Genomic DNA, 72089 nt, shown 5'->3' with positions numbered 1-72089 from the left:
CTAATCCTCTCTACAACCACCTTCTTATCATTCTTGGATTCACAAGTCTTTCACATCAAGTTTGATTGCTAATCCAACTAGAATCGAATCAAGGTAATGGTTTAATCATCGTTGATGTTAATTGTTTATTGATTATTTTGAATTGTTGTTGTTCTTGATTCTTGATTTGTGTTCTTGGAAGCCCTAGTTCTTCATACAAGGTTCTGCGGTTTTGATTTAATTATGAAATAATGTGATGATGATGATGATTAATTGCATTGCTTGATACATTGATCTTATGATGATTTTTGGTTGTTAAGTATCGGTCGATTGAATTGATCTTGCATTGTGAGAATCATGAACTAGGGTTTGGAATAATCATCGAAACGTAACTGTTGTCGTAAGGCTGTAACTGCGAACTTGAATATTTGTATGATGCTGATTGTCTGAGTTTGTGGATGATAAAAGTCTGAGATTATGCTAGATCCGAGTTTGAATGATAATGTGTGTCTGAGTTTTTAATATGTGATGAAGTCTGAGGATTTGGTAAGGGTCATGGTCCGACTTTGTTGACAATCACATAAGGTCCGAGTTTAGGTTAATGGATAAGCTTGCCCGAGTTTATTGAAGTTGTTGGACCGAGTTTATTGGATTCTCCTTGGACCGAGTTTATTAATGGTTGATGTGTCCGACTTTAAACAATTGTGAAGTGTCCGAGTTTCTTGTCCCTTGGATTCTACCCGAGTTTCAAGCATGAAACCCCCCCCCCCTACTTAGTCCGAGCTTTAAGTATTAAAATCTTATGTCCGAGTTTAATCAAATAAAGTTCAGTCCGAGTTATGTACAAGTGATTTGGTCCGAGTTTAATAAGATGTTTATGTCCGACTTTGTTTGGGCCTTAGGTGGTCCGAGTTACTTGATGAACCTTATGTCCGAGTTTTATTAAGATGTTGTTGCTTGTCCGAGTTTGTTTAACACACTTTTGGGCCCGAGTTTAATGAATCACATGGACCGAGTTTAAGTAATCAAGTCAGGTCTGAGTTTATATTATGCTCAAGGGTCCGAGTTTGTGAGGATCCCCCCCTAGTCCGAGTTTAACTCCTCTCCTTTTGGTCCGACTTTTTAAGCTCTCATGGTCCGAAAATGTTAAGGTTATGTTGTCTGAGTTTTAAACCATGACTTGTTCTGTCCGACTTTTAACAGGGGAAGCCCCCCCCCCCCACACTTGTCTGAGTTTAGAATGGCAAGGCCCTGCCTGATATTGCTTGATGTTCACTTTGAATCAATGAATTGCATGTTACATAATGTTAACCTGTTTAGCTGTGCATGACAATTTGTAAATCCCTGACTACGTTAAACTTGTAAGGTTTAATAACGATGTTAATATGATAGGTATGTTAACGATGACCATTAGATTATTATACATGTAAGATTAAACCGTGAAATCAGGGACGCTACGCGTGAATTACGGGAATAGGATGGAATGCTTACATGATGTATGATTCTGCGTGAATGATTGTATGATATTGAATGCAACTATATGATTCTACGTGCGTGAACATTCTATGTGATATCATCATGTACACAATAAACACACACAACACAATCGCTTGGATATCAAAGATGTGTAAACCCTTATTTGATGCAAACACTTACATCGTATCATGTGCAACACATCCTAGGTCGTGTGTTACGTACTTAGAGATTTATAAACCCTAGAAGCAATAACATACCGAGCAAACCAAGGTGAGTTCACACAGCCAAGGCATGGGGTTCCCAGGGTGGGAATGGGATTTGATTATTTACTGGTACTTGTCTATAATGGAACGTAGTGATGTTATGGGATGAACTATGGTACATACTCCACGGTTAGAACTACTGCTAGACTAGTAACACTTATTGAACTGATCTTCGCACACCTGCCAAGGGTTGGCCGCGATATTATGACTGACTTCGCACACCTGCCTTTGGAAGGCCGCGAACTGTAATTTACTAATCTTCGCACACCTGCCTGGTAGGCCGCGATACAGGTAAACCTAGTCTAGAATACTCGGGATGAACATTCCCCTAATATCTTCGCATACCTGCCTGGGAGGCCGCGATGGAAACCAATACGATACATGACATAACGAACGAACATACTGCTACTCACCCTATACTATTACTGAACTGTTAACTGTGAACTCGCTCAACTAGTTGTTGATCCTCCGTTACATGCCTTGCAGGACATTAGGTACATATGGAGCTTGCACAGGGATGAGCAGGTCGTTGTGGAGCTTGGATCGTGGATGTTATGTTACACTTACAACACTTGAACTATTTATATACATTGGATATCATTATTACGCTTCCGCTACTTAAATTATGTTTTGTTGGAAACATCAATCGTATTGAATGATTGGTTTACATTTATTATAACTGACATTAATTACATTGTTCGATATGATTGGTGGCTTGATCCTGGTCAGTCACGCTCCCAAGCGGTGATACTCCGCAGGTGGATTTTGGGGGTGTGACACTTTCCGGTTTTCACATCATATACTTGTTATGTTCGATAGTACATATATAGTACATGATTTCATTGTGTTCATGCTATGTATGCCCATTGTGTGCGTACTTAGTGCATGGTTTTACATTACATTACATGCTATGTATGCCCATTGTGTGCGTACTTAGTACATTGCCTTACATTACATGTTATGTATGCCCATTGTGTGCTTACTTAGTACATTGCTTTACATTACATGCTATGTATGCCCATTGTGTGCGTACTTAGTACATTGTTTTACATTGCATTTCTGTTGCATATGCTCATCCAGCATATGAACACATTATGCTACATTTTGAACCGTTGTGACCATTTGACTATGTGAACCGTCTAAACCCGTTTGATTATATGAACCGTTTGTAACCATTGAACCGTGTGAACCAGTTGTATCCGTTGACATGATTTACATTTGACAATAGACATTTGACTATACATAAACATTTCCACAATTGTTAAACATTTCATCTTGATGGTTTGGTTTGAGTAAGTGATTAAGTAACGAGGCGTGTGTAATATGATACAAGCATGGTGGATACGCCGCTGGTACTTCCTATATATAAGTGTTTGTATGGTATTACATATCGCGGCGTTATTTGAATCATTTCAATTTGAGACATATGACATTTTATACAAATAACACACTTTTCACGAGACATTGTTTTACAAACGACTTATCTTATACAAACACATTTTACATGGTTATCCGTTTAACCATACAGTGTTCTCTTATTTATACATATCATCTGATCTTATCGTTTTTCAAATGATTTACAAGACAAAGTAAAATACGAGGTTCATGACTAAACATTTTCTCAAACATAAGTCATGAATTCCGTTTTCACAAAACCAATGTATCTCACAGGCATTTTTATGCTGACGTACCTATTTTCACATGTGTTTTCAGGAGATGATGCATAGGACTTATCAAGACATACTTAGGCGGACCTGTGCCTTAGTGACTTAAAACGAGACAAGAACTAGTTAATTTATGTTATGTACTCTTTGGTTCTTGTTTAAACAATGTATACTTTCATATTTGATCAATAAAACGAAACTTCAATTGCCATGGATTTGAAACAACTGATTCTGTTACAACACTCCCCGACGTTTCCGCCACGTTTTGTATGTTCTACGTGGTCGGGGTGTGACAGTTCAGCCTATAAGTAGGAGTGTTTGGAGCTCTTGCAACTCATCCCTTGGCACACCACCTCTCTCACACTTCACCCACCACCCACCACCATCACAACACCATCATCCACCACCATCATCCATTGTCCATCATGGAGTGTGTGAGTCGTCTCGGGATCCAAGATTGATCGTAAGAGTTCTTGACAATCAAAGGTCATGTTTGCCTAAGTCTCTTACATCACTTGGTGAAGACAAGTGTTTAGTGTAATACTTTTTATTTTTAATCTTTTGCACTTTTTAATTGGTTTTGTATTAATGACTTTAATTACTAGTTTCTTATGTTGAAGGTGATTCTTCCTTATCGTTTGTTCGTGGTGTCTTGGCATTATTTTACTGTCTATATAAAATAAAAGATTTTCACCATTCAAATCTCCACGGTCTATATGGAGGTATGTTGGCTACCTAGTCGGGGGTTAAGGGAACGGTTTGGTAAGAGTCTTGCCATTGTTCAGTGTATAGATCCTGCAAAGGACCTGGGTTAAATTTAGTAGGACCTCCTTCAATACCCAAAGGTATTGGATGGCAGGGGTCCAAACTCTTTGACCCCCTCATAAGTTAAACTACTATTATAACTTTAACCCGGCTACTTAGGACTGTATCCCTGCTGACTCAGACTACTTAGCCGAGGGTAACGTTGCCTTCAAAAGAGGGGCCTACCACATTATGCATTAATAACTTAATTCATTATCTTTCAATAATCCAACCCTTTAGGATTGTATCCTTGCTGACTCAAACTACTGGGTTGAGGGTAACATCACCTTCAAAAGAGGGGCCTACTACAATAACTAATATAATCTCTAAAACAAGTGCAAAAGTGCGAAAATAATCAAAGGTTACACTACACACGAGTCGGATCCAAGTGATTCATCTTGTCTATCTGTTTTTATTTTTATTTTATTTTTCAGCATTTTAGTTAGTTTTATTTTCTTAGTTTAAAAACCTTTTTCTAACATTTTGATTTGATTAGACGTTGAGGATAAACCGGTACTAAAAGCTCTTGTGTCCTTGGACGACCTCGGTATCTTACCAACACTATACTACGTCCACGATGGGTGCACTTGCCCATATGTGTGTTTAGTGTTAGTAAATATCGTGTTTTATAAATTTAAAACTTGGGTAAAAAGTGTAAAAAGGGCTTAAAATATATACCTAAAACATATATTACACCTAATGCACATCATAGGGGATATGAAACAGTTTTCAGTAAATGACGTTCCCAATCATCCAGCCAGCGAATCCCAATGGATTTGAATGTAATTGATGATTTGACGATGTATTTCTGGATTCAACCGGAAAAAAGAACGATTTTAGTCTTCTGCAAAACTAGGGTTTGTTGCTTCTTCATTCTTATTCCTTTGTTTGATGTTACTATTTTTAACTATTGTAGATAATTTGGGGAAGAACTGCTGGATTTTATTCCTATTTGGGGAATCGGTGGTCTAGAGTTTCATCTTTCTTCTTCAATCTCTGTGTTCCAATGGATTCTTCATCCTATCCTCACAAACTATGTTCTTTAATTATATATATATATGGATCCCATTAAGTGTAACTGTTTTTCAAATCATTCTCCACCATTAGATCTTGCTGAAATGTAATTTCAGCCACTTAAACTCATAAAAATAACTTCCATGATGGCAGTTCATGACATTTCTTTACAGTTTCTTCATCAAATGGTTACCACCGTCTTTTTCTGCCCATTATCTCCACAATTCAAGCCTCCTACAAACATGGGTAGTACCCTCAATTTAGTTGAATAGTATTGTTATATAATGCAGTTACATCCAATAAAATCACTCCATCTCTCACATCTGTATTAGGGCTTTTTTCTGAACCTTGATTGCATTAGATGGTGCGATTCATCCACTATCTATCGACATCAGATGCATGACGTAATTATGAATCATAGCCCTGCAATCATCACTACACTTGGGAACATAGGCGTGCACCGTAAGCATCCTGGAGGTCGCGGTACCGCCGGAGGCATGCACCACCACCAGATCCTCTTCCAACAGATACCATCCCGGTTTCAATTGCTGATTGAAGAATCACCCTTGTATCATCGCTTTAATAGTTGATTGAAGAACCATCATTGTTTCCTTATCAATTATTTCAAGAGGTATTTTAACCCTTCTATTTTATTCTCGTATGCTTTTGATTGTTTATTATATTGATTGCTAACCATCGTAATCTGTTTAAAGTGATGTTTGTTTTTTTTTAGTTTTTTTTGAAATAATTGTGAAATTCAACTCAAATTTCTGTTTGTTCTTTGATTTTGTCAAGTTCTTCGTTTAATGGGTTCTTGATTTAGATTAATCACTTTGAATCAATCGCTGACAAACCTTGACGGAACCTTCTATACTTTAGAACTACGTTGTGAGTTATATTGTTCTTATGCATTGTTCATTATTTCAATATTATTCACAATGAGCATGACATTCAGTTTGGACTATGACTTTGGCATAAAACTTACCATTTGACCATTTTTTTGTTTGGTTCCATTTTCTGCTTGCAGTTCACAGCGGTTGAAAATCTTGGGTGATGAATCAAGGCATCTTCCTCTTTGGAGGCAGGCAAGTGTTGTCTTCAATTGAAATTCTTTATATTGAGTTAATTGTATCTAGACTTGATTCCGTTTCATAGATCTCCACATATACTAAATATATACGGTTGCTTTTGGCATATATTTTCCATTTCTATTTATTTATAAACTCTGTTGTTTTTTTTTCCATAGGCTGAGCCTTGGTTCCTTTGGAACAACTATATGCTGTAAGTTCTAATTGATATAAAGGTTGGTTTTCTATAAATCAAATTTGAAACATGGTTGATAAATTGCTTCTTTGTGCACAGATAAATCTAATAAGCTGAACTTTCTGGCAGCTCGACCATTACATGTTTTCTGTTATCCGAGGAATTTCAAACCATATCAGTAGTTGTTCGTTTGTAACTTTTATGACCCTTCAAGATCCTATTGAGCAAACTGTTGAAAACAAGTTAGATGTGGACAATCAACAAGAGGATGTGTGTGTTGGAAAGCCTACACCTTACATGGAGTTAACAAAGGGGCGTCCCCCTAATGATCAGGTATTGGGACCAGATTCAAACAAAAGAAAATCATGGCGATGAAGGCTGGCATGAAACTGGTGATATAGGACGGATAAGCGATCATGGTAATTTATGGCTCATTGGGTACATAAAAGGGTGTATCAGGGTGGGCAAAATATATATCATGAAGAGGTAAGAATCAAGTGAACCAACAAACTAAGAATGTGGATTCGAGTGGTAAAATAAAAGACTGAAATTCAATGGTATTTAGTACGACAAAATCAGAGTGAAGTTTGTTATAGATAAATAGGAAGTTCCATATTAGCAGGTGTTAATATTTTGAACTTGGGTTTAATGTAGGTAGAAACTGTGATATAAAACATCCTGGGATTTCTGTGATTGCAGTCATCCAACTTCCAGACAACCGCCTGACAGAAATGGTTAGTGCAATGTACATCAACTGTTCTTTTGTTTTTATTTTTTAAATTTAAATCGTCTTACTTTTCTTGAAAGCATGTGGTAAATGGTATGACCTTTAAAGTCTACAGTAGAAATATTGGGTGGTCTTTAGACCAGTATCAACACAAGATATTATTATGGCTAGAAAAAGAGTATATCAAGTTATTTTATTTTATTTTTAAAAATGATAAAACATTTCAGTTATCATTTACTTTGAATCTTGTATTTTATGTGGAAGAACACAATAAACTGCATGTGCAGCCTCACAAGGTGCTCTTGCCTTTGTTCATGAAAGTAAAATACATCAAAAGATGACATGATGATGAAGAACATAAGTACATATGAAATTTCTTTTGAAGATATTGAAAAGGAAAATGGGGATGGTTGGGCGATGGTATGAAAAATGATTTGATAAGCTATTACATCGGATGATTGATGAAAGTGATCCCAATTAACAACTGGTTGCATCTAACTTGATGAGGTTTGTACTGTTACGTCCAAAGTTGGTGCAGTTTCAACATGTGCATGCTCAGTCAAAACATGGAATTTTCTTAATAGTACAAATCAAAATTGGTTGGGTCAGGTAAAAGCTATTTTATTCATTTACTTTTTATCACTGTGTTAAGTGTTAGTATGAAAGATAGTAATAATCTTAATTTTGTTTTATTAATCTACATAGAATATTTTTCGTATGACTTTGAACCTGTTTTATAACAGTTGTACATGGCTGGGAATTATACCCGTACAGGGCTGGAATATTTTCGTTGTATATGGGTTGTTATATAGTCATATAAGGCTGTGAAAAATGCTCTTATGGGGATAGAAATATGCTTGTACCAGGTTGAATGAAGATAACAAGTATTCTACAGAACTGTAAGTTGCTTTAACCCTAAATCTTATAGTATGTAGATCATAAATAATGTAGATTCACAAATTTTATCATTGGTTCCATGTTTTAAGGGTTTTAATGTTGTTTTGATAGGAGAAACTATCTTCTAGCAAAAACCGAATAGAGGCTTGCCATGGAAAGGTGTATACTTTAATGCTTATTATACACTTTTGTCTATGAATCATGTCTAAAATGAGACGATGGAGACTACTTAATCAAGTAATTTTTTGTTCAGGGCATAAAGTCAGTTATATAGCTGCAAGCCAGGTGATTTTCACATGGCAAATAACTAAATAAGAGAGGCTTTCTTAGCAGAAAATGGGTATTTTAACTCAAGCTATGTTAAGTTGTGATAAATGGTGCGCATACTATATTCTGCAAAAAGAAGTTGAGGCTTACAAATTATGAGGATGTTAAATGCTTATATGCTCTTGGTTAGCTGAGGTTTTTTTTTTTTTTTTTTTTTTTTGTGTGTGTGTATGCGCTTAACTAGTGTTTTCAGGCCTCATTATGTAGCTATCCACCTTTATTTTCTTAATTAACGAGTCATTGTCTAGGAGTTTGATTGACGTATGATAAAAAGGTACTAATAAATCGAAACTTAATTACAAGTTACAATTTATAATTCATACTCCCCATCTCCCATAAAGTTGCTTACCAAATTAAGTTATTCATAATTTTGATACCCCCTATCATTTAGTTCAATTATTCTCCAAATAGAATGTTGCCAAAATGTCCATATTATTACACTTAACTGTCCATATAATTTTGAGTTTTTGGTCTTTTTTTTCTTGTCTTCAATATTCTATGCTCTTGGTCCAGTTACAAATTATTGAAGGATCAACATTGAGCACTGAATACAGAGCCAATATGTGTCAAGTAGCATTGAAAACCCTAGGTCGATGCTATTATTTTTTTTCTATTTTTCTCATTCCACGCCACATTTCTCATTTGTATCTCTCTGCTTTAATGATAGAGCACATCACCAAGTGATCCTACAAGGATTGCCTTTATTCTTAGTAGATATCTAAACACGTCCTTTAAGATTGGGAAGAGGTACGTTTCTTTTATCCTTTAACATCACAATATTAAAAAGGTGTAACGCACGGGTATTAAAGCATTGACGTTCGTTTTCTTTTATAAATTGAAGAATGTGTTTTTGTTTGTAATGTTGTTTAAATTTGTGTATACTTATTATTGATCATCTTTTTTTACGTTGTTGAACGTAACCCGTCCACCGGTCGGGTATTAAACTAGATGGTTGTGACTTTTTTCAAAAGAGTAGAAAAGGAGAAGTAATCCCAAACACCCTCAATATAGAAAAGTAAAAATTAGATGGTTGTGACTTTTTTCAAAAAGAAGAAAAGGAGAAGCAATCCCAAACACCCTCAATATAGATTATCTTTGTTTGTTACGTTGTTAGCATAACCCGTCCAACGGACGGGTATTAAACTAGTTTTTGTAGGAACTAGAAACACAAGCTCAAGTTCGAAAGTGGACACGGCCTCACAATGATGATTTGCACACAGTAATATCAAGTATGAATTTCTTTTAAAATATCAAGTATGAATTTCTAGCTTTTGTTCATCTTAGGCTATGTACCCTTTAATTTATCAATTGTTTTTTGTTGTTCGTGTCCTGAAAGTGCATCAAAATGTGAATATATGCCAAAAAGAAGAATAAGACGGCACTGAGCATATAGTTTTTTTCATAACTTAATTGAGATTTAAATGTGCTTAAATTATGTGTAATTATTATTTGTATATAAAAAAATCCAGTAACTAAATTTATATGTGTTAAAGACATCAATCGTAACTCGGACACACATCAAATCATCTAATTCTAACACGGCACGTGTAACCCGTTTTTCTTCGAAACGGGTTGACGGAGTGTAATAAAAGAAGGTCGATATAATAATAGAAGTATAGCAATTCGTACAAGTTTTTTAGACAAAAGTAGTACCCTAATCTTACTCGGATGGGGAATGGTGAAGGTAATGGCAAATTGCGTAGGTAGAATAATGGGTCAAAATGGGTAACCTTTTTGGTTTATGACTAAACGGGTCGATTTGTGATGAAAAAAAAACACTTTTTATCAAAGAGTTTTATAAACCATTAGTATGTCATGTATGATTACAGATAGATTACACATTAGTAATAGTAATGATATAGTTTTATAGTGTTTTGAATAATGATTTAGAAGTTATCATCTCTCCATAATCTTAAAAAGAACCATTTCTCACCCGCTATAACAGGGCAGCTCCCATGCAACCTCGTTGGGTCGATTGTAGCATTAGGATGAAGACTAAAAAACAATAGAGCATCACCCTTCTTGGGTTTGACTGCAAAGTCAAAACAATGCATTGTCAAGTACTCGAATTATATTTTGTCGGTCTTCAGTTGATTTATGTAAGTTTTATATAGAATTATAATACTTTAGATTGTGGATTTTTTGTGTCATACATATGCTCATAAACCCGGTTTCCCCTGATGCGCTGTCCACAGCGCCTCGCTTGCGCCTTTCTTAAACCAAGCTTGTAATATTTTCCTGTCCCTAAATATGTTAACTTTTTTTTTATGTTTGGCACTTAATGTAGGCGTATGGGACTAATGCATTAGATGTGGTGTCTCCAAATAAAAATGTAAATTTGGGATCAAAATTAAATTCATTGGCAGATTCTCAACCTCTTGATGACGATTCTAAAGTTAAAATTAATGAGTAACAGATGCAGCCAAACAAAGCAAGTGAAAATCAGATGGATCTACCTCAATCTTTGCAACACATGCCAAAAATATTAGAAATTATATCAAATGTTATAACTAACATATTGCATGAGTTTGAACAAGAGCAACAGTGCCTCTTAATTCTTCACTGGAAGTAGTAGATCAGTCAGAACCTTTCAAGTCTTTTTCCTCCTAGCAAGAAGAGCGAAAATCCATAAGTTTGACACATATTCTTGTGCACTATAGATCTATGGGATCTTGTGACACAGTCATTTTAGTCACATAGGTTTTAGAATATATGGACACAATTGTTTAGTCACATAGGATTTAGTTTATACGGACTGAATTATTTAACTGTCACAAAAGTGTCCCAGAATGCTGCATAATTGTATTGTAGTGTATCATAGAAACTTTATAATCTTTTTCTTACACACAAGTCACACAGGGTAGTACTAGAAATAATATACAAATGAAAAGCACATTTTTTGTTAGTAGTTCACTTATAGTCTAGATTGCAGACTGACCCAACTATGCATACAAAACTAGCTAGACACTAAATTAACAAGGCAGTAGACAACTTTTCTGTGAAGCCCTTTTGATCGAATGATATTTCAGAAAGAGTTAACATTTGATTTTTGAGCAGGTCCGGGACTACCGTGTTTTTATAGACTTCCCTATCAAATTTATGAGAAATTGTTATTTTACATTTCATAGATTTGACTTTATCATCAAAAGTCAAATTGTATACTCAGGTTATTCATACATGTGTTTTCTTCAGGGCAGTGATAGTTCTTTGGATGACTGTATATCCCATCTCATGTGCCCTTGTTGCACCTTGGCTCAGGTTTGTCTTCCTCTTGTTTTGTTTCCTGGGCCATGTTTTATTTACATAATCTATTGAGACCCATTTAGGGGAAATTATTGACATGACAACGAAAATATTTAGGTTTCTGGTTGTCACTGGTTTAACTAAAAGAGCCATGTTCATGTTGTTTAACTCTATCAATTAAACAAGTCGACCCATCAAGCCGTTTACCTAAACAGGCCAACCCATTCGACTCGTTTACATAAATGAGTCAAAAGGGTCTGTGTTCAGGGCACAGGATTTGAATTGTCCCTGGACTAAGGTTGATGTTTTTGACACAAATAAATATATGGGTCGTGTTTGGGTTCAGCCTGACACGATTAACACCCCTAGGCCCATTATCACCTCTTTGGTTTTTCACGGGACCAAGAAATAGAAAATGCTAAATCGAATATTTTTTTTCCTCATTTTTATGTTATAATCTGAGTTAGAAGGTACACATTTGGATGTTTTTATCTTATATGCTTAAGTGCTAAACTATTATTGTTTCTTAACTGGTAGGTGTTGTAAACTCCCGGTCCAACTTTAACAAAGAGAAAAGAACACTTATAGTTAGGGCTGTAAACGAACCGAACGAACACGAACAAGGCTATGTTCGTGTTCGTTCGTTAAGGAAATTTGGATGTTCGTGAACTGTTCGCGAACACATGACGAACAGAAGTTTGTGTTCGTGTTTGTTCGTTAAGGAATTTTGGTTGTTCGCGAACAGTTCGTGAACACTAACCACGAACGTAAACGAACACAAACAAACACAAATGAACTTTAATTTTGAAAATAAAAAAAAGGCACCCTTAATCTTAAACATTGTACACAACGAAAGTAGTTAAATATAACCATTTAAAGATTGAAGGGATAGATAATATTGGGTTCAATCGATTGGAGATAAGCAAGTAGCGTGATATCAAAAGAGGGAGAGGGCCAGAGAGAGGAAAATAATACATATGGGGAAAGTAAAAAATTAATAAAACATTAAAAACTTTTAGAAAAATAAACATAAAAAACCGAACACGAACAGACATAAACGAACATATTACCGAACGTTCACGAACACAGTCGAACGAACGAGACCTTTGTTCGTGTTCGTTCGTTAAGCTAATTGAACGAACATAAGCGAACTTCCCGCCGAACGGTTCACAAACTGTTCACTGAACGTTCAGTTCGTTTACAGCCCTACTTATAGTGGTGCTTATAACTTCATCAGTTGTGCCGCTTCTCTTTGCAATGGCATATGCCTTTAGAAAGGCAAAGAAACAGCCTCACATTAAAGCTCCTCTAATTCGTACAGGAAACAAGCGGCTGTGACACTGATGATTGCTGGATGTTGGTGTTTTGGTCCATTTTGATGATTGTCCAATCAACTCGGTTCATAATAGACATCATTGAATTTTATATCATTCGGAACACCCGCTACAACGCGCGGGCATCCCCACTAGTATTAGATTATAGTCCCATGTATTATATGAGTTGAATAAATAAAATATTTTCATAAGTTAAAAATGATAAAATATCATATAAATATTCCTTAAAACCACTCATAATTAAGACAATGTCAAAGTTTTTTCTTTGAAATTTCGAGAAAAATATAATAATTTTGAAATAAATTTACATATATTAAAAGGCCAATATATAACAGATAATTATTGCTAATTATTATAAAATACATAGGTGAAAACTTACAATTTAGACTTTGGTTTGCATCTAAACTCCTCCTGGTGGTGATCCAAAGTTTCGATATAAATCGATTCATACACAAGTTTCTGCAACACTAATTTTTTTTTTTTTAAATACACGTACAAGACCTAATAGTTCACACAGTTAACCAACCCATTAATTAGTTTGTCTATTACCAGACCAAAAGATAGAATAAATCGAAACTAATAGGCATAACAACTGATTTAGCCACACACCAACTCAAAGATCAATAATAACATGCAATTAGATACATCACAAGTTTGTGATAAAGAACTTTAGTAAATCACACATTCATAACTAAAATATAATTAAACAAGCCAATCAACAAAGATTCATCGTGTCTAACAGGCTATTAGGCAGTTAGCCGGCCATGTTTAAGTTCAAATCACACAAGCAAAGTACATGATTCAGAATAGTAGAAAACTGGAAAACTAAAGTATCATCTACCTGTATTATCATTCATACATAAATACATATACCGCATAATGTACCTGTACATAATGCTTCTTCTAATGTGAAACATAAGACATTTACACAACCATCTTATTTCCTCTCTCCCACTACTTATCTTCTATGCACTATGTACAACAAGTCTATTATGCATTATTCGCACATATTATTGATTCTGAAAGGAACGTGTCCCTGTCTAGCTTTGTTAGGTTACATGAAATAACTAGTATAACGAATATACACATAAACTCTACTTCATTGCTAAAAAACAAATAAGCTCATAGCTAAAGAAATCAAGATCTATTTACATCTCCCTCTGAAATAGAAAAGAAAATACAAACTCAAACCCAGAAAGACCGAAAACCATTGCTTCTTTATGGGCCAATCCTTCAATAAAACCAGCAGAATTCGTTGATAAACATAAAAAGATGTTGTCAACTCTGTTTTGTGCTTTTAGTAGGCAATGACCTAAGTTCCTTGGGTTCTGGCTGTGTATAAAATAAAGAAAAAACCCAAGTTATAGAAAACTAACTTTCCATGAATATAAGCTGAAAGTTTGATAAGAATAGCTTTTGGATTGTCATCATCATCATACTCGGTAAATCTCACCTATAGCAAAGCTAAGGTAGGGTCTGAGGAGGGTAACATGTAGACAGCCTTACCTCTACCCCGTAGGAATAGAGAGGCTGCTTCCAGTGAGACCCCCGGCTCGATGATAGTTTTGCATCAAACCTTGGACAATACCACTCGGCAATTCAGACAAAGGCCAATTAGTGCATGTATTCCCTTGTCTTTCGGCTATCAACGCCACCACATGATGCATGATTAACCATCCCCCTCTTTTAACATGATTTTCAGGAAATAACGTTAAAATTAGTGCACTTTCACTTTTGCCCCCGAGCGCCCACACATATATACATTATATGTGCATACCGCAAGCAGTAAATTTTGAAGCATACTACCTCCCAAATTGCTTTTTCAGCTACTCAGAGTGCTAGTTTTTTTTAAGGAAACAAAATCTCTTTATTCAGAGATTTGTATTGTTTTTGCAATTATAGTTATTTACAAGTAAACTAAAATATGGATAGCATGTGCGGCTCATACCAACCCGGCCCATTACAATCTACACTATAACCCATTAGCGACCTGATAATAAGATTGGAATAAGCAACTTACTGGGGGCGTCTGGGCTGGCTGATGAAGTCTTTGAATGAACTCCCGTACATGATTGTATATACTGCATATACAAAAACACACTTTTTCTTTAAAAGGTGTTTATTTATAGGAACCACCTCCACAATTATTATTATTAAGTTATATTAATTATAAATTAATATTTTTTTTAATATAAAATAATACTGGGAACCACCCAAGAGCAATGAATCTAACCTTAATCGGTGTCTATTGCAAGCTGCAAAGAATGCAACAACACCATATAAAATGCTCTTGATAGCTCGGAAAAGCTTAGAGAAAAGGTCATTCCAAAGAGCGCGCCACATAGAAACCTCATAAGTGTGCGTGGCTGCCACCTCAGCTTTTGAAGCTACCTTTAATATGGGGCTCACAAACAGCCATATACCTCCAAGTGACTCATATATGTACTTGTATATATATCCCAAAAACTTGGATAGTCCAAGAACCACTTGTATTGGAGCACAAACTGCTCTCCAAAGGCACAACAATATTGGGCTCATCACACCTGTCGCTGCAGTTAGGTGACAAGATAACAAGTCACAATGGGTTGAGTTCAAACTTGTAAGACCATGCGTAGTCGTTAGAATTTGGGCTCCACGCCGGACCTTCCGCCCCCGTGGGCCTTTTTTTGGCCAAAATTGGGTTGGCAGGTTGTTAATTCCACGCCGGAGAAGAATTGGGTTGGCCAATGACAGTTATCTCCTTTTTGTTTGGCCAATAAGATTTTTTTATGGTTTTTTTTTTATTTAATTTTATTACACCTCTTCTAACATAATGCCCACATCCACACTACACCCATTTTAGAAAACGCCCCATAATGCCCCATTGCTGACTGGGCTGCCACATGGCGCAAAACGCCCAAAGGTAGGGGCATTACCACTACACATGGTCTAACTTTATTATATGCTCATTTTGCTTTTTATTTTATAACAATTTATTAATGCGTTAATTGTAATTTAAAAAAAAACAATAATAATAAGGGGGTGGCCGGGCTGGCATAACGGGTCAACCCGATATGTTAAGACACGAACACGATAAGACACGAACCCGAAACACGTAAACACGAACACGACACGAAATTTTATCGTGTCAGATTTTCGAAACATGAACACGAACCGGTTAATAAACAGGTTACACGAAACGACCTGTTAATACACGAAAAAATTACCAACGTATCATACGACCTGTTTAAGACACGAACACAACCTGTTAAGACACGAACATGACCTGTTTAAGACACGAACACGACATGCTAAGACACGAACACGACTTGTTTAAGACACGAACACGACCTGTAAAAGACACGAACACAACCGAATTGGGGAAGCTGTGAACCGTATTGGGAATGGTGGTGATTGTGAGAGTGATTTAAAAATTAGGGTTTGGATTGTGAAAAAGAACCGCATGTGTTTGTGTATAATTCATCCCAGGTCCCATGACTGATGACCCCATGTCCACACCCACATATAATATTTTTTAATTTTTAATTATTAACATGTACTTAACGGGTCTTAACAGGTTAACGGGTTTTAACCTGTTTAGACACGAAACCTGTTAAGGTCTTATCGTGTCGACCTGTTTTAGACACGAAACCTGTTACACGAAACATGATAACTTCGTGTAGGGTCGTGTCGTGTTAGCGTGTTCGTGTCAGAATTGCCAGCCCTAGGGGTGGGGGTGCTCCACTTTTCATCACTCACCACACTCAACCAGCTTCCGCCACATCATCGAACTTCATTCCATCACTAGTGATGGATTTTAGTGGGGGTGCCCATGCCATCACTAGTGATGGATTTTTTTTTAAATAATAAATTAATAATAACAATTTCATTTAAATAAACATTACTTTAAAAAAAACCTAAACATTGCAAAGTAAAAAAAATTAAAAATTCTACGGCATCTCCCAACCCCACTTTTCACATATTTCGCGTTTGCGTTGAAGTAGGATCGACCTAAAGGGTTCGTTAAGAGTGTCGTGCGGTTGTAACATGGCGTTTAAATCACTATTCTTTTGGTTTTCGGTTAAGTGTTTAATATAATATACGCCTCGTCACGTTTAAAGGTTAAGGTAGAGATGGTATTTTTGTGGGTTGAAAGGTTAAGATATTTTTTTTGTGGGTTTAAAGGTTAAGGTGGATAGCATATATATAGTGTTTAAATTCTTTATTTTTTATTTATTTTTAAACACCCCCAACGGTCCCCTCCTCAAAGGTAACTTTCAAAATTTCACGCGTGGTCACCAACATGCACCGGCGGCGGCCACGAACCACGCTTCATCACGGGGCACCCCATGACTCAATTATACATCTGACCCATGACTCAATTGAGATCAAACACTGACTGCCCCATTTATTTATAATTAGAAGATGGTGAGAGAAATAGATTAGCAAAGCCCCATTTATTTATTTATTTATTTATATTTAATAATTAAATGGTGGTGAATAATGAGAGAAATAAATTAATTACCGAAGTTGCAAATAACTGATGAGATGTACCACACAGGGAGCAGAAGTGTGTCGACGCAATTGTCCACTAGATTCCAAGATGTCCCCACAAGCATGCAAATGAATGAGTGCAAACGTTCTCCCATCTGCATAAACACATTCCAAAACGGAAAAAGCCCATCCACAACTACCATAAACGGTGCAACTAATGGCTGTGTGAGAAACGAAACAAGTGACTTAAAAGCGCGTGTCACCATCAAAAACCACATGACCGCCTTCTCCGCATTATGCAGAAACAACATAGTACCCAAGTATTTAATCCTCGATACCATCTCCCATGTTTCTATCCAATCAAACAAAGGTCCGAACAAACGGGAAGCCGTTGCTTTAAGAACAGGGATGTTTTTGTACAGATCATAGAAACCGATCAAGACTGTAACAAAGGATATTGCAACGTATAGAGTTCTTGCTAAAGGGCACATCCATGGACGATAAACATGACAGAAAACTGGATAAGACTGAAAGAAAATAACCCATGATGGAAGTCCAGCCTCTAGTAAAGTAAGTAACCGTAGATCGAGCATTATTATTTTTTGTAATTTAAATGGGAGGTCAGCATCGTTGAACCGGAATAAGAGCAATACGTCTCTGTATTGGGTTGCTTCTACACATTCACTTGGACATGGAGAGGGTATACTTCCACTGGAAGATGTATCATTCTCAACATCTGAGGAATTTATTAACTTTGTATTTTGTATATTTGTTTCTTCTAAAGCTTCTTCTGACTGGCTGCTGCTGCTGCTGCTGCTGCTGCATGGAGATTCATGTTCTGATAACACACCGTTGTTCAACACTTTATCATCATCGCTTGATGAACCGCAGGTGCTTGGAGTATCCATACCAGCTTCATGAAATGCTTCTCCTGTCAAACAAAGCTTATATCATTTAATATACTTTATCATCATCATCATCATCATCATCTCTAGCATATTATTATACCTATCATAGAGTTGAGGTGATGTTCCAAAAGAAGACGCTCATATGGAGTCCCTAGAAACCATGAAGTTATGCCATTAGCAGCTTGAGCTATGCTATCAAATTCCCATCTTCTCATGTATTTCGCCTCTATAGCAAGAGATGTATCAGTCTGCTCATACACTAAAATATCAGGTCCCTAATAATTAATATTAATATATAGCACAAACGTGTAGTCTGATTTTGTTTGAACTGAAAGACCTGAAGCTGGTTCAAATAATTGATACCACGGACGTCTTTCCATGCAACTTGAAAAACGATAAATCCATAGAGGGTTCTGTGCAATTTGCTATTTGCAAGCAAGGAAGTCCTTAGCTTCTTTACAGGTAGCAAGACCCTCTTTCTTGTTTGTGTTGCCATTGACAACCATCTTCTCAACTGTCTTGAAGGTTTGGAGCGCTGGGGATCCTGTTTAATCTCCTCTTCCTCCTCCTCCTTTTGGCCTCTTGTGATTGCAAAGGGGGACAGCCTGGACTGAAAACAAAACCAAGAAGATATTTTCCGATTTGGATTTGGATTGGATGAAGCTTTGAAAAGAAAAGCTAGGAGGACGTTTTGGCCGACCTTGGTAACCATTAACTGCCACAGGTGTGCGGGCCCTGAGACCAAGTCCTCCAGCCATGGTCTGTTATCCACCAATATGTAAAATGTCTTGCTCTCAGGTGCCAGGAAAAGGCTAAGATCAGAAAGATAAGACTGCAAATCCCTGCATCATCCATCATAAAGTAATTAAAGGAGCATGTAATTCAGATTCCAATTCCATTGAATTCAATTACACACAACACAACTAGTGTCAATTCATCTTTTAAATAGCAGCATTTCTTCAACTGCATCAGCCTCACACAACATATAACCCAACAAAACACTCAATTTCAACTACAAATATTTATTTAGTAAGCCTAAACCCCTCCTCCTTTTTGCAAAATAAATAACCAACATTTGATTTAATAATAATAATATGTTAATAATTGAAGCTTACTGCCAACTAAACATGATTACGTTAGGAATGATGAAATGAAAACCCTAATAATAAGATGAGAAATTGTGCCGCGTGCATACCCAATCTGAAAAGCTTTTAGAGGAAAAAAGTGGCCAACATTGTCGCATCTCCCCATGTAAACCACGCTCTAGCCCCCTGGATGGATGGATACAAGCAATTCTTAAATACAGATAGATAGATACACGAGCTTGAATGCAATAATAACAATATTACGTATAGTAAGTAATAAAGGAGCCTGAGGGGAATTGATTAATCGAACAACGCCATTGCGCAGAATCAACGAAAGAAGCAGCGTGGAACGGAGACAGAGATCGCCGATTAAAGCATGAATGCAATTCCTATGTATACGACGAATAAACATGGTTATTATATTCTCTCTCTCTCTCTCTCATACACACAATACATACATACGTACATACATACTTTTCGAGACCATGGAGGACACGTAGACAAAAACCAACCTCGTCTCCTACTATGGGCCACCCAGCCCATACCTATACTTAGAAATAGCAACAGGCCCACGAAGAAACCAACCCCATACATTGATTTTGCAATGGATTTCATGACATTAGCTATGTGAGTACCACAAGGCAGGCTTGATATAAGAATAGGGTGAGACAGTTATGAATATTGTTAGAAAACTAGTTGATCCCCGCTCGCGTTGCGGGGCGATGGCCAAATAGTTCTCAATCAAATAAAAAAACACTACTATAATTTTGCTAGGAAAAAAACTAAAACGATGATAAGACTGTAATTTTAGGCAGCTCCTTTAGACCAAAAAAATTTAAATCGAGTCAACCAATTAAAAAAAACTTTTATAGTTTTGCTAGAAAAATTAAAACGATGGGGAAAACGTAACTTTGAACTGAGGGGAAAATCATAATTTTGTTTCATGGATAAAATCGTAAATTAAATGGACCAATAGGGTTGAAGACAAAATCGTAACTTGGATGTGTGAAAAAAAACTAATGGCAAAACTGTAAATTTAAACGGGGTAAAATCGTAATTTTGAACCGAGGGCAAAATTGAAATTTTTAGTCGGGAAAAAAGCGTAAATTTATTTTAAAATGGGGGTAAAAACATAATTTTAAACAGATGGCAAAATCGTTATTATAAGGAAAAAACCTAATGGCAAAACTGTAATTTAATCGGGGCAAAATCATAATGTTGAACCGAGGGAAAAATTGAAAATTTTTAGCTGGGAAAAAAATCGTAAATTTATTTTTAAGTGGGGGTAAAAGCATAATTTTGAACTGACGGTAAAATCGTAATTTTAAAACAAGATAAAATTGTAAATTTGTTGGACCAGTAGGGAAGCGGGATGCATGACTATAAATATAAACGGGACAAAATCGTAATTTAGAAAAAAAAAAAATGAAATGCTGGCAGGTGGCCGCCCACCTCCACCAATCCAAGTAAAGAACTATTGCCCGGCCTGTAATTTGTTATAGTAGATAATAGATAATTGTTCTTCTCATCTCATCCCTTTCAGTGAATGAATAAACTTCCTTTCACATCTAATTTCTTCCTGCCAAATTATTAGTGTTGGAAGTTTATGTCCAGTTCGATAAGTGAACGCTATTGATCGGGTTTTGACCCACAGGAGTTACACCAAGGACAACGAGGTAATTCCTTTAATTAGATTAAATGACGTATTTTGACGGAAAATTTATAATATTTTATTTTATGAAGTTATAAAATAAAGAGTAAACTGCCATTTTGGTCCCTGAGGTTTGTTCAGGTTTGCCACTTTAGTCCAAATCTCAAAGTTTTTGTATTTGGGTCCCTGTGGTTTCATTTTTGTTGTCATTTTGGTCTAAAAGTGAAATCGGACCAGATTCCCCTAAACTAACCCTTAAGTTTTGTCCTTTTCCTCAAGGGTATTTTAGTCATTATTATGAGTTTATTATAACAAATCATTAAAAATGCAGAATATTCAAAAATGCAGAGCAATTTGTTCAGCTACACCATACCACCACCACCTGCCACCACCACATTATACCCACATGCGACTGAATTCCACCACAATCGTCCACCCTCCACCACCAAAAACCCTAACCCGGTTACCCATATGCGAAAATAAAGAACTCCCAAAACCATACCAAAGTCAAATGCAGAATAGTCAAAGAAACAGATCAATTTCTGTGACGAATACCATTTTGTTTTAAACTTAATGTGACATTCAGCTGTTTCATATAACAATTTTATATAAAAAAAAGGACAGAACGTGCAGCGAATAAAATGAAAAAAAAAGGGATCAGTTTGGTCGACCCCATGATTTTCGTATCACAGAACAAACGAACAACCACCAGGTTGTTCTGTATTGTTTTTGGGGTTTAATTTTCTTATCCTTGAAACATTTAAACCGATTTCATCTTCTTCGTTACAACGAAAACTTAATCGAACAAGAACAAGCACAAGCACAAGCACAAGTATAGACAAAACGAATTGATTGGCGTATGTTATACCTCCCGACCACGTGGACGCAGTGAGTCGATGAACTCCGATGTGGCGAACTTCGAACTTTCCGGCGAGAGCTTTCTTCTCCGGTGAACTTCCGGCGACGTCCAGTTAGCGAGAAAGAGAGGTTTCTTCGAGAATCATTCAATGATGTGTATAATAAGGTTTTGTGAGTGAAGAGGATGGGTTTTAGAAAGAGAGGAGAGGCACCTGTCACTGCCGAGATGGAGGATGCCAAAGCCATTGTCTCGATCTAACCTCCTGTTCATGAAGAAAAACCCCCTGATGACTCTAAAGCTCTTGCCATGGTGGCGGTGGTAAGGCGGTGTGCCGCCGTGAGTTTAGATTAGAGAGAACGAAGAGAGAGCTGGAGTTTTATATTAGCGAGAAGAGTAGAGAGAGAAAGAGCTGCTTTAATTTGAGGAAGATGAAGAAATTGGTGTGCTTTTATAAACTTATTATAATGATAATGACTAAAATACCCTTGAAGAAAATGACAAAACTTAAGGGTTTGATCAGGGGAATCTGATCTGATTTCAAATTTGGATTAAAATGACAACAAAAATGAAACCACATGGATGATGGATCCAGATACAAAAACTTTGAGATTTTGATTAAAATGACAAAACTGGCCAAATCTCAGAGACCAAAATAGCAGTTTACTCTAAAATAAATATTATATTAAACTTATTCAAATTGAGTTCTATGTTATGGACTTTTGTTACAAGAAAAAAGTAAACAGTAAACAAGTTGATGATTCTTACGAGAGGTACACATCTCCTAAAAATGGTTGGAGGGAGGTAAGTTAATGGTATAGCTCCAAGTGTAAAAGGTGAATGAAAACAAGGGTTTGGGTGAAAATAGAGAGAAAGGGTAAGGGTTTTTGAAATGTTGTAAAATATATATCTAGAAAAAAGGAAGGAAGGAAGGAAGGAACGTGCATGATTGTGATCGGCGTTGATGATGAAAACTGGGCGGTCGGCCTGTGTCTACAGTGAGGTTGAGAGTAGCCGCCTTAGAGTCCCCATTCCTCTTCCCTCCCTGCTCAAATCTTCTTCTTCTTCTTCTTCTTCATTTCATGTCGTCGATGGCCCCAACACCTCTGCCGCCGCTAATCCAGATGAAATCGCAAAGCTCTTTCCAAACCTTTTCGGCCAGCCATCAGTATCCTTCAAAGCAGGAGCAGGAGGCGCCTCATTACCAAACAAGTCTCTAAACATTGCTATTCTTCTATCCGGAGGACAGGCTCCTGGTGGACACAATGTCATTGCTGGAATTTTCGGTATTTTTTCAATACAGCATGTTTCATTACCACCTCGTCTAACTTATTATTCATCACCATTTTCCTATCCTATCCTATCCTATTACAGACTATTTACAGAATCGGACTCAAGGCAGCACTATTTATGGCTTTCAAGGTGGCCCTGCTGGGATTTTCAACTCTAAATATCTTATCTTGACTCATGAATTTGTCTATCCTTACAGAAATCAGGTAATCTTGCATCCATAATATAATTCTTCTTAACACTTTTTTTTTTTTTTTTTTTTTGTGCAATTCCCTAACTGCATCATCATCATCATCATCATCTAGGGTGGCTTTGATATGATCTGTACTGGAAGAGACAAGATTGAAACACCTCAGCAGGTATTTCCAATGCCTTGATTTAATATATATATATATATTATTACCATAGGTTTTGTTTGGTTTGTTAACGAGATTCTATATATAGTTTCACCAAGCTCGGGAAACAGCCAAGATGCTTGATTTGGATGGAATTGTAGTCATTGGTGGTGATGACTCAAATACAAATGCTTGCCTGCTAGCCGAAAACTTTAGGTCTGTAAGTTATATTTTGTTTCTTGCCTTAAGTCACATCAGCAAACATAATTTAATTTCGGTTTCATTCAAGGGCTAATGGCTTGAAAACTCGGGTTATTGGATGCCCAAAAACCATTGATGGTGACTTGAAGTGCAAACAAGTTCCAATAAGTTTTGGGTTTGACACTGCGTGCAAGGTAATTTAATTTACTCATGGAAGGAAGGGATATTATGCAGCTAGATCTATTTTCAGCAAGGTGTTCATTCTATGTATGACATGCAGATATATTCAGAAATGATTGGAAATTTGATGGTGGATGCACGTTCCACTGGAAAATATTACCACTGTAAGTGTACACATTTGTGCGTGCAAATCTCTTTCTTGACACATTACAATTGTTTGCTTCTTCCAAATTGTAACTTAAACTGCAGTTGTAAGGTTAATGGGCCGTGCTGCATCACACATAACTCTGGAGTGTGCACTGCAGACCCACCCAAACATAGCAATCATTGGAGAAGAGGTATCCCTTTATCCTTGTCTTATGTTATCTGTAATTTAAATTTCTAATAAAAAAGATGATGTTTAATTCAGGTTGCCGCCAAAAAGCAGACTCTGAAGAGTGTCACAGATTATATAACAAATATAATCTGCAAACGCGCAGATGCTGGTTACAATTACGGTATCATCCTCATACCAGAAGGCCTGATTGATTTCATTCCAGAGGTAAAAAAAAAACACAAGTAAAATCTCATTCTTTGGTAGGCTATGGGGGTAAACCTTACCTCTATCCCATGAGATACTAAAAAAGCATGCGCACACACATATATAGTAATACAAATATCAAGTGAAATTAGTCTTTGTCTTAACCGGATCATGTATGATACGCAGGTACAACAACTTATGGCAGAGCTTAATGAAATTATAGCCCATGATGTTATTGATCAAGGAGGATCATGGAAGAAGAAACTTAGGAGCCAGTCGCGTGAGCTCTTTGAGATATTACCAAAAGCAATTCGGGAACAACTGCTGCTAGAAAGAGACCCTCATGGAAATGTGCAGGTACAAACTGATTCTAAAGAACAGAATGGGTTGGGTTTGGTTCATTATTTTTTGGTGATAGGTCTCCAAAATCGAAACCGAAAAGATGCTCATTCAAATGGTGGAAGTTGAACTAGAGAACAGGAAAAAGCAGGGTAAATATAACAAGGATTTCAAAGGGCAGCCACACTTTTTCGGGTAAGCAATAATTTTTTATACTCATATAATCATAGTGGGAGAGAGAAAACGTAATATATATATCACATTCAAAGCACCAACTACAAGTATATTTATGTGGTTGTGGTTCTCAACATTTTTTTAGTTCTGAAAAGAATGTCTCTATTATGTTGATAAACACTTATACATAGTTTTTTTTTTTGAACGGCCGACAAAAATTTTATTCATTGTAGCAAGACGCTACCCACCAAATGTACAACGAATTATACCAAGATCACCAAAAACAAAAAAACATTACATTACATCAACTATACACCAAACTCTAAACTTTAAACCGGCTCCACTCCTCCCACGTTGAGACCGCCCCCTTCGATCTATTCTTAATCCAAAGGTACGCCATAGCTTTTATCTCGTCTAACACCTTCACTACATTTGGATTTGAGTGCCTGAAAAGAACATCGTTCCTTGTTTTCCATATGTTCCAAATTGCTACCAAGACGACGGCATGTAACGCTTTGCGTTTTTTCTCCGAGCCCGAGCTTGATACATGTAACGATAACAGATCTTTCAACCCAAACGCAAAGATTGGCGGTAATCCGCACCAAATCGCCAAGTTTTGCCAAACCATTTGGGCGAGCTGACACGATACAAAAAGATGATCCGACGTCTCAACATATTCGCTACATAACACACACATTTGATCCTGAACCTGCACATTCCGAGCCGCTAATGCTTGTTTCGTTGGTAGCCTTTCCATATTCGCCCGCCATGCCACCAATCCCACCTTTTTGGGCACCCAATTGTTCCACTCAAAAGCATGAGCAGGCCTGGACCGGTTCAATGAGCTAAGGATCTTTTTTATGTTGGCAACCGTGAAGTAACCATTTGGTTCCAAATTCCAGCTCCAAACATCTGGACCAGAAGACGTAATCGGTGACCCAATCAAGTCAGAGAGTTGCTGAAGCTGATTTGTTAACTCCCCACCAGATATGGGCCGAGCCCAGGCCCAATTAAATACGATTCCAGCTTCACCCAAACCCACACGGTCAGCTAGAAGACAATCCTTAACTAACTCTTCTTTAAACAAGGCTGGGAATTTGAGATAAAACGGTACTTGGTCAGCCCAGGCATCCAGCCAAAACGAAATATTCTGCCCATTCACCCAAACAACCGATATCCCATGTCTCAAGTCAATGTCAGCAGCCAAGAGTACCTGTTCAATGCTGGTAATGCTCTTCCACGGACCAGCAACCGATGCTTTAACTGGGATGTCACACCAAGCTCTTGGTCTATGATGAACCGCCCAAATTACTTTCCGCCACAGAGCTGCTTTTTCAGTTTTAAAACGCCACCACCACTTGGACAACATGGCTAAATTAGCATCTCTAAGAGACCCAAAGCCTAACCCCCCAAATTCGATCGGAGCGATTGTTTTATCCCATGCCACCCAGTTCATCTTGGCCTTTTCTTCTGATCCTCCCCAAAAGAAGACCCTTCTGATCTTATCCAACGAGTCTAGTACTTTTATAGGTGCTTTAAACAGGGAAAAATAGTAAGTAGGAAGCGAGTTTAACACTGATTTGATTAACGTAATTCTCCCACCATATGATAAAGTCTTGGCTTTCCATATAGAGAGCCGATTTTTGAAGATGTCGACCACTGCTTTCCAATTGCGAGCAAGATTCATATTGGCACCAATCATTAAACCGAGATGCTTAAATGGAAACGTACCTTGTTTGCAACCTAATAGGAGAGCCATATTCTGAATTTCCTGATCTTCCACCCCAATACCATAAACACTACACTTAGCAAGGTTTATTTTTAAACCCGAAGCTAAGTAAAAGCATCTCATCATCCTGCGTAGATTGATAATGTTCGATGTCGCCCACTCGCCAATGAACATCACGTCATCCGCATAAATCAAGTGAGATAGAGTTGGGCCATTGTTGGTGACCATAATCCCATTGAACAAACCGATAGAAGCTGCCTTTTTCATCATCCCGGATAAAGCCTCCATTGCTATAACAAACAAGAAAGGGGACAATGGATCTCCCTGGCGGAGCCCCCGTGAGCAATCGAATTCCCGAGTAGGAGAACCATTGACAAGAACGGACGCTCTGGCCGAATACAGAGTAGCCATCACCCAAGTTCTCCACCTACTAGGGAAATTCATTTGTGCCATAATCGAATCCAGAAACCCCCAGTTGACCGAGTCATAAGCCTTATTAATGTCCACCTTAAAAAACATCCCCTTTCGCTTTTGCTTCTTTAACCAACTGAATACTTCGTTAAGGATGAGTGGGCCGTCCATAATGTTTCTCCCCGCCAAGAAGGCCGACTGTTGTTCCGAAATAATACTATCCATAACCCCTTTTAGCCGGTTAACTAGGACCTTAGAAATCACCTTGTTAACGACTCCAATGAGGCTAATCGGTCGGAAATCCGCTGGACTTACCGGGTCTTTCACTTTCGGGATTAGTGCAATAAAAGAGGAGGTACAACACTTGTTGAGTGATCCATCATCATAAAATTTATTGAGAAGCCTAACCAGGTCATCTTTAAGGCCAGACCAACACCTTTTAATAAACTTGAAATTAAATCCATCCGGCCCCGGTGCTCGATCCCCTTCACAATCCCATACTGCAGCTTTAATCTCCTCCAATGTAAACGGTCTCACCAACATGGAAGCCTCTGAGTCAGAGATAGTGGCCAGATTCGGACACACCATACCGGGTCTAGCAGCCATCGGTTCCGAGAACTGACAAGAGAAGAACTCATATAGGTGCGCTTTAATAGCTAACGGGTTAGTCACCCATTCGCCATTGATCATCAACCCATTCAACCTGTTGGAACTAATATTGGAATTGATAACCTGATGAAAGAATGCAGAATTCTCATCCCCATCAATGGCCCATTTTGATCTGGATTTTTGTCTAACATCTAACAGCTTTAATCTATCAAATTCAGCCACAAAGCATTTACACTCCGCTCTCTCAGCCAACTCTTCCTCCAAGAGCACTCTTTCTTCAGCCAGGTTTTCGATACAAGCTAGCCGCCTCTTTTTACTGCCATAAATCCCCTCCCTATGTTCCTTATCCACTTTCAACCAGGATTTAATATTATTTTTCAACCACCGAAGTTTAATGGCGAGGGCTAGGTCTCCCGGCCCCGAAAAAGAGAATAAACCACACTTTTGAAGCACAAACTCAAGGAACCCGGGAAACTCAAACCAAGAGTTAAAAAAACGAAATGGGATATGGCCGAAGTCAGACAAGATAGTAGATAGGATGATAGGGCGATGATCAGAAACTTCTCTGTCTAAAGCTATCACCGAAGCATTGGGCCATTTCTCCATAAAACCTAGACAAACCAGATACCGATCCAATTTGCTAAGCTTCCTACCATTGTCTGAGATATAAGTGAAACTACCCCCACCCATATTATACTCCACCAATCCAGCCGAGAGAATAAACTGATTAAAAGCATCAGCATTTGCTTCATTAAACTCAGAATTCAATCGCTCATTAGCGTTCCGAACTTCATTGAATTCCCCCATAACAACCCAAAGGCCTTGTAACGAATTTCTGACCCCAAGAATCTCCAACCAAACCGCCCGCCTACTAACCGCATCATTTGGAGCATACACATTTATAAAATTAATCCAACAATTAGACTGCACAAGATAGCCCGAGACAACAATAAAGTGCCGGTTATGAATAGTATTAACACACCTGAAGACAGCAGGGCACCACAGGCAAGCCAAACCACCGGATCTGCCTTGTGAGTCAACTACAGCTATTTTATACTCGGCCCTACCCCAAAATTGTTGAAACATAAAAGCTTCTGAATCCTGCAGCTTAGTTTCTTGAATCGATAGAAAGTGTATCCCGTAACTGGTCTTGAGGCCACGAATCCAATCCGACTTTCTGCTACAATTCATCTAGAGTTATTGTTTGCACCTTCTTCAACGATAATCTGCTCCGCCATCGATTCAAAGCCATTTAGATCGACCCCAATAAGAGACCCAACATGTACTGTTTCTTCAACCTCAACCCGCACATCGTTATTAACTGGACGGTCATTACCCGAAACCGGAATACCAGACCCAGGATCATCAGCCGTAACAGGAGATAAGGGTGCATTCACATCGATCTCAGAAGCAACATCGACATCCACCATAATTTCAGGTCCTGCCCTAACAGGGGTGTTTAAATCCAACTGTTCCTGGTTAGAATCTTCCGGATAATAAAAGGATCTTTGTGGGGGACCTTGGGTAGACCCAATGGAAGGTGGGCTCCTATCCATTCTATTTCTCTTACCAAGATTTACCAGAGGAGTTGGGCCATCCCCAGCCATGTCTATAGTAGGCCCAATAGAGTTTAGACCCGGAAGCAAAGAATTGGGCCCCTCAATCTCCACGTGATTAGCATAGGAAAAATTCCCCACGTTAACATCATTTATTTCTCCTGCATGCGCCGCCGAGTTCACATTCCTTTCTCCTTTTTGTTCTTTTCCACCAGCATTTACACCACTTGGCGTTTGATCTTCCAGAGGCCCCTGATTATCGTGCAACCGTTCATTTTCCACCGGCACGGGTTCCGGCCGTTCAGAGGCCACGTCATCTACCATCTCCACCGCCGGAATCTGAACATCATCCTGACTACCTGTATCACCTTGCTTAATTTCACCTTCTTCTAAATCCTCCATATCCTCCGAGTCACCGTCCGAGGCCCACTCCGATTCCGAATCTGAATCTAGTAAACTCTCTGATTCTTTGTTATTAGACCCAACGTGCCACTGCCCAGGGGACTCAGAGACCCATATGACAACACTTTTATTATTCCACTTAATTACCACTGCCTCATCAATCTTGGATAATTTGGACGTAAGAACTGTGACAGATCCAACCGAATTATCCTCCTCCGGCCATGAGAAAGAAGACTGTCGTACTACTACCCCAAATAATTCACCAATTCGGTCAAACAGATTATTATCCCGGATGATAAACGGCACACCAGAGAGATTTAAATTCGCCAGACGAGTAAATGGGATGTCTTCACCATTCCAAAGAGAGAATTTTGAAAACACCGTTTCAAAAAACTGGGAATGCAGATCCATGCACGTGCTAGCATAAACTTTATCTTTAAAAGTAATCATAAACGTCATACCTCCCACAAACGATAGGCCAACATCTGTCATACCTTCCCCTTCAATTAGCTGTCGAAGCTTACTAAGAGACATGATTTCTCTAGTGTGCCCCAACAGTGATCTGCCAATACAATGAAGGGGATATAGAGAGCCTTTTCCTGCCACATCGACAACTTTTGCACCATGGCCACTATCAACCTTATTACCTTTTAACAAGTCGGCATAGGACGTCCCCTCTTGTACAAATGACGACCCAACAGGACCTTGACTAGGTATTTTATTCCTCAATGGATAATGCTGACCAGAGTTACTGCCACCAGTACCGTTGTTAACTGTTTGATAGCTTTCCTTGGGCCGCCATTCGCTTCTACCCAGGTTATCCGGACTGTAATTAAACCTTTTATGGTCTTTGTCATATTTGGCCAGTGAAACGATAGCCTTCATATCAAACATCCTAACCGTGTTCATAGCCACCAGAGTCTCCTTCATATTACCCACTCCAACGTACCGGACAAAGCCGAAACACCTACCTCTTGCATCCCTCTTACGAGCCACGTACACATCTGAGACAAAGCCATACGGCTGGAAAGCCCTCCATAGGACATTCCTTGTTACTCGGTCAGAAATGTTCTGCACAAGGAAAGTTCTTTCGACACCATCACCTTTGCTTTTCCTATTCTTTCGATTCTGCACATCCGACCACGGACCGCCATTATCCTGGGCTCCTTCTACATCATTCATCGAAGCCATTTATAACCTTACGCTATCCTCCAAAGCCCTCCGAAAAACAAACAAACGAATCAGAAGCTTCCCGACCCTAAAGGTGTTAATGGGATTCGAATCGATCTAGCTAAACTATACTCAGATAGCCGCGATCAATATCAGACCCACTAAGCCCCGAAGAAGACAAGGAAGCCGCTGCGGGAACTGAGGGTGGAGGAGATAGCGGACCAAGAGCAGTGAAGCAAACCGGACCGGAGGAAAGATGAAGAGATGCAGGATCAAGATAGAGGGGAAGGTGCGACCGGATCTTTCAAGGAGAAGGAACCGGGACCTCACGCGCTATTTCGACGGCACTCACCTTCAGTCACTCCGGCGACGTTTCAGATTCTTGTACATTTTAACACTTATACATAGTGTTCCAATGAAAAAAGGTAAAGGTTTCTCTCTCTTTCTTTAATTTTATCTCCTCTCTTCTAAGCCACAACCCACATAACAAATTATCAGTTATTGGGTTAAATTTTGAAGTAATCAGCAACCAATGCTCCCTCTTGTACTCCCAAGCCGAAGTAAAACTGTTTGCTTTGTTATGGTTTCAAATTTCGACGGCTTGGTTTTTGTTTACAATGATCAAAAGCCGTTACTAACAGCTTGGCTCATGGTTCGACATAAAAACTGTTAATACCCAGATCTATGTAGATAGATAATTACTCTTGACCCAAAGCCTTCCAAATGGGTCAATTTGGGTTGCTTTTAGAATTATATGGGTTTGTTTGGTTAAGATATTTTAACTAAATGGGTCACTTGAAATTCCATCTTGTTATTTTCGGGTCAAATCGGGTCGGCAACATTAAAGAAATGGGTCGATGTGGGTTAGTGTCTTAAAGAAACGGGGTAGGTTTCGGATCGGAATGGGTTCAGTTCAAATTGAGTTTCGGGCCGAGACGGGTTTCGGCACGACGCAGGTTTTGGATCGGAACGAGGTCGGTTTGGGTCGGGTTTCGGGCCGACACGGGTTTCTGCATGGGACTGGTTTCAGATCGCAACGGGTTTTGGGCCGACTCGAGTTTCTGCAAGAGACGAGTTTCGGGTCGGAACGAGTTTCGTACCGTTTCGACCCGTACCGTTTCGACGCAAACCGTTTCGACGCGAACCGTTTCGACCAGTACCATTTCGAATCGAACCGTTTCGACCCGTACCGTTTCGACATGTACCGTTTCGACCCGTACCGTTTCGACTAGTATCGTTTCGACGCGAACCGTCTCGACCCGTACCGTTTCGACCAAGAACCTCTATCAAGGATAAACGCAAGATTATATTCCCTCATGTGATTATAGTTTTACTTGTTACAGGAAAAACATATCGTTTTTGTGTACACATTGTTGGCATTTTCACAAGTTTAAACTTCAGAATTAATTTAAAAACCATGATTTGCTTCTTGTAGAAATAGAAGGTTCGTACACACTACAAAAGAACTATACAAACATGGATATTCTTGTTGACCAATCGTATTCTTTCTTAATGACCATGTCTCAAACTGGAAGCAATGATTAGTAAGTAGCCATCTTGCATAACCCATCTAAACTGCATTTGCATATTAATAGAATTGTATTTTTATTTCTTTTGTTTTTAAATTTTGTAAATTGTCGTCATTTAACATTACAAATACAATTGTATTTTTATAGCCAACCCGACCCGACCCAAAAACCCGTTCTGACCCGAACCCGTTCCGACCCGAACCCGTTCCGACCCAAACCCGTTTCGACCCAAACCCGTTTCGACCCAAACCCGTTTTGACCCGAACCAAAACAACCCTTTTTTTAATTGACCCGTTTCGACCCGAACCCGTTTTGACCCATGACCCGATCCGACCCGACCCGTTTGCCAGGTCTCTGATAATTAAAAGAAAAAGCTCCTGAAAAACAGTGTGCTAGTGCAGTTATGAAGGCAGGTGTGGTTTACCATCGAATTTTGACTCGAACTACTGCTATGCTTTGGGTTATGGTGCTGCAGCTCTGCTTCATGCTGGGAAGACAGGATTGATCTCCTCAGTTGGCATTTCATCTTTTTCTTCTTTCAGATAACAAAACATACCATGCTTGCTAATCCGCTAATGCTCATGGTTGTTATGGTTGGCTTCAGGTGGCAAATTTAGGAGCTCCTGTCAAAGATTGGACAATAGGTGGAACACCATTGACGTCTTTAATGGATGTGGAGAGGAGACACGGTATGATCATGTTTTCAATGCTTCGTATGATGAATGCATATTAATTAAATCAAACATTTTTGCAGGCAAGTTTAAGCCTGTCATCAAGAAAGCAATGGTGGAACTCCAAGGTAAAAACCATGACACAATTCTTTTAAACGTATAATAATAATAATAATAATAATATTCATATCTACATTTCGCTTGTATCAGGTGCTCCTTTCAAAAAATTCTCGTCTATGCGTGAGGAATGGTCTCTAAAGAACCGCTACATCAATCCAGGTACATTCAGCAAACCTATTCATTGTTGATTAGATTGTAATGTAATAATATATATACACGTTGACTATTTAATATTTATTGTAAAATTGGGAGAAATTGAAAAGCTATTTTGATTACATTTTCTCTTCAAAATTTATCAATTTTACCATTACAAAACCTTTTAATCAAAGGAAACCTTATCATTACTCGACACAGTGGCGAAGCTTGAGATTTCCGACTGGGGGTCGAAAATGTATATACCCAAAAATTTCTATAAAACCGGGGGGTCGAAAACGTATATACCCAAAAATTTCTATACGAAAACTACATACTCTCCACTACTGAGCGAAAAGTTTGGGGGGTCGGCCGCCCCCACTATGCTGCGCCTCTAACTCGACACGCGGAGAGCCACTTTTACACAACACATTGATCAGACTTTGGCTTAAAATTCTACTACTTTTGCGCAATGATTACGCTCACAACATTGACACGTGTCATAATTAGCGTAAAAATGGGTATCTTATACACGTGGGTTATATTGATAGGATATTTGGGTCAAATTGATAAAATGAAGAGTCAACGCTATTTTAATGATGTGCTTAGTCAGTTTGGCTATATCTACAGTTTTTCTAGCAAAATGTGCTTTTGGGTCAACTCAACATATTTTCTTTCGCAGGCCCTGTTCAGTTTGTTGGTCCAACATCTGATGTTATCAACCACACCCTAAAGTTGGAACTTGGATCCCAGGCATAGGTCGCTTTATAGATTCTTTAATGCATAACAAGATTTTACATTTACAACAATGTCATTTTTTAAGTAGAGACAACCTCCGAAGTTTGAATTATCGATCCTCGACATAAATGATCTAACTTGCTATAATCAGCCTTTTGAATGCTTCTTTCGATTTGAACATTTTACTCGCACGGGTGATCCATATAGCCACATACTTGTGTCCATGGAGGGATTGTTGAGGCTAAACAACTTTGAAGGGATATAACCAATGTGGGGTAGCCCACTTGGTAGAGACATATGGCTCTTAAAGAGGAGGCCCCAGGTTCAAACCTAGACAAGATAAATAATGTTGGGGTATCCGTTCGTTACCGTTTAATATTCAGCAGTTTTCCCGTAAACCACCATTCGCGTACTGTAAAGTCGGGTAGATGTTTCTAGACACTCTAAAGGCCTAATTAAGTTTATTTCAGTCTTAAAATGCTACTTATAATCGTCCCAATGTTTGTTATTTGCGAAATTAAGAGCCGTAAATTACCAATTGTCACAAATATAGGAGTCAAAACCTTGATTTACAAAACCATATTTTGTTAAGTCATTTTGTGAACTTGATATTTTGGGATATGTTTGTAAACAATATACTAAAATCTTGTGTCTTGATTTCATATAATATAATATTTGGCAATGGCATCGTGGTTTATTTTATCATGTACTATCGGATGTAGTGAGAACCTTTCATAGTCGCACCGACGCGTTTCTGCTACGAGCAGGGTGTGACACAAATTTCCTCATGTCTTCACGCTTTAAGGCTTAGTGCTTCACGCAATCACACTTCACTCTTCACGCACAGTCTGCACCGCTCACGGGCAACATTTTGAGCGAATGACAATTGAGCGAAAGTGAGTAACATTTTGAGTGAAACAATGGTGACATTTAAATTTTATGTTTTTTTTTAAATTTAATTTAAAATTAAAACTGAGCGAAAATCGAGCAAAACCGAGCTGCTTGATTGTAAATCAAGTGAGTTCTAGTAATATTTTCTGCTCATTTCCTTAAATTTGAACATAGTTGAGCCGCCCGGTTTAAATTCAAGCAGTGTACGAGCAGACGTTAGCTTTGTTCGGCTCGGTTCATGAACAACCCTAGTTTTAAGGCAGTTGAGGGTAAAAATAAGGTGATGGTTCATAGGATTGGTGGAATCGAGCGTACTCTTATCGACTCTTGTTTATCGAGATGAGTATTTTACTTTTTAAACAAGTCAAAGTAGGGGTCTCATCAAAGTTGGTTTTCGGGTTACTAATGGTTTTTAAATTTGAAAATTTGAAACTAAACTTGAGTTCCAACTATATATGGAATTCATAATTTGAAAACAACTTGAATTTAGGATTCGGAAAACTGATTTGAATTATAAAAACTCGAATTCAGGTTAGTTCGAATATATAAAAAAAAAAAAAAAAAAAAAAAACTATAATTCATTTGAATTTGAATCGCATTAGTTCCATTTAAAATTCATAGATTCGAATTCAATTTGAAAACTTGAACTCATGATAATTCAAATATGGGATTTTTTTAAAGCATTAAAAGTTAAAGTGAGAAAAATGAAAGATAAAAACTAGCTGAAAGTTGAGAAAAGATTTCGTGTTACTTGTGATTCAGGTTCGACTTTCACTCTCCCCATTATTTTATGTGGCATCTAGGTGAAGGGCAAATACGGGTGGCGCCGGTTCGTCTTGGATGGGAGGCGAGGTTTTACCGATTATTCCACTGTCGTGCATCCGGGCAGGTGGAGGTCGGGTTTCTGCACATCTAGGAGAGCCAAGAGGCTGACGACGGTCGAATAGTGCGACCTTGGCCAACAACGCCCGGTGTTACGCGCAGTTCTTAAAAAAAAAAAAGAAAAAAAAACTAGTTGAAGGGGCATTTATGGGGGGGACATTATATATGAGGAGAAAAAGTAAGGTAAGGAATCAATCATCCTTTATTGAAGGGAAGGACATTTTCCGATATCTCCAGAAGATTGCTTGATTCGTAAGTTCCTTGAGCTTTGAGGTCTGTTTCTGCTGTCGTTTGAATGCATCTTGTCTTGTTCAATTTTCGATAGGTGGATCAGATCCTACATTTTGAATTTGATAAACTCATGGATCTTTTAACCTAATTGGCTCTTTTTCCTTCCTTCCTTGCTAGGGTTATGCATAATATTCATTTGCTATAAACTGCAAACTCCAGATATTGTTTTTGTAACAAAAGGACGATTAATAAAATTCAGATTAGTAGGATTGATTTTCATTGTTTTAGCTAGCAGTTACAAGAGAGATATGGTGAAGGAAACAGAATATTACGACATTTTGGGAGTCAGTACCGATGCACCTTCATCAGATATTAAAAAGGCCTACTATGTCAAAGTAAGTCCTCTACTTCTTGTTCCTTGGTTGGTGTTGAGAACATTAGCAGGCAGGCAGGTTCTAGGTAGTAGTAGTAGACTTGACTGCTTATAATAATAAGTTACATTTTTGTTTCATATTATTATGTGTTAATAATAATAATAATAATAATTCTTTCTCAAGGCAAGGAAAGTTCACCCTGATAAAAACCCTGGGGATCCGAAAGCGGCCTACAATTTCCAGGTGCCAAGCATTCACTTAATACTAATAGTGATTTCAGTTAGTTAGTTATTCGATGTTTGAATGTTTTATAATTTGTATATGCATGAAGGTTCTTGGAGAGGCTTATCAGGTTTTAAGTGATCCTGAGAAGCGTGAAGCATATGACAAACATGGAAAATCAGGAATAGCAAAGTAAGTGTGATTGATTGATATTCTATTGTTTGTTTGTTTCTGTATAATAACAGTCTAAAGGTTTAGGTGTTTCTCTTCAGTGATTCAATGGTGGATCCGGCAGCTGTTTTTGGGATGCTCTTTGGTAGTGATATGTTTGAAGATTATGTTGGACAACTTTATATGGCTTCCATACAGTCTGTAGAACTTGAAGAGGAGGGACAGGTTCCTGAAATTCGTAAGATGAAAGTTCAAGAGAGGATGAGGGAATTCCAAAAGGAGAGGGAAGCAAAGCTCATAACAAATCTCAAGAATCGGCTTCGGCCCTTTGTTGAAGGTCAAACATCTGAATTTGTAAAATGGGCAACATCAGAAGCTCGCCAGCTCTCACAAGCCGCTTTTGGAGAGGCTATGCTACATACTATTGGCTATATCTACACAAGGCAAGCTGCAAGAGAACTTGGAAAGGATAAACGTTATATGAAGGTCCCCTTTATAGCCGAATGGGTCAGGGATAAGGGCCACCAGATGAAATCACAAGTTTCTGCTGCTTCAGGTAAGCTTTCATTATTAACTAACTAGTAGAAGCAAAAAATATTATCAATTAACTTTTGGATTTTTTTTTTTTCTTTCTTATAGGTGCAGTGTCTTTGATTCAAATACAAGAGGAGCTGAAGAAGTTGAACAACTCAGAAGCCAACGAAGAGCAGATAATGAAAGCAATTGAAGGCAAAAAAGATCAAATGATCAATTCCCTCTGGCAGATCAATGTCGTAGATATTGAGACTACTTTATCGCGTGTCTGCCAAGCAGTAATTTCATCTACTTGTCTTATGTTTTATCGCTTACATTCAAAGACACTAACTATAAAGGAAACTCTTAATATTCGGTCTTATTTAAAAACATTGGATTTTTATAACTATATATTACAAACTAGTTATTTTGAAACTAAAAATAAAATAAAATAAAATAGACTGTGTGCTTCGTTATGAGCCAACCCTTTTTTTGTCACAGTGAACATGCTAAAATTAAAGCTACATTCTTGGGACAAACTGAGTATCAATCGTTTGAGAAATAATGATTATTTAAGAAATTAATATATAAAGTAACCAAAAAGTACAATCTTGGGGAAAAAAGGAGCATGGTTTTGTGAAATCAATGCAAATACATTATAAAAGTGCCTTAAATTATGTTCAAAGGAGCAAATGAAGTTCACTTGCATTCTTCTCTTTCAGGTGCTGAAAGATCCCAGTGTTTCAAAAGACGAGCTCAAGCAACATGCTATTGGAATGAAGAAGCTTGGAAATATATTCCAAGTAAGTATCCTGTATCAACTTAGTTAGAATGAGATTGCATTTGTTGTTATTTAACGGTTGTGTAATCGTTATTATTGACAACCACTTTGTTAAGGTATCGAACTAGAGTAGGCTCGAGCAGCAGTGAAACAAACACACATACACATTAGCCGAAAATAAAGAACATGAGAATTTATGTGGTTTGGTCAAGATGACCTACGTCCATGGGTTGCAACTAGGGTTTCACTTTTATTAGATTCTCACAACTGTTCACAGAATGACCAAGGTTTAAAAAAACGGAAACGAGTTTCGAGGCGTTTTCACTTCGCCTCACGAGGCGTAAGCCTCGAGGCGAACCGAGGCGTAAGCCCGAGGCGGAATTAAAAAATAAATATAAATATTATATACCTTATAAAAATAGTAATACTAACTAAATTCATCATCAAATTCATCAAAATAATTAAAAACACACATAAAAAAGACATAAATTGCTTGAAAATGACACAAAAACGCAAAAACATCAAAAACAAATATCTAAAACCCCTGAGGCGCACCTGAGGCGCAGCCTTTTTAGCGCCTCAGCCCCTCTGAGGCGCACAAACAGTAGAAACCCCCTGAGGCGCGCCTCAGAATCGTTTTTTGGCCGTTTCGCCTTGAGGCGCGCCTCGAGGCGCACGCCTCAACCGTTTTTTAAAACCATGAGAATGACACAGACTACAATTACATCATAGGTATTATTGAACAAGATTAGGGTTTCCTACCTAATAACTAGGGCCGGCTAACCCTAATTAGGGTTGGCTACCCTAAAGCCTACAAACCCAACACGCTTTGACACTTATACATATGGTTTACTTTGCGTTACTTAAACAAATAAAGAAAATGATGGGTGTGTCATGGTATACTTTCTGTGTTAACTAAGGGTTTAACTGAGCCTGCCTTTTCTTTTCTCACTTTTCAAGATCAAGCTCGCTGGTTTTTACTCATTATTTTTTTTTTTACTTTTTTTTGAAAGTTATTAATTTATTTACTTATTTAAATTATATATAAACATTTTCACCTATATATGTGTGAATACATGTGTGTGTGTGTGTAATTATTCAAGGGGCGAACCTATAAGGTTGTTGCCATGTGACCTGAAGGTCACGGGTTCAAGTCATGAAAACAAGCTCATGTAGAGATGCAGGGTAAGCATGCATACATACATCAGACCCAAGTTGGTCCAACACCCACCGGATCATGGGCATGTGGGAGCCTCGTGCACCGGGTTTGCCCTATATATATTTATTATTATATTTAGAGTAAATTGCCAAAATCGTCCCGGAGGTTTGGGCATGTTTGCCAATTTCATCCAAAACAACTTTTTTGTACAATATTGTCCTTCACTTTTGAGACTTTTTGCCAGTTTCATCCAAACGCCTAATTTGGGTTATTTTTTCTATCAGATATTTGGATGAAAAATGGCAAAAAATCCCAAACCTTAAGGACGATTTTGACAAAAAAAAAAGTTAAGGTTTAGATGAAAATGACGAAAAATCCTAAAAGTGAAGGACAACATGGTACAAAAAAGTTGTTTTGGATGAAACTGGCAAACGTAACCAAACCTCAGGGACGATTTTGGCAATTTACTCTTATATTTATATATAAAACATAATATGTTGTTAATTTTATCATTATTATGTAGAGTCAGGATTTAGAGAGAACGGTGAAAACGATTTTGGAGTTGACATGTGGCATTGATGCTAAATTACACTAAGGGGTAATATTGTCAAAAAACCCACACGCATGAACTGGGTGTTCAAATAAAACGCCATAAAAACACCAAATTCAGAAAAACGCCATAAAAATACCCAGTTAAAACGCCATAAAACACTCAGTTCAGAAAAACGCCATGAAAATACCTAGTTAAAACGCCATAAAAACACATAGTTCAGAAAAACGCCATAAAAATAACTAGTCTAAAACGTCATAAAACACTCAGTTCAGAAAAACGCCATGAAAATACCTAGTTAAAACGCCATAAAAACACGTAGTTCAGAAAAACGCCATAAAAATAACTAGTCTAAAACGACATAAAACACCCAGTTCAGAGAAACGCCATAAAACCCATTTCATTTTTTTTCGAAAAGTATATCAATAGTATACTCGTTGGAAAGATAAAAAAACCGCTGAGTTTTATGGTGTAATTTTTTTAGAAAAATAGTCACGTATAAAAAAGTTATTGGCGTTTAAATATGATGGGGGAAAATGGCATGTGATTAGCATGTGCACCCTTGTTTCGATCTTCCAATTTTACCCCTCCTGGTAGTTATAAGGTTCCCATTATTTACAAAAATGCCAACGCATCATCATCTTAGCCACAAATCACAAAGATCCTATGGCTAAAAATCGTTCTCACTGTTCTCACACTTCAAATCGTTCTCTCCTGATCTCGTTCCTTATATATATATATATGTAATATTACTTATTATTATTATGTAGTTATGTTAAAGTAAAATTTATCATGTTAACAAGGCTCGTGGTCAGTCTTGGTATATGAAGTTTTATTAAATGAGCCTCAACTTAGGCTCAAGGTAGATGAAGCTAGTGATTCGATCTCAAGCACGACATGATCTCCTCTACACTCTTGATAATTACCCACTCATTTTCTTCTTGTTCTATGCATGCATGCATATGTATGTGATTTGTGTTAATGGTTTGGCAGAATTGAAACATAAGGTTCTCAACATATTTGTGTGTGTGTGTGTAATCTCCTCTCCATCTGATTTCAGGGCGCCAAGGCTACTTACCGCAGAGATAATAGTTTGCGCGAAGAAGGCACCCAGGTAAAGGCTGCTTCTTCTTCATCCAAGTAGCGCGGTTCTGATTAAGTATTATACAATGTTATATCTCTCACTTGTTTTAGCCAACCAACCACTCTATGCATTTCAAATTAATGTTATATGTTGTGTGTTATTTATCATTTGAATTCTGTTTGCTTGATTGATTATTTGTTACCTGTGTAATAATTTATCATGGTCTTTATCACATGATGTATTGTTATTATCATTATTGAGTGCAAATTCTCAAAAGATTGGACCAAGGTTTGCAATCACATTATGGTGCGTCCTTGTCTGTCGAGTACTCAAGAATACTTTAATTACTGTTGGTCGATGGTAGTATTCGTTATATTTATTTTTTATATTTTTAAATATAACATTGTTATGATCATTTCACGCAGATTTAACAATTTTTTAAGGAGAAACAGTCAAATGTTATATAGTTGAGTAACCAGTAGGGACCAGATGCTCTATTTTTTTTACCTTTTATTTTCGGTATTAATAGCCAAATTTAAGTGCTTGAAAAACGCATAAAAGCGAGACGCTTACGAAACTCACTCATATTTTGATTTCAATAATACGCAAATTAATCAGAGTAAAATAAGTGTCTACATACATTTCATGGTGCCTCCTGTAAATGTAAATCACCATGCATCAAATAAAGTGGAGAAATTTTGGTTACATCTCACCACCCACCCACACGATTTTGGCTTTGGATCTCCCCAATCACATAAATTACTTTTTTTTTCCTCTAAAATTTTTAATCAGTAGAATTATGTTAGGGTTGAGACCATATGTGATTTTTTCATGGTTGCAAAAGTCATTAGACGCTCCTTAGTCGGATTCGGGAGTACTCGGCTTAGGCGGAGATTACTCGGGGAGTAATTGGCCTGGGAAACCAGTACTCGTGCCTTGGCAGCCTACGTTGTAGCGAGTATTCTGGGAGTACTCGAAGCCTAGGCGGGACTTTTACAACCATGGATTTTTTTTTTTTTTTTTTTTTCAAATAGATATGCAAAAAAATTGAAATTTACCTTTGGAGGAACCTTAATGTAGTTTACTCCTATATTTTGTTATTCTTTCGACATTGAATCTAAAAACTACATCTTTGAAAAAATCTATAAATAAAAACACTTGAATAACTCACTCGTATTTGGTGTTGATATATTGTGAATTAGGTCATTAGGTACTATTAGTTACTATCCGAAAATTTAAGACCCTGTTTGGTTCACGAAAATTGGAGTTGGAATTAATTCCGTCCGAAAACGTGTTTGGTTGGCTAACAAACTGAAAATAATTCAACGAATTCCATTAATCAACGGTTTTTAAGCTTCCTATTGCTCACCATGCTTGTTTTGAAGTTTTTTTTAAAGGCCAACTAAAAACATTTATTCTCCAGAAAAGTGAGCAGGCTAACAACATGTCAACCAGATCGCCAAAATTCATACAACCGAAAAAACGATTACGAATCCAAACATGCTAAATCAAAGGAAATCCATCTATCCCACATGAGATCGCGCTGCTCTCCGAAGGCAAGAGCTTTAACCTCCTCAATTAAAGTAAAAGACCTTGTTTTTTTGTTTTTTTTAATCTCGTTACAAGTTTTAGAAAAAAACATAAAAGGACTTTTACTTTAAAAACAGATGTCATGAAAAGTTGAAGCATTCATTTTCGTATAGGATAGGAGGGAGGCATCATGAAATCTATATTGACATTTGTTTAGTCACCGAAATGCGATCATGAACAATGCTTGAACTTTTCAAGATTTGTATAAGATAATGAAGTCATGAAAGAAAACTTATTAACCACCAACCAAGATACAAGAGCTTTTGCATGATCTTTCTTCTTTGCTTGGTATATAAATACATACATTCCAAATACATGTTCACCCTACTACATACATCTTTCTTCAAATCCATGGCGACACCTTTTACCTTGTTCTTATTAGCAGCAGCACTCAGTCCAACTGTCTTTTCATTCGAGCCCGCACCCCTGCAAGATTTTTGCGTAGCAGAAACATCTAACCAAGGTTTTTTTTTTTACTTTGCTAATTAATTAAGCCTTCCTATTAGCAGAAACACAATAGGGTGGTTTGGTTGGTACGTTTATGATTAATTATAATCTAAAGCGTTTTTTGCTTAGGTTCCGTTAGAGTGAACGGCATGGCGTGCAAGAACCCGTTGTTTGTCCAAGCTGACGATTTCTTCTATAGCGGGCTCCATGTCGCAGGCGACACAGGAAACTCTTATGGGTTTCGTGTCACCCCAGTCACCGTATACCAGGTACCCGGGCTCAACACACTAGGACTCTCAATGATGCGAATTGACTATGCACTTTGGGGAGCTAACCCACCACACACTCACCCTAGAGCAACCGAAATATTTACAGTTTTAGAAGGAACTCTTCAAGTTGGATTCATTACTTCAGACCCTCAAAACCGACTCATTACAAAAGTCCTTCAACGCGGTGATGTGTTTGTTTTTCCGGTTGGGCTCGTTCATTTCCAAAGGAATATGGGTCATTCGAATGCAACTGCGATAGCCGCGTTAAGTAGTCAAAATCCGGGAGTTATTAGCATCACAAACTCGATATTCGGGTCCACACCGCCAATTTCTACAGAGATCCTTGCACAGACATTCGGCGTTGACAACAAAACAGTACATCTGCTGAAAAAGAAGTCGACACATGTATGAAACTTTGTTTGTTGCATTGCCGTTGGATACTAACCAAACCCAACCATTTCATATAATTTTAATAATGTCTTCAACAATTGTCCATCCTTTTAAACAACCAACAAGACGTTGTCCCAATACAATACATGGTTGTCGTTACATGATTCAAAATTTCATTTCATATTTCATAATATAATAAATATCACATCCCACAAACAGTTTGAAAATAATAATCTCGACAACCCAATGAACCACACACTATATAGGGGAGGGTTCATCGGGGAACACTAAAAAAGTAGGGAACCGGGAAACACTTCTAAATATTCAACTTAACATGTTAAAAATCAACTTTTTCTAATTTTTTTTTTCGGCGCTTTTCTTTATGAATACATGTAGAAACATTTTTAATAAAAAAATTAAAAAACTAAAAAATATAAAAAAAAATGTTTAAAAAACAGTTAAAAATATATCTTATAAAATTAACTTAACATGTTAAAAATCAAAATTTTTAAAAAAATTTCAGCGTTTTTGCTTATAAAAATGGGTAGAAACTATGCCAATAAAAAAAATCATTTTTGTAAAAAAAAATTAAGCATTTTTAACTATTTTTTTATATTTTTCGATTTTAATTATTTTTATTAAAATTACTTCTACAAGTATTTATAAGGAAAAACGCCGAAAAAATTTTAAAAAAAATTGATTTTTAACATGTTAAGTTAAATCTTTAAGAGTATTCCCCGGTTCCCCACTTTTTTAGTGTTACTCAATGAACCTCACACTATATATATATATATATATATATATATATATATATAGAGAGAGAGAGAGAGAGAGAGAGAGAGACAGAGAGAGAGGTTCCTGTAAAAAAATGGATTTTTGTGAGAAAGGTAAGAGAATCTACACCATTAGATGTTTGATCTAATAGTTGAAATCATAATGGCAAAATTGTAAATAAATAATATTTAATATTAAACATATTAATTTTCTAGATTAAGGGTATATTGGTAAATTTAACATTTTTAAATTAAGAAACTAACATTAATGCACATGTAACTTCCCCCCGTCTGTTTTAAACGTCAACAACTTTTTATACGTACCTTTTTTTAAATTACACCATAATAACGAGCGTTTTTTTATCTTTAATATGAATAAGTATATTGCTATACTTATGTAAAGAAAAAAAAATGTTTCGATCAGATGTTTAGTCCATGAATGGTGTTGTATATACTTACTGAATGGTGTTATATACTTCCTGAATGGTGTTATATACTTACTGAATGGTGTTATACACTTGCTGAATGGTGTTATATACTTACTGAATGGTGCTATATACTTGCTACCTTTAAAAAAAATATACTTGCTGAATGGTGTTATATACTTGCTGAATGGTGTTATATATTTAATGAACGGTGTTATATACTTGCTGAATGGTGTTATATACTTGCCGAATGATGTTATATACTTGCTGAATTGTGTTATATACTTGCTGAATGATGTTATATACTTGCTGAATGGTGTCATACTTGCTGAATGGTGTTATATACTTACTGAATGGTGTTATATACTTGCTGAATGGTGTTTATAGAGATCTTTTAAAAAAAAATCCAGTTCCTATAATTAAGGTGGCGGTTATGTGAAGTTTTTAATTAATTGAATTAATGATAAAATTACTTGTTTACCCTTTTGAATTAATTTAGATTTAGGACACATGTCATCTTCACAATATTTCTCACCTTTCTCACACTTTTAACATTTTTACGAACCACTCTTTATTACGATGTAACATTCCTATTTTTATATAAGAATTATAGGTTTGGTTAAATTTATTAACTACTAGTAACTAGTTTATTTTTAATATAAATATTCAACCCAAATAGTTTTAAACACTATTTTATATAGTTGGTTGAAATATTATAAATTGGCCTGTATATGGGTGACCTTTCTAAATAAAATAAAAGTATATAAAAACTTATTTTATTAGACGGCTAGATTACGGGTAAGTTAATTATTAAAAATATGAATTACTTAGACGGGCCTAGTGACCGTATATTAATTAAATTATAAAAATACATTATATTTGAACCTACTCTATTTTAATGAAACTTGGTTCAAAATGTAGATATAAATATTCTCGTTCCAATAACATATTTCTTATTTTATAAAACGTCATATTTTAGGAATTATACGTACCAAAGAAGTAAAGTAATAACAACAACAACAATAATAATAATAATAATAATAATAATAATAATAATAATAATAATATAATAATAATAATCTAACTTATAATAAAAGACTCCAAAGAATGCCAAATGGCATTCTCTCCTTCAACCTTATAAATTTTATTTATATTTTTTATATAATTTCTTTTAATATTAATATTAATATTAATTAATAACCACTATATAGATATTACTTATTTTTATCTTTATCTTTATCTAAAATTAATAAATAACTTCAATTTTATAATTTAGACCCTTTGTTTTTTACTTTTAACCCAAAGTTTTTCATCTTTTGCAATTTAATCCCAGCTCTTTTTTATTTTCAATTTTGGTTAACCATACTTTTCATCTTTCCCAAGGTTTTCGTTTCGTTCTAAATTTTGTGAGTTGACGCACCACAACGTGTGTGTGGGGTTCAAAATTTTTTCGTATATTTTTTTCTCGTTTGACTGGCCCGTCGCATTACATCTACTTTTCTGCGTTTGACAAGTTCGTCCAACAAGCAGGTCCTGGATGGACTTAGTCATTTTTTTCTATATTTTATGTTTCGGTTTGATTTCTCAGCAACGAGCGTGCGTAAATCAAAGATTTTACGTCTGCTTTTCACTCGGCGTTGTTTTTTTCCCATTTTTATTTAATTTATTTTTACGAGCTTTTCCGTGTTCGTGATCGCTGACAATGGTATAGTATTGCTACTACTTAACACAGTTTTATGACAACCGCTGCAACGCATGGGCATAATAGTTACATATGAAATTGACAGAAGTGTCATGTCTCATTTTCAAAGTTGTGTTCCCTTTATATTTTTATATATAATAAACGAATAATAAACATATAAGTGAAATGTATGTATGTATGATATAATTTAGATAAGACACATATACACAGGTGGCTACTCCAAATGACTACAACTCAAAATATTAAATTAATATACATTTGCTACGTGTAAAATTATAAGATAGATGGCAGTAGATAGTAGGCACCAAGAGGTAAGCTTTCACTATAAATTAAAGCTCATGTTCGAACAATTGTTCTGCGTAAACCTCATTCCTCCCTCTCGATTTCACTCTCTACATATATATATATATATATATATATATAGTAATAATAATAGTAATAAAGCCCTGCTCGTTTTAAGTGTTTTAACTCCCGATCACCGCTACCCTTTCCGATTGATCTGAGCCTCATAACGTATGTCAGGGCTCTACCCGACTAAGTTGTTGGGATTCGGTCTCGGGACATCGGGACAAGGTTAAGTTAGGGGTACTATACTTAACACGAGTGCATTATATATTTTTAATATCTCAAAAGTTATACCCAAAATTTATACCAGGAGATTTTCTAGTTGAACCCTAAAGTTACAAAGTGGGTCTATTCTCTTTTCTCACCATTTTATTCCTTTTTATCCCAAACCATAACAACTCTCACCAAAACTACTATTTATTATTTTATTTCCCAATAGGAAACCCAAATTGAGACACCCAAGTAATCCTGCACAACTCCTAAAATTTTCATAACAATCAGAATTAGGATCAGGGCCCCTAAAACTCAGGGGGGGGGGCATTTCCCATTCGATATTTCTACACAATGCGTTGTCAAAAATGAATTTTCATAAAACGTCAACTCAGCAGGCCTAAGTAGGTGACGAAGCAGGCCTAGCCTACTTTGGATTCCCCCGCGACACGCGACAGATCCCGGGGATCCTGTCGCGACACGCGGGTGGGTCCAATTCAGGCTATAAATCTAGGGGCCTGGGACTTGCTCAGTTTGATTGTTTCGACGATAAATTTCAATTCGTATGTTGAGTTATCGTCTGTTTATTACATAACACACACATAGCACGAAACGCTGCTACGATACAGGGTAATAACTCGATCGCTGCTACGATTTAATATCCGATCGATTTAAACTATCCAATGGATGTTTAAGTGCTGCTCAAACCAGGGTTATACTTTGTCATTCGTCGTGATTCCGACAGGATGTTTGAGTGTCGCCCGAACTCGGGCTATACTCTGTCATTCGTTGCGAATCCGCTGGATGTTTAAGTATCGCACTTTGTCATTCGTTGTGAGGGTTTAATCTCGTGAGTTATCGTAAATGCTGTATTAGTTATTTACCTGGTTTCGAGTGCATTATTGTTTAAATTAGGTTATCATGCTTATCAATAGGCTAAACTTCACCCCATACACTTACAATCAAAGTAGATGCTAATTCTCAGAAGAGCTTGAATCAGGAGACTTGTTAAATCAATACTGCATGCTTATAATGTGTGTCATTCTTTTTTTATCAATTGTTTTACAATACCTCAAATTATTTTCAAATGTTATAATTACAGGGAGTAAGTCGTGGTAATCTTAATCAATGGCTAGTGGGGTATTGTGCACATTACTAATTTCTCACGGGGTTAGGCTAATAAGCCCTAACACAGGTTAGGCAAATAAGCCCTAACAATGATATATTATCACTAATTAGGTGACAGGACTCAATAGTGGTATGACCATCGTCACCAGGAGGTGACACGGCGCCATATAACAATAAGATAGAAACCATTGTAATCGCTCTTATGCTGTAATTTATAACTAGGTGTCATTTTATCAAAATGAATGATTCACTCAGTATTTCCCGCTGACAAAACCTTTTTAAAATGCATTTCAGGTAATTACAGTAGATTGGAGTAATAATTGGATACGGCACCAACAAGACTTACAGAAGTGGCTCATTTTATCAATTAAATTAAATTAAGAAAAGTTGTGTTATGTAATCAAGTTTATCCCATATCAAAAGCTACCTTTGTAAAACATGGGTTTATCCCGTCTATTTAATAAATAAAATCCGGTGTTTCTAAACTCTGATATTTTTCCTAACTCACGGTTCTGACGAAATTTCCGCTGCAATGTTTTCAAAAATAACCACCGGTACCACTTGGCTGCTCGCGGCTCTCGATTCCGTCCTGGTGGGGTCGGGGTCGTGACAGAAAGGTGGTATCAGAGCCACTGATTTAAGCCTATAGGTGTTGTGATAATAATATCTAAGTTTAAACGAAGAGTTAGGAATTTGATATTTTCTGGTAGCACTCAGGATAGTATTTAGACTTGAACTTAAGAAAAGATGCCTTAGTATAAGCTTTGAGCTAAGCTAAATACTTGTGTAAATAAAGTGTGATAGGTTTTGGTATGCCATGAGAATGATAACTAGAACATTGCAAGATATGATAAATAAGCAATAACACTTAATTACTATTAATTCTTGCTTATTGATATTACTTGGTATAGAATAAAGATATGTTATGGGAATACAAATTTCCTTGATTCCGGATAAAAGCCCTAATAAAAGAGGCACTTTTAAAATCTTGAAAAGATACTATTTATGGGAAATAGAAAATTTTCTCTGGCAAGACTGGGTATGGTGTAGCAGACTCTCCAGCTTGTCCGGATATATTGAGGTTACCTCTCCGGCGCGAACCAGATAAGACGGGGTAAATAATATGTCAAACCATTGACAAGATTTCCCTAAATAATATCATGACCTGATATCTGACTTGTTTTTTGAAACAAGAATCTGTTAAATACATTGACCTTATGAAGGGTATGTATATTACAGCATGTGAAATATATGATTATATAGATATGTATATCTATAAGGAATTCCAAAAGACAATTAAGAGTAAAGCACAAGCGTATGTGTCAATAATAAATCTAGATTTCTTTATCAGGAATCTCTTGCATATATCTTTAATTCCGATATCAAACATTATTTCGTTTGATCATCTACCTCGTAACTCGAGCAACAATAATAAAGGAAACCCATTAAATTGGGACACCATCAAAAGTATAAGAATTTCCAATACGTTATTATAAACTATTAACGCAAGTAAGAAGCATGTAAAGTTGTGCTAATGCACAAGAAAACACATGAAACTTAAATTACACGTCCACAAACGTTGAAGTATATCACACACAACTTTCAAGGCAAGACCTTTTGAAAATATGATTGGGCACAACAACAATGCATCCCAGCAGTGGGAAAACTACTGATCAAAAAGCGGCACTTTGCCACGCGATCCTACAAACGACATGAATATCATTGAGATACGGTGGAACAAGATTTCACAACCATCGGTGCACAGTCTAATTAAAGTCATAATTATTAGCACTGCAAAAGGAGTCGCATACCTTTGCAAATCCTCTATTTCAAATTATTCGACATTCCTTGGTAATGTCACTTAACAACGATTATCACACGAAATTCCAGATAAAGTTTTTATATTCCTTTCATTGCAATTCTGACTTCTGCCTATAATGAGTTGACTTTCGCATTTCCACTTATCCTAAATAGTCATCATACCATAAGGATTTCTTTCATAGTAACAAATATTGATCCATTTCATTTCTTGGTAAATCCACACATTACACATGCACTATTTGTTGCGCATGTGGTTCATTTGAGTTATGAAGACCATAGGAGGGCATCATTCCCATTTGTTGTTTTATCAAAAGTTCAAATCTCGTTTTGCTATACTTGATCTTTGCATTGTAAACCGCATTTTTGCAAAACAATAATTCTTTGATATTGAATCGATGAATTTCCTGAAAAACTCGATTTTCTTTTGAAGGGTATACATGGTTTCTGTTGTGATCATGTTCGAACTTCCTTATTAAAGCTTGTTTTTATTCAAACCCAGTTAACTTACTCGCAATACGTATTCAATTCAAGGTCCCATATGATATTTTTAAGCCATCATATTCAAATTCAAAATAGTCCTAACAAGCACTTCATTTATCTTGAACTATAACATGCTTTCTTGGACTTCGACTTCACTAAATTATTTCTTTGATCACGATCACCTTGTGGTGACGTTTTTCACAAAATCTGAAGCTTGCGCTAATCTCGGATTTAATTATTTATTTATTTATCTATATTGAATCCGCTTTGTTGATTTATTCTATACAAGCAATCTTAACACAATCATGTGCTAAGATAATGATACGCAAATTTATTTCATATTTCAGTATATCTCTTAATAGTCCTTACAACATCAATCGAGCCTATCGTGATATTTATTGTTTTCTCATCATTAATCGAAAAACATTATAAATATAAATTTTATTGATCATATATGGAAACTTACATAAGTAATTACCTTATTTACAATATAGTATTCCTATATTTAAAAATTCTTGTTAAATCATTGAGGTGAAGAATTATATTTTTATAAAATTTTGTTTAAGGAATACTCTCGTTTAAGTTTATGACTAGTTATTATTATTTATTTTTGGTAGTTAATATTAGTAAGGATATATTAATAATAGTAGTGTTAATATTATTGTTAGGTATTAGGGTTATTGTCAGGGATAGGTATTGGATAGCCTAGCCTTAGTTAGGCATGGACTGATCACCCATGCTTAAACAAGGCAGCACTAACCAATATCCAACCATGATAATAACTATTTAATGTATATAAATTAAGTCATCATACTTAATTAGTAAATTTTAATTATATATAAAAAATATATACATATATATATATATATATATATACTTTGTACTATAAAGAGAAGACAGATTTTCATAAAACAATACAAGAATTAGAGGGACAAATAAAATTATCTAAATAACTGTCTAAATAGTCATGGACAAAATATTTTATACTTATAAGTAATTGTTCATATTGTTTAAAATTCCATAAGTATTAAATACTTATAGAAGTATTATGTATCAAGATAATATATATATATATATATATATATATATATATATATATATATATATATATATATATATATATATATATATATATATATATATATATATATATATATGTGTGTATATGACTACCCCACCATAATATAGAAACCTTTACAAATAACATCAACTATTACAAAATAGTACTATAAAGTTTTCTAGTTAAAGAAAAAGAATGGCTACTACTGTGTTCTTTAACTTTTTCAAACAAAGAAAATGACATTATACATAATCATTATTATATTTAAATGGCCCACTTAAGTGTAACAACACTATTTTGATTCTCAAAAAAAAATATTTTTTTTAGTATTCAATTATTCATGTTATAGATCTTATCATCTAACATTCGGTATATCTCATCTTTAAAAATTCTTGTTAGTTCGTTGAATTAAATTATCTATTATGCGTACACGTTGTCTTTAATTAAAAAAAATCATTTTAATTCAATTATGTACACTAACTCTATTGTCTTTTCATGTATCCTTGCAATTCACTCATCTCAGCACATCGATTTTCTCATATCATAATTTAATTTTTGACAAATCATTTTCATGCTTTTATTTCATTTTGAACCTGTCGATTCTAAACCTTTCTCAGTTACCAATCAAAGTAAGCTTTCTTTTGACAAAGAAATTTATTAATTCTAAAAAATTCCTTCACATTCATTTTAAATATCTATTGACCATATATCTTTTGGCTTAAACCTAGTCACTTTCGAAAATTATATCATTTCATCTCATTCGTTTGTTATAGATTTCTTGAACTAATTCAGTTGAACCATTAAATCCTACTTATGGTAACACTCGTATTCACAAAATTTGATATTTTAATTCTGTTTCATCTACCTTAATATTATTTTATTAACTAAAATATGACATAAGGTCTAAAAGAAATATCGTAACCCAAATCTCGAAGACGAGATTTAGAACAAGGTGGGGAGGATGTAACATTCCTATTTTTATAAAAGAATTATAGGTTTGGTTAAATTTATTAATTACTAGTAACTAGTAACTAGTTTATTTTTAATATAAATATTCAACCCAAATAGTTTTAAACACTATTTTATATAGTTGGTTGAAATATTATAAATTGGCCTGTATATGGGTGACCTTTCTAAATAAAATAAAAGTATATAAAAACTTATTTTATTAGACGGCTAGATTACGGGTAAGTTAATTATTAAAAATATGAATTACTTAGACGGGCCTAGTGACCGTATATTAATTAAATTATAAAAATACATTATATTTGAACCTACTCTATTTTAATGAAACTTGGTTCAAAATGTAGATATAAATATTCTCGTTCTAATAACATATTTCTTATTTTATAGAACGTCATATTTTAGGAATTATACGTACCAAAGAAGTAAAGTAATAACAATAATAATAATAACAATAATAATAATATAATAATAGTTACATATGAAATTGACAGAAGTGTCATGTCTCATTTTCAAAGTTGTGTTTCCTTTATATTTTTATATATAATAAACGAATAATAAACATATAAGTGAAATGTATGTATGTATGTATGTATGATATAATTTAGATAAGACACATATACACAGGTGGCTACTTCAAATGACTACAACTCAAAATATTAAATTAATATACATATGCTACGTGTAAAATTATAAGATAGATGGCAGTAGATAGTAGGCACCAAGAGGTAAGCTTTCACTATAAATTAAAGCTCATGTTCGAACAATTGTTCTGCGCAAACCTCATTCCTCCCTCTCGATTTCACTCTCTACATATATATATATATATATATTTCTTTAGTAATAATAATAGTAATAAAGCTCTGCTCGTTTTAAGTGTTTTAACTCCCGATCACCGCTACCCTTTCCGATTGATCTGAGCCTCATAACGTATGTCAGGGCTCTGCCCGACTAAGTTGTTGCGATTCGGTCTCGGGACAAGGTTAAGTTAGAGGTACTGTACTTAACACGAGTGCATTATATATTTTTAATATCTCAAAAGTTATACCCAAAATTTATAACAGGAGATATTCTAGTTGCACCCTAAAGTTACAAAGTGGGTCCATTCTCTTTTCTCACCATTTTATTCCTTTTTATCCCAAACCATAACAACTCTCACCAAAACTACTATTTATTATTTTATTTTCCCAATAGGAAACCCAAATTCAGACACCCAAGTAATCCTGCACAACTCCTAAAATTTTCATAACAATCAGAATCAGGATCAGGGCCCCTAAAACTCGGGGGGGGGGGGGGGGGATTTCGCATTCGATATTATCTACACAATGCGTTGTCAAAAATGAATTTTCATAAAACGTCAACTCAGCAGGCCTAAGTAGGTGACGAAGCAAGCCTTGCCTACTTTGGATTCCCCCGCGACACGCGACAGATCCCGGGGATCCTGTCGTGACACGCGGGTGGGTCCAATTCAGGCTATAAATCCAGGGGCCTGGGACTTGCTCAGTTTGATTGTTTCGACGATAAATTTCAATTCGTACGTTGAGTTATCGTCTGTTTATTACATAACACACACATAGCACGAAACGCTGCTACGATACAGGGTAATAACTCGATCGCTGCTACGATTTAATATCCGATCGATTTAAACTATCCAATGGATGTTTAAGTGCTACTCAAACCAGGGTTATACTTTGTCATTCGTCGTGATTCCGACAGGATGTTTGAGTGTCGCCCGAACTCGGGCTATACTCTGTCATTCGTTGCGAATCTGCTGGATGTTTAAGTATCGCACTTTGTCATTCGTTGTGAGGGTTTAATCTCGTGAGTTATCGTAAATACTGTATTAGTTATTTACCTAGTTTCGTGTGCATTATTGTTTAAATTAGGTTATCATGCTTATCAATAGGCTAAACTTCACCCCATACACTTACAATCAAAGTAGATGCTAATTCTCAGAAGAGCTTGAATCAGGAGACTTGTTAAATCAATACTGCATGCTTATAATGCGAGTCATTCTCTTTTTATCAACTGTTTTACAATACCTCAAATTATTTTCAAATGTTATAATTACAGGGAGTAAGTGGTAATCTTAATCAATGGCTAGTGGGGTATTGTGCACATTACTAATTTCTTACGGGGTTAGGCTAATAAGCCCTAACACAGGTTAGGCAAATAAGCCCTAACAGTGATATATCATCACTAATTGGGTGACAGGACCTAATAGTGGTATGACCATCGTCACCAGGAGGTGACACGGCGCCATATAACAATAAGATAGAAACCATTGTAATCGCTCTTATGCTGTAATTTATAACTAGGTGTCATTTTATCAAAATGAATGATTCACTCAGTATTTCCCGCTGACAAAACCTTTTTAAAATGCATTTCAGGTAATTACAGTAGATTGGGGTAAGAATTGGATACGGCACCAACAAGACTTACAGAAGTGGCTCATTTTGTCAATTAAATTAAATTAAGAAAGTTGTGTTATGTAATCAAGTTTATCCCATATCAAAAGCTAACTTTGTAAAACATGGGTTTATCCCATCTATTTAATAAATAAAATCCGGTGTTTCTAAACTCTGATATTTTTCCTAACTCATGGTTCTGATGAAATTTCCGCTGCAATGTTTTCAAAAATAACCACCGGTACCACTTGGCTGCTCGCGGCTCTCGATTCCGTCCAGGTGGGGTCGGGGGTCGTGACATGCGAGAACCGCGAGAACCAATGTAATGTGAACACAACCAAAGATACCTAAAAAAATCTAAAAAACACATATTTTTTTAAAATATTTTTACGGTAAAATCGCTACTTTTCGTTATTAAAAGAAAATTAATAAAATTATTTTTTTTGGCTATTAAAAGTAGCGATTTTACCATAAAAAATATTAAATTTTTTTGTGTGTATTTTCGATTTTTTAAGTTTTTTTTAGGTTTTTTTGGGGTTTAGTTTTTAACATTTAGCTTGGGTTGGGGGGGGGGGGGGTTAGGTCTTTTATTAGGTTTTTTTTTTATTTTTTTTGGGGGGGGGGGGATTAGGTTTTTTTTTGTTTAGGTTTTTGGTGGTGTAGTGGGTTTATTTTGTTGTGTTCACATTGGTTCTCGCGGTTCTCGCAATAAAGGTGATTCTCGCATGAACCCTACCCTATATGTGTGTGTGTGTGAGTGTGTATATAGGTACGGGATCAGGAGAAAACGCCCTAAAGTGTGTGAACGGTGAGAATGGATCATGTTTGAACACATGGCGCACGATATAATTAGGTCGTAGGGGCTTTTTGTCATTTTATCTTTCGCTTTTCCAATTCGTTGTCATAATACTGCTTCATTTTTTGCGTTTAAGATTTTTTGGCGTTAACCAAATTCAATAATTACCTGGCGTTTTACTGGTCTCATTGTATTAATCTTTTTGTTTCAATTATATAATATTTTGGCGTTTATGGCGTTTCCAAATCGTCGGCCATTGGAACCCCAAGGGCCAAAATATCTCTCTGAATGGCTTCATCCATACTAAGTAAGACAGGACTTTTTAGGATGATGACCCATTGTTTGTTCTTAGATTCAATGGCGTTTAGACAAGATGGCCCATTGTTCTATTATTGTTTATATATTTTTTGGCATTTGTGGTATCTTGGCGTTTTACAAGCATTTTTTAAGAGAAATAATGTGTTTTTCATAGCGGAAAATTATATTACAACCACAGGGGAAAAAATAGAAGCGAAAAAAATAAATTAAAAATCCTAATCGGACCTCTCTTCACAATCTTCACTGTCATCAGTCTCTTTATTCTTTAATACTACAAGCACTATCACCAAATATATGTCGTTTTGTTTTTTGTCTGATTATTTGTTTGTTCGTTTTGTTGAAGTGGTTTTGTGGATGTTGGGGACATAGATCGATGCCGTGTGAGTGGGTTTTTTCGCTTTGATCTTCAACTTTATCTTCATCTTTATAATCATTCCACTCTTCAGTGTCATTGATCTCTTCTCCTCATCTAAGCCTTCTTCAAGAACAAAGAACACAAAATGACATATGACTGTTATCAGTCTCTTTTTCTTGAAGATTTGTCCATCTCATGTAGCAAAATCTTACTGAGTTACTCCCCTCACCTAACAATCCATTCAGTGAAACTTCACACAGAACAATACTGAATATCCAAGAAAGCATGTTAGCCATTTTTGTTTTTTTTTTTTTTAATTTTTGGCATTTTACAGTGAGTGGTATTTAAGAACATTGGCGTTTGTTTTTTTGGTGTGATCCAATGGAAGTTGCTAAGAGGTGTCATTTTATTGGATGTCTTTGGCGCGTAGTTTAGGTGTGATATTATTATAATAAAGTATTCGTCGTTTCAGTTACTGTTTGTAATTACTGTTTTTGCTAAGCTTTATCTCTGAAGTCTGTAACATGTCCCATCTTTCAAGTTTGGCGTTTTATATTTTAATACAATAAATGTTATTAATAATAAAGTTTCCGTCGCTTTCAGTTTACTCTTTTGTAGCTACAGTTTGTGCCAACATCATCTGTTTATCGTTTCAGTTTACTCTTTGTCGTTACTGTTTCTAGTTACCTTTTTGAAATTTTAGCGTTTTGTATTTTTAATGAGGTTTTATATAAAAAGGGCACTTTGTTCTATTTCTCTTGTACCTTGTTTTTTATACTTTTTTTTTGCATTTTTTATAATATTTGTCCAAAGTAATTTTATTATAGTTTGGGAGTTTTGGGCGTTTATGGCATGATGGCGTTTTCACAAGCATTTGTCTGTGTGGCGTTTTTATTATATATGGCATTGTTATTATATAACAATCAACTGAAAAAGAAAATTAAAAAAATAGAAACAATTGATCTTCCAAATCTTCACTGTCACCAGTCTCTTTCTTCTTTTGAAACATCTTCACTGGCGGTTTGACTTTGGTATGATTCATTTTGTTTTTTTGTTGTTGAAATAATTTTTTTGTCGCCGTTTGGAAGCACATATGACATGAGTTTTTTGTTTGAAGTTCATCTTTATCTTCAACTCACTCATCAGTGTCATCCGTCTCTTCATGCCATTCAAATATTCATCAAGAATAAAGCATAGAAAATGACATAAGTCTGACATCAACCTTTTTTTCTTGAAGCAAAATGTTACTGAGTTACACCTCTCAGCTAACAATCCATTCGGCGAAACTTCGTGTAGAACAAGAACGCCACTAAATTGAATATCCAAGGAACGATGTTTGCCATTTTTGATTTTTTGACTTTTTGGCATTTTACCGAGAAAAAGAGCGCCACTGAATAAAAGTACCTTAATCCTCTAAATTTGGTCAAGCTAAACTCAATAATGTTTTGCTATATGAGATGGACAACATTGTTAATCCTCAGTTAAGAAAGATGTCTAATATGTTTTGGTGTTTATAATATGTTTTGGCGTTTATAAATTGGATGGAAGTCGAGGATAAAGTCAATAAGATTTTACTCAATGAGATGGACAATATCCTCACTTAAAGATTTTGTTCATCACATTGAGTGAAACCTTACCGACAACCAAGCTGAATTTCAAAGAAACGTTTGTCTTTGGAATCTTTGATGTTTGGGTTTTTTGGCGTTTCTAAGATGAATGGTATATTAAATATGGCATTTTGGGTTGGCTGTGTTTAATGGAAGGTCTGAGATGTTGTATATATATGATGTTTTTGGCGGTTGTTTTAGGTGGGATTTTATTATAATAAATGCTAGTAATTAAGTCCCGTCATTTCAGTTACTATTTGTTCAGCTTTATCATTTAAAAACAAAGTTTGGCGTTTTATATCTAATGACGTTTAGATTAGGAATGATGTTTGCTTTGTATTTTAAGGTGGGAAGTTAATGGCGTTTTATTCATGATTTGGCTTTTTCGGTAGAGAAGTCAAAAGACCCTTTTACCCTTAGTGAAGCGCGTCCCACATAATAAAATTGATGTTATTTACGAAAACGCCACCGCACAATCTAGTCCATGGATTGTTTTGATCTGACGATCCATAACCGTTCTCACACTTTTCACCGTTCTCTCTAAATACTGACCCTATATATATATATATATATATATATATATATATATATATATAGGGGAAGGTTCATTTGAGAAGAAATTTAATGTGAGAAGAAAAAGAAGAAAGGACATATTAGTAAAATACTATTTCATTTATAACTCATATCATTAATTTTTCTCTCTTTAATTAATTAGTCAACTAATCATTAATTATCCTACATATAATCTACAAAACCTACACATATCAAAATTTTCCTACATATACCCTACACATTATAGAATTTTATCCTACACAGTCGAAATTTATCCTCCATACCTCGAAATATATCCTACACAACTCGTAATTTATCCTACACAACTAGTAATTTATTCTACACTTTAAATTAAGTTGTTTTTTTTTTGTTTGGAAAAAGTATATATTTTGAAAAGAAGTTACAAATTTAATTTAGTTAGTTATTATAGGGGAAGCATACAAATTAATGATTTATGTAAGTTTACCAATATACCCTTATATTAAAATTAAATGCAAATATTAAATGAAGTAAAATGAATCATTCTTATTGGTTTAAACTTCTTCTTTTTTCTTCTTACAAAAAAATTCTTCTCATTTGAACCCTTCACTATATATATATATATATATATATATAGGGGATCGCTAAAATGAGAACCACCTTGAGTTGTAAAAACCGTGAGAACTACACCGTACGGGGCGAGGTGGACCAATTTTTTTTCGTAAACGTAGATGTGTGTATTATAAACACATTTGTAAAAAAAAAAATTCAAAAAAAAATGTCGTGTGTGTAGTTTTGAGCACTACAAGTTTGTGTTTACGGGTACCGTAAATCTTACCGGAAAATTTACGGTACCCGTAAACACAAACTTGTGGTGCTCAAAACTATACACACTGCAATTTTTTTTTTGAATTTTTTTTTTACAAATGTGTTTATAATATACGCATCTACGTTTATGAAAAAAAATTTGGTCCAACTCGCCCCGGATCAAGTAGTTCTCACGGTTCTTACAACTGGAGGTGGTTCTTATTTTAGCGCAATTATATATATATATAGGGTCAGGATTTAGAGGAAACGGTGAAAAGTGTGAGAACGATTTTGGTGGTGACATGTGGCATTGATGTTAAATTACACTAAGGGGTAATATTGTCAAAAAAAAACCCACTCACATGAATTGGGTGTTCAAATAAAACGCCATAAAACACCCAATTCAGAAAAACGCCATGAAAATACCCAGTTAAAAACGCCATAAAACACCCAGTTCAGAAAAACGCCATGAAAAAACCCAATTGAAAACGCCATAAAACACTCAGTTCAGAAAAATGCCATGAAAATACCTAGTTAAAACGCCATAAAAACACCTAGTTTAGAAAAACACCATAAAAATAACTAGTCTAAAACGCCATATAACACTCAGTTCAGAAAAACGCCATAAAACCCAGTTAATATTTTTTCGAAAAGTATATCAATAGTATGCTCGTTGGAAAGAAAAAAAACGTTGAGTTTATGGTGTAATTTTTTTCGAAAAATAATCACGTATAAAAAATTTATTGTCGTTTAAATATGATGGGGGAAAATGGCATGTGATTATCATGTGCACCTTTGTTTGGATCTTCCTATTTTCCCCTCCTGCTAGTTCCAAGGCCCCTATTATTTACAAAAATGCCACCGCATCAATCGCAGCCACAAACCACTAAGATCTTGTGGCCGAGAATCGTTCTCACCGTTCTCACACTTTGAGGCGTTCTCTCCTGATCTTGTTCCTATATATATATATATATATATATATAGGGTAGGGTTTATGCGAGAACCACATTATTGCGAGAACCGCGAGAACCAATATGAACAGGGGCAATTTTGTAAATACATAACATTATTGCGAGAACCGCGAGAACCAATATGAATTACTTAGACGGGCCTAGTGACCGTATATTAATTAAATTATAAAAATACATTATATTTGAACCTACTCTATTTTAATGAAACTTGGTTCAAAATGTAGATATAAATATTCTCGTTCTAATAACATATTTCTTATTTTATAGAACGTCATATTTTAGGAATTATACGTACCAAAGAAGTAAAGTAATAACAATAATAATAATAACAATAATAATAATATAATAATAGTTACATATGAAATTGACAGAAGTGTCATGTCTCATTTTCAAAGTTGTGTTTCCTTTATATTTTTATATATAATAAACGAATAATAAACATATAAGTGAAATGTATGTATGTATGTATGATATAATTTAGATAAGACACATATACACAGGTGGCTACTTCAAATGACTACAACTCAAAATATTAAATTAATATACATATGCTACGTGTAAAATTATAAGATAGATGGCAGTAGATAGTAGGCACCAAGAGGTAAGCTTTCACTATAAATTAAAGCTCATGTTCGAACAATTGTTCTGCGCAAACCTCATTCCTCCCTCTCGATTTCACTCTCTACATATATATATATATATATATATATATATATATATATATTTTCTTTAGTAATAATAATAGTAATAAAGCTCTGCTCGTTTTAAGTGTTTTAACTCCCGATCACCGCTACCCTTTCCGATTGATCTGAGCCTCATAACGTATGTCAGGGCTCTGCCCGACTAAGTTGTTGCGATTCGGTCTCGGGACAAGGTTAAGTTAGAGGTACTGTACTTAACACGAGTGCATTATATATTTTTAATATCTCAAAAGTTATACCCAAAATTTATAACAGGAGATTTTCTAGTTGCACCCTAAAGTTACAAAGTGGGTCCATTCTCTTTTCTCACCATTTTATTCCTTTTTATCCCAAACCATAACAACTCTCACCAAAACTACTATTTATTATTTTATTTTCCCAATAGGAAACCCAAATTCAGACACCCAAGTAATCCTGCACAACTCCTAAAATTTTCATAACAATCAGAATCAGGATCAGGGCCCCTAAAACTCGGGGGGGGGGGGGGGGCATTTCGCATTCGATATTATCTACACAATGCGTTGTCAAAAATGAATTTTCATAAAACGTTAACTCAGCAGGCCTAAGTAGGTGACGAAGCAAGCCTTGCCTACTTTGGATTCCCCCGCGACACGCGACAGATCCCGGGGATCCTGTCGTGACACGCGGGTGGGTCCAATTCAGGCTATAAATCCAGGGGCCTGGGACTTGCTCAGTTTGATTGTTTCGACGATAAATTTCAATTCGTACGTTGAGTTATCGTCTGTTTATTACATAACACACACATAGCACGAAACGCTGCTACGATACAGGGTAATAACTCGATCGCTGCTACGATTTAATATCCGATCGATTTAAACTATCCAATGGATGTTTAAGTGCTGCTCAAACCAGGGTTATACTTTGTCATTCGTCGTGATTCCGACAGGATGTTTGAGTGTCGCCCGAACTCGGGCTATACTCTGTCATTCGTTGCGAATCTGCTGGATGTTTAAGTATCGCACTTTGTCATTCGTTGTGAGGGTTTAATCTCGTGAGTTATCGTAAATGCTGTATTAGTTATTTACCTAGTTTCGTGTGCATTATTGTTTAAATTAGGTTATTATGCTTATCAATAGGCTAAACTTCACCCCATACACTTACAATCAAAGTAGATGCTAATTCTCAGAAGAGCTTGAATCAGGAGACTTGTTAAATCAATACTGCATGCTTATAATGCGAGTCATTCTCTTTTTATCAACTGTTTTACAATACCTCAAATTATTTTCAAATGTTATAATTACAGGGAGTAAGTGGTAATCTTAATCAATGGCTAGTGGGGTATTGTGCACATTACTAATTTCTTACGGGGTTAGGCTAATAAGCCCTAACACAGGTTAGGCAAATAAGCCCTAACAGTGATATATCATCACTAATTGGGTGACAGGACCTAATAGTGGTATGACCATCGTCACCAGGAGGTGACACGGCGCCATATAACAATAAGATAGAAACCATTGTAATCGCTCTTATGCTGTAATTTATAACTAGGTGTCATTTTATCAAAATGAATGATTCACTCAGTATTTCCCGCTGACAAAATCTTTTTAAAATGCATTTCAGGTAATTACAGTAGATTGGAGTAAGAATTGGATACGGCACCAACAAGACTTACAGAAGTGGCTCATTTTGTCAATTAAATTAAATTAAGAAAGTTGTGTTATGTAATCAAGTTTATCCCATATCAAAAGCTAACTTTGTAAAACATGGGTTTATCCCATCTATTTAATAAATAAAATCCGGTGTTTCTAAACTCTGATATTTTTCCTAACTCATGGTTCTGATGAAATTTCCGCTGCAATGTTTTCAAAAATAACCACCGGTACCACTTGGCTGCTCGCGGCTCTCGATTCCGTCCAGGTGGGGTCGGGGGTCGTGACATGCGAGAACCGCGAGAACCAATGTAATGTGAACACAACCAAAGATACCTAAAAAAATCTAAAAAACACATATTTTTTTAAAATATTTTTACGGTAAAATCGCTACTTTTCGTTATTAAAAGAAAATTAATAAAATTATTTTTTTTGGCTATTAAAAGTAGCGATTTTACCATAAAAAATATTAAATTTTTTTGTGTGTATTTTAGATTTTTTAAGTTTTTTTTAGGTTTTTTCGGGGTTTAGTTTTTAACATTTAGCTTGGGTTGGGGGGGGGGGGTTAGGTCTTTTATTAGGTTTTTTTTTTATTTTTTTTTGGGGGGGGGGATTAGGTTTTTTTTTTGTTTAGGTTTTTGGTGGTGTAGTGGGTTTATTTTGTTGTGTTCACATTGGTTCTCGCGGTTCTCGCAATAAAGGTGATTCTCGCATGAACCCTACCCTATATGTGTGTGTGTGTGTGAGTGTGTATATAGGTACGGGATCAGGAGAAAACGCCCTAAAGTGTGTGAACGGTGAGAATGGATCATGTTTGAACACATGGCGCACGATATAATTAGGTCGTAGGGGCTTTTTTGTCATTTTATCTTTCGCTTTTCCAATTCGTTGTCATAATACTGCTTCATTTTTTGCGTTTAAGATTTTTTGGCGTTAACCAAATTCAATAATTACCTGGCGTTTTACTGGTCTCATTGTATTAATCTTTTTGTTTCAATTATATAATATTTTGGCGTTTATGGCGTTTCCAAATCGTCGGCCATTGGAACCCCAAGGGCCAAAATATCTCTCTGAATGGCTTCATCCATACTAAGTAAGACAGGACTTTTTAGGATGATGACCCATTGTTTGTTCTTAGATTCAATGGCGTTTAGACAAGATGGCCCATTGTTCTATTATTGTTTATATATTTTTTGGCATTTGTGGTATCTTGGCGTTTTACAAGCATTTTTTAAGAGAAATAATGTGTTTTTCATAGCGGAAAATTATATTACAACCACAGGGGAAAAAATAGAAGCGAAAAAAATAAATTAAAAATCCTAATCGGACCTCTCTTCACAATCTTCACTGTCATCAGTCTCTTTATTCTTTAATACTACAAGCACTATCACCAAATATATGTCGTTTTGTTTTTTGTCTGATTATTTGTTTGTTCGTTTTGTTGAAGTGGTTTTGTGGATGTTGGGGACATAGATCGATGCCGTGTGAGTGGGTTTTTTCGCTTTGATCTTCAACTTTATCTTCATCTTTATAATCATTCCACTCTTCAGTGTCATTGATCTCTTCTCCTCATCTAAGCCTTCTTCAAGAACAAAGAACACAAAATGACATATGACTGTTATCAGTCTCTTTTTCTTGAAGATTTGTCCATCTCATGTAGCAAAATCTTACTGAGTTACTCCCCTCACCTAACAATCCATTCAGTGAAACTTCACACAGAACAATACTGAATATCCAAGAAAGCATGTTAGCCATTTTTGTTTTTTTTTTTTTTAATTTTTGGCATTTTACAGTGAGTGGTATTTAAGAACATTGGCGTTTGTTTTTTTGGTGTGATCCAATGGAAGTTGCTAAGAGGTGTCATTTTATTGGATGTCTTTGGCGCGTAGTTTAGGTGTGATATTATTATAATAAAGTATTCGTCGTTTCAGTTACTGTTTGTAATTACTGTTTTTGCTAAGCTTTATCTCTGAAGTCTGTAACATGTCCCATCTTTCAAGTTTGGCGTTTTATATTTTAATACAATAAATGTTATTAATAATAAAGTTTCCGTCGCTTTCAGTTTACTCTTTTGTAGCTACAGTTTGTGCCAACATCATCTGTTTATCGTTTCAGTTTACTCTTTGTCGTTACTGTTTCTAGTTACCTTTTTGAAATTTTAGCGTTTTGTATTTTTAATGAGGTTTTATATAAAAAGGGCACTTTGTTCTATTTCTCTTGTACCTTGTTTTTTATACTTTTTTTTTGCATTTTTTATAATATTTGTCCAAAGTAATTTTATTATAGTTTGGGAGTTTTGGGCGTTTATGGCATGATGGCGTTTTCACAAGCATTTGTCTGTGTGGCGTTTTTATTATATATGGCATTGTTATTATATAACAATCAACTGAAAAAGAAAATTAAAAAAAATAGAAACAATTGATCTTCCAAATCTTCACTGTCACCAGTCTCTTTCTTCTTTTGAAACATCTTCACTGGCGGTTTGACTTTGGTATGATTCATTTTGTTTTTTTGTTGTTGAAATAATTTTTTTGTCGCCGTTTGGAAGCACATATGACATGAGTTTTTTGTTTGAAGTTCATCTTTATCTTCAACTCACTCATCAGTGTCATCCGTCTCTTCATGCCATTCAAATATTCATCAAGAATAAAGCATAGAAAATGACATAAGTCTGACATCAACCTTTTTTTCTTGAAGCAAAATGTTATTGAGTTACACCTCTCAGCTAACAATCCATTCGGCGAAACTTCGTGTAGAACAAGAACGCCACTAAATTGAATATCCAAGGAACGATGTTTGCCATTTTTGATTTTTTGACTTTTTGGCATTTTACCGAGAAAAAGAGCGCCACTGAATAAAAGTACCTTAATCCTCTAAATTTGGTCAAGCTAAACTCAATAATGTTTTGCTATATGAGATGGACAACATTGTTAATCCTCAGTTAAGAAAGATGTCTAATATGTTTTGGTGTTTATAATATGTTTTGGCGTTTATAAATTGGATGGAAGTCGAGGATAAAGTCAAAAAGATTTTACTCAATGAGATGGACAATATCCTCACTTAAAGATTTTGTTCATCACATTGAGTGAAACCTTACCGACAACCAAGCTGAATTTCAAAGAAACGTTTGTCTTTGGAATCTTTGATGTTTGGGTTTTTTGGCGTTTCTAAGATGAATGGTATATTAAATATGGCATTTTGGGTTGGCTGTGTTTAATGGAAGGTCTGAGATGTTGTATATATATGATGTTTTTGGCGGTTGTTTTAGGTGGGATTTTATTATAATAAATGCTAGTAATTAAGTCCCGTCATTTCAGTTACTATTTGTTCAGCTTTATCATTTAAAAACAAAGTTTGGCGTTTTATATCTAATGACGTTTAGATTAGGAATGATGTTTGCTTTGTATTTTAAGGTGGGAAGTTAATGGCGTTTTATTCATGATTTGGCTTTTTCGGTAGAGAAGTCAAAAGACCCTTTTACCCTTAGTGAAGCGCGTCCCACATAATAAAATTGATGTTATTTACGAAAACGCCACCGCACAATCTAGTCCATGGATTGTTTTGATCTGACGATCCATAACCGTTCTCACACTTTTCACCGTTCTCTCTAAATACTGACCCTATATATATATATATATATATATATATATATATATATATATATATATATATATAGGGGAAGGTTCATTTGAGAAGAAATTTAATGTGAGAAGAAAAAGAAGAAAGGACATATTAGTAAAATACTATTTCATTTATAACTCATATCATTAATTTTTCTCTCTTTAATTAATTAGTCAACTAATCATTAATTATCCTACATATAATCTACAAAACCTACACATATCAAAATTTTCCTACATATACCCTACACATTATAGAATTTTATCCTACACAGTCGAAATTTATCCTCCATACCTCGAAATATATCCTACACAACTCGTAATTTATCCTACACAACTAGTAATTTATTCTACACTTTAAATTAAGTTGTTTTTTTTTGTTTGGAAAAAGTATATATTTTGAAAAGAAGTTACAAATTTAATTTAGTTGGTTATTATAGGGGAAGCATACAAATTAATGATTTATGTAAGTTTACCAATATACCCTTATATTAAAATTAAATGCAAATATTAAATGAAGTAAAATGAATCATTCTTATTGGTTTAAACTTCTTCTTTTTTCTTCTTACAAAAAAATTCTTCTCATTTGAACCCTTCACTATATATATATATATATATATAGGGGATCGCTAAAATGAGAACCACCTTGAGTTGTAAAAACCGTGAGAACTACACCGTACGGGGCGAGGTGGACCAATTTTTTTTCGTAAACGTAGATGTGTGTATTATAAACACATTTGTAAAAAAAAATTCAAAAAAAAATGTCGTGTGTGTAGTTTTGAGCACTACAAGTTTGTGTTTACGGGTACCGTAAATCTTACCGGAAAATTTACGGTACCCGTAAACACAAACTTGTGGTGCTCAAAACTATACACACTGCAATTTTTTTTTTGAATTTTTTTTTTTACAAATGTGTTTATAATATACGCATCTACGTTTATGAAAAAAATTTTGGTCCAACTCGCCCCGGATCAAGTAGTTCTCACGGTTCTTACAACTGGAGGTGGTTCTTATTTTAGCGCAATTATATATATATATAGGGTCAGGATTTAGAGGAAACGGTGAAAAGTGTGAGAACGATTTTGGTGGTGACATGTGGCATTGATGTTAAATTACACTAAGGGGTAATATTGTCAAAAAAAAAACCCACTCACATGAATTGGGTGTTCAAATAAAACGCCATAAAACACCCAATTCAGAAAAACGCCATGAAAATACCCAGTTAAAAACGCCATAAAACACCCAGTTCAGAAAAACGCCATGAAAAAACCCAATTGAAAACGCCATAAAACACTCAGTTCAGAAAAATGCCATGAAAATACCTAGTTAAAACGCCATAAAAACACCTAGTTTAGAAAAACACCATAAAAATAACTAGTCTAAAACGCCATATAACACTCAGTTCAGAAAAACGCCATAAAACCCAGTTAATATTTTTTCGAAAAGTATATCAATAGTATGCTCGTTGGAAAGAAAAAAAACGTTGAGTTTATGGTGTAATTTTTTTCGAAAAATAATCACGTATAAAAAATTTATTGTCGTTTAAATATGATGGGGGAAAATGGCATGTGATTATCATGTGCACCTTTGTTTGGATCTTCCTATTTTCCCCTCCTGCTAGTTCCAAGGCCCCTATTATTTACAAAAATGCCACCGCATCAATCGCAGCCACAAACCACTAAGATCTTGTGGCCGAGAATCGTTCTCACCGTTCTCACACTTTGAGGCGTTCTCTCCTGATCTTGTTCCTATATATATATATATATATATAGGGTAGGGTTTATGCGAGAACCACATTATTGCGAGAACCGCGAGAACCAATATGAACAGGGGCAATTTTGTAAATACATAACATTATTGCGAGAACCGCGAGAACCACTATGAATTACTTAGACGGGCCTAGTGACCGTATATTAATTAAATTATAAAAATACATTATATTTGAACCTACTCTATTTTAATGAAACTTGGTTCAAAATGTAGATATAAATATTCTCGTTCTAATAACATATTTCTTATTTTATAGAACGTCATATTTTAGGAATTATACGTACCAAAGAAGTAAAGTAATAACAATAATAATAATAACAATAATAATAATATAATAATAGTTACATATGAAATTGACAGAAGTGTCATGTCTCATTTTCAAAGTTGTGTTTCCTTTATATTTTTATATATAATAAACGAATAATAAACATATAAGTGAAATGTATGTATGTATGTATGATATAATTTAGATAAGACACATATACACAGGTGGCTACTTCAAATGACTACAACTCAAAATATTAAATTAATATACATATGCTACGTGTAAAATTATAAGATAGATGGCAGTAGATAGTAGGCACCAAGAGGTAAGCTTTCACTATAAATTAAAGCTCATGTTCGAACAATTGTTCTGCGCAAACCTCATTCCTCCCTCTCGATTTCACTCTCTACATATATATATATATATATATATATATATATATTTCTTTAGTAATAATAATAGTAATAAAGCTCTGCTCGTTTTAAGTGTTTTAACTCCCGATCACCGCTACCCTTTCCGATTGATCTGAGCCTCATAACGTATGTCAGGGCTCTGCCCGACTAAGTTGTTGCGATTCGGTCTCGGGACAAGGTTAAGTTAGAGGTACTGTACTTAACACGAGTGCATTATATATTTTTAATATCTCAAAAGTTATACCCAAAATTTATAACAGGAGATTTTCTAGTTGCACCCTAAAGTTACAAAGTGGGTCCATTCTCTTTTCTCACCATTTTATTCCTTTTTATCCCAAACCATAACAACTCTCACCAAAACTACTATTTATTATTTTATTTTCCCAATAGGAAACCCAAATTCAGACACCCAAGTAATCCTGCACAACTCCTAAAATTTTCATAACAATCAGAATCAGGATCAGGGCCCCTAAAACTCGGGGGGGGGGGGCATTTCGCATTCGATATTATCTACACAATGCGTTGTCAAAAATGAATTTTCATAAAACGTTAACTCAGCAGGCCTAAGTAGGTGACGAAGCAAGCCTTGCCTACTTTGGATTCCCCCGCGACACGCGACAGATCCCGGGGATCCTGTCGTGACACGCGGGTGGGTCCAATTCAGGCTATAAATCCAGGGGCCTGGGACTTGCTCAGTTTGATTGTTTCGACGATAAATTTCAATTCGTACGTTGAGTTATCGTCTGTTTATTACATAACACACACATAGCACGAAACGCTGCTACGATACAGGGTAATAACTCGATCGCTGCTACGATTTAATATCCGATCGATTTAAACTATCCAATGGATGTTTAAGTGCTGCTCAAACCAGGGTTATACTTTGTCATTCGTCGTGATTCCGACAGGATGTTTGAGTGTCGCCCGAACTCGGGCTATACTCTGTCATTCGTTGCGAATCTGCTGGATGTTTAAGTATCGCACTTTGTCATTCGTTGTGAGGGTTTAATCTCGTGAGTTATCGTAAATGCTGTATTAGTTATTTACCTAGTTTCGTGTGCATTATTGTTTAAATTAGGTTATTATGCTTATCAATAGGCTAAACTTCACCCCATACACTTACAATCAAAGTAGATGCTAATTCTCAGAAGAGCTTGAATCAGGAGACTTGTTAAATCAATACTGCATGCTTATAATGCGAGTCATTCTCTTTTTATCAACTGTTTTACAATACCTCAAATTATTTTCAAATGTTATAATTACAGGGAGTAAGTGGTAATCTTAATCAATGGCTAGTGGGGTATTGTGCACATTACTAATTTCTTACGGGGTTAGGCTAATAAGCCCTAACACAGGTTAGGCAAATAAGCCCTAACAGTGATATATCATCACTAATTGGGTGACAGGACCTAATAGTGGTATGACCATCGTCACCAGGAGGTGACACGGCGCCATATAACAATAAGATAGAAACCATTGTAATCGCTCTTATGCTGTAATTTATAACTAGGTGTCATTTTATCAAAATGAATGATTCACTCAGTATTTCCCGCTGACAAAATCTTTTTAAAATGCATTTCAGGTAATTACAGTAGATTGGAGTAAGAATTGGATACGGCACCAACAAGACTTACAGAAGTGGCTCATTTTGTCAATTAAATTAAATTAAGAAAGTTGTGTTATGTAATCAAGTTTATCCCATATCAAAAGCTAACTTTGTAAAACATGGGTTTATCCCATCTATTTAATAAATAAAATCCGGTGTTTCTAAACTCTGATATTTTTCCTAACTCATGGTTCTGATGAAATTTCCGCTGCAATGTTTTCAAAAATAACCACCGGTACCACTTGGCTGCTCGCGGCTCTCGATTCCGTCCAGGTGGGGTCGGGGGTCGTGACATGCGAGAACCGCGAGAACCAATGTAATGTGAACACAACCAAAGATACCTAAAAAAATCTAAAAAACACATATTTTTTTAAAATATTTTTACGGTAAAATCGCTACTTTTCGTTATTAAAAGAAAATTAATAAAATTATTTTTTTTGGCTATTAAAAGTAGCGATTTTACCATAAAAATATTAAATTTTTTTGTGTGTATTTTAGATTTTTTAAGTTTTTTTTAGGTTTTTTCGGGGTTTAGTTTTTAACATTTAGCTTGGGTTGGGGGGGGGGGGTTAGGTCTTTTATTAGGTTTTTTTTTTATTTTTTTTTTTTGGGGGGGGGATTAGGTTTTTTTTTGTTTAGGTTTTTGGTGGTGTAGTGGGTTTATTTTGTTGTGTTCACATTGGTTCTCGCGGTTCTCGCAATAAAGGTGATTCTCGCATGAACCCTACCCTATATGTGTGTGTGTGTGTGTGAGTGTGTATATAGGTACGGGATCAGGAGAAAACGCCCTAAAGTGTGTGAACGGTGAGAATGGATCATGTTTGAACACATGGCGCACGATATAATTAGGTCGTAGGGGCTTTTTTGTCATTTTATCTTTCGCTTTTCCAATTCGTTGTCATAATACTGCTTCATTTTTTGCGTTTAAGATTTTTTGGCGTTAACCAAATTCAATAATTACCTGGCGTTTTACTGGTCTCATTGTATTAATCTTTTTGTTTCAATTATATAATATTTTGGCGTTTATGGCGTTTCCAAATCGTCGGCCATTGGAACCCCAAGGGCCAAAATATCTCTCTGAATGGCTTCATCCATACTAAGTAAGACAGGACTTTTTAGGATGATGACCCATTGTTTGTTCTTAGATTCAATGGCGTTTAGACAAGATGGCCCATTGTTCTATTATTGTTTATATATTTTTTGGCATTTGTGGTATCTTGGCGTTTTACAAGCATTTTTTAAGAGAAATAATGTGTTTTTCATAGCGGAAAATTATATTACAACCACAGGGGAAAAAATAGAAGCGAAAAAAATAAATTAAAAATCCTAATCGGACCTCTCTTCACAATCTTCACTGTCATCAGTCTCTTTATTCTTTAATACTACAAGCACTATCACCAAATATATGTCGTTTTGTTTTTTGTCTGATTATTTGTTTGTTCGTTTTGTTGAAGTGGTTTTGTGGATGTTGGGGACATAGATCGATGCCGTGTGAGTGGGTTTTTTCGCTTTGATCTTCAACTTTATCTTCATCTTTATAATCATTCCACTCTTCAGTGTCATTGATCTCTTCTCCTCATCTAAGCCTTCTTCAAGAACAAAGAACACAAAATGACATATGACTGTTATCAGTCTCTTTTTCTTGAAGATTTGTCCATCTCATGTAGCAAAATCTTACTGAGTTACTCCCCTCACCTAACAATCCATTCAGTGAAACTTCACACAGAACAATACTGAATATCCAAGAAAGCATGTTAGCCATTTTTGTTTTTTTTTTTTA

At 35.7% G+C, this 72089-nt stretch overlaps 4 protein-coding genes and 3 long non-coding RNA genes across 20 annotated transcripts; 6 read left to right on the top strand and 1 right to left on the bottom strand.

Annotated features, from left to right (window-relative positions):
• Positions 1-13975: 13975 nt before the first annotated feature.
• On the bottom strand, positions 13976-22387 carry LOC110886279. 8 transcript variants are annotated; one of them, XM_035989593.1, is made up of 9 exons: positions 22179-22384; positions 19568-19643; positions 19073-19214; positions 18710-18982; positions 18473-18620; positions 17496-18395; positions 15225-15540; positions 15012-15072; positions 13976-14319 (listed from the first exon to the last, which is right to left on the bottom strand). In XM_035989593.1, exons 2-9 carry the CDS (start codon positions 19621-19623, stop codon positions 14140-14142), a joined length of 2076 nt encoding a protein of 691 aa, XP_035845486.1. In that variant the 5' UTR covers positions 19624-19643; positions 22179-22384; the 3' UTR covers positions 13976-14139. The 8 variants fall into 8 exon arrangements, 7 of the variants coding, with proteins under 7 accessions (XP_035845486.1, XP_021989753.1, XP_021989751.1 ...); XM_022134061.2 differs by lacking the exon at positions 22179-22384 and adding an exon at positions 21977-22101; XM_022134059.2 differs by lacking the exon at positions 22179-22384 and adding an exon at positions 19722-19888.
• A 404-nt stretch (positions 22388-22791) lies between these two features.
• Positions 22792-34548, top strand: LOC110886278 (pyrophosphate--fructose 6-phosphate 1-phosphotransferase subunit beta). The gene is made up of 15 exons (XM_022134055.2): positions 22792-23250; positions 23339-23460; positions 23560-23613; positions 23699-23805; positions 23879-23984; positions 24071-24134; positions 24220-24308; positions 24380-24511; positions 24677-24847; positions 24909-25024; positions 32811-32922; positions 33014-33098; positions 33164-33208; positions 33291-33359; positions 34015-34548. The coding sequence occupies exons 1-15, from the start codon at positions 22929-22931 to the stop codon at positions 34089-34091; spliced, it is 1671 nt and encodes a 556-aa protein (XP_021989747.1). The 5' UTR covers positions 22792-22928; the 3' UTR covers positions 34092-34548.
• Positions 34549-35959: 1411 nt separating this feature from the next.
• LOC110886276 (chaperone protein dnaJ 10) lies at positions 35960-41215 on the top strand. Of its 7 annotated transcripts, none has more exons than XM_022134050.2 (8): positions 35960-36095; positions 36370-36469; positions 36632-36691; positions 36780-36862; positions 36943-37397; positions 37481-37653; positions 38077-38157; positions 40905-41215. In XM_022134050.2, exons 2-8 carry the CDS (start codon positions 36383-36385, stop codon positions 40986-40988), a joined length of 1023 nt encoding a protein of 340 aa, XP_021989742.1. In that variant the 5' UTR covers positions 35960-36095; positions 36370-36382; the 3' UTR covers positions 40989-41215. The 7 variants fall into 7 exon arrangements, with proteins under 7 accessions (XP_021989742.1, XP_021989741.1, XP_021989745.1 ...); XM_022134049.2 differs by having other exon boundaries at positions 35977-36095; positions 36363-36469; XM_022134053.2 differs by having other exon boundaries at positions 35993-36095; positions 36252-36469.
• A 1606-nt stretch (positions 41216-42821) lies between these two features.
• On the top strand, positions 42822-43783 carry LOC110883214 (putative germin-like protein 2-1). The gene is made up of 2 exons (XM_022131023.2): positions 42822-42981; positions 43095-43783. Exons 1-2 carry the CDS (start codon positions 42834-42836, stop codon positions 43643-43645), a joined length of 699 nt encoding a protein of 232 aa, XP_021986715.1. The 5' UTR covers positions 42822-42833; the 3' UTR covers positions 43646-43783.
• Positions 43784-53389: 9606 nt separating this feature from the next.
• LOC110883212 lies at positions 53390-55111 on the top strand. Its single transcript, XR_002560404.2, has 2 exons — positions 53390-53525; positions 54922-55111. It is a non-coding gene; the product is annotated as an uncharacterized LOC110883212 (long non-coding RNA).
• A 5968-nt stretch (positions 55112-61079) lies between these two features.
• Positions 61080-62796, top strand: LOC110883211. The gene is made up of 2 exons (XR_002560403.2): positions 61080-61210; positions 62607-62796. It is a non-coding gene; the product is annotated as an uncharacterized LOC110883211 (long non-coding RNA).
• A 5966-nt stretch (positions 62797-68762) lies between these two features.
• Positions 68763-70475, top strand: LOC110883210. Its single transcript, XR_002560402.2, has 2 exons — positions 68763-68893; positions 70286-70475. It is a non-coding gene; the product is annotated as an uncharacterized LOC110883210 (long non-coding RNA).
• Positions 70476-72089: the final 1614 nt, after the last annotated feature.

This window comes from Helianthus annuus, chromosome 4, assembly GCF_002127325.2.
Source record: "Helianthus annuus cultivar XRQ/B chromosome 4, HanXRQr2.0-SUNRISE, whole genome shotgun sequence".
In the NCBI taxonomy this organism is placed as follows: domain Eukaryota; kingdom Viridiplantae; phylum Streptophyta; class Magnoliopsida; order Asterales; family Asteraceae; genus Helianthus; species Helianthus annuus.
Note: the sequence above shows the minus strand (reverse complement) of the source record. Positions and strands in the feature narration are given on the sequence as shown.

Coding starts and splice junctions, on each gene's coding strand:
- LOC110886279 (XM_022134056.2), bottom strand. CDS start 22,212: ATGGCTTTGGCATCCTCCATCTCGGCAGTGACAGGTGCCTCTCCTCTC. Junction 19,215..21,976: donor TGCGTCCACGTGGTCGGGAG/GTATAACATACG, acceptor TGGATGATGCAG/GGATTTGCAGTCTTATCTTT. Junction 18,983..19,072: donor GGCAGTTAATGGTTACCAAG/GTCGGCCAAAAC, acceptor TTTTGTTTTCAG/TCCAGGCTGTCCCCCTTTGC.
- LOC110886278 (XM_022134055.2), top strand. CDS start 22,929: ATGATGAAAACTGGGCGGTCGGCCTGTGTCTACAGTGAGGTTGAGAGT. Junction 23,985..24,070: donor GGTTTGACACTGCGTGCAAG/GTAATTTAATTT, acceptor TATGACATGCAG/ATATATTCAGAAATGATTGG. Junction 24,848..24,908: donor ACCCTCATGGAAATGTGCAG/GTACAAACTGAT, acceptor TTTTGGTGATAG/GTCTCCAAAATCGAAACCGA.
- LOC110886276 (XM_022134050.2), top strand. CDS start 36,383: ATGGTGAAGGAAACAGAATATTACGACATTTTGGGAGTCAGTACCGAT. Junction 36,470..36,631: donor AAAAGGCCTACTATGTCAAA/GTAAGTCCTCTA, acceptor TTCTTTCTCAAG/GCAAGGAAAGTTCACCCTGA. Junction 37,398..37,480: donor ACAAGTTTCTGCTGCTTCAG/GTAAGCTTTCAT, acceptor TCTTTCTTATAG/GTGCAGTGTCTTTGATTCAA.
- LOC110883214 (XM_022131023.2), top strand. CDS start 42,834: ATGTTCACCCTACTACATACATCTTTCTTCAAATCCATGGCGACACCT. Junction 42,982..43,094: donor AGCAGAAACATCTAACCAAG/GTTTTTTTTTTT, acceptor TTTTTTGCTTAG/GTTCCGTTAGAGTGAACGGC.